The 71820-nt window shown below is 36.7% G+C and overlaps 2 protein-coding genes across 8 annotated transcripts; both read left to right on the top strand.

The window, feature by feature from the left end:
- The first annotated feature begins 21127 nt into the window (after positions 1-21127).
- Positions 21128-36268, top strand: LOC106062014 (uncharacterized). Of its 2 annotated transcripts, XM_013220271.2 has the most exons (7): positions 21128-21235; positions 22437-22653; positions 23108-24895; positions 27074-29088; positions 29465-29624; positions 30224-30392; positions 30578-36268. In XM_013220271.2, exons 3-7 carry the CDS (start codon positions 23182-23184, stop codon positions 30816-30818), a joined length of 4299 nt encoding a protein of 1432 aa, XP_013075725.2. In that variant the 5' UTR covers positions 21128-21235; positions 22437-22653; positions 23108-23181; the 3' UTR covers positions 30819-36268. The 2 variants fall into 2 exon arrangements, with proteins under 2 accessions (XP_013075725.2, XP_013075726.2); XM_013220272.2 differs by lacking the exon at positions 22437-22653.
- A 4648-nt stretch (positions 36269-40916) lies between these two features.
- On the top strand, positions 40917-70524 carry LOC106056975 (threonine aspartase 1-like). 6 transcript variants are annotated; one of them, XM_056024838.1, is made up of 14 exons: positions 40917-41005; positions 51496-51591; positions 53054-53121; positions 53319-53387; positions 55248-55368; positions 55779-55863; positions 59998-60071; positions 60704-60837; positions 63780-63917; positions 64113-64191; positions 65667-65780; positions 66215-66372; positions 67482-67555; positions 70336-70524. In XM_056024838.1, the coding sequence occupies exons 2-14, from the start codon at positions 51543-51545 to the stop codon at positions 70385-70387; spliced, it is 1215 nt and encodes a 404-aa protein (XP_055880813.1). In that variant the 5' UTR covers positions 40917-41005; positions 51496-51542; the 3' UTR covers positions 70388-70524. The 6 variants fall into 6 exon arrangements, with proteins under 6 accessions (XP_055880813.1, XP_055880816.1, XP_055880817.1 ...); XM_056024841.1 differs by having other exon boundaries at positions 40918-41005; positions 66215-66295; XM_056024840.1 differs by lacking the exon at positions 40917-41005 and adding an exon at positions 42115-43786.
- The last annotated feature ends 1296 nt before the right edge of the window (positions 70525-71820 follow it).

Raw genomic sequence — 71820 nt, 5'->3', positions numbered from 1 at the left:
TGCATTGTAGCCAGGAGCTGGAATGCTTTTGGGAGTACATTTGAAATGCATGCCACGTGTAAGCATTTTAAAGCACAGCGTATTGTGTATTTTGTATGGGGTTGGGGTGAATATTTTCCCTTTTCACACGCACACATAGAGACACATCGACACACACACACATATATATATATATATATATATATATATATATATATATATATATATATATATATATATATTCATTGCATCCAGTCCTTCATTTTATGGGACGTTTTTTTTTTTTTTTTTAGAGATGAGGGTTTTAAACTAAAAAAAAACCTTTGGCTACGTTCATGGAATTTTATGACTAGTTTGCTTTATTTTTTTTTTATTGAAGAGACTAAGACTGCTTTATTGATCCTTACGGAAATTTGTTGTGATTACAAGGACTCGTTTCTCATATAAAGACAACACAACAGAAAAATACACATAAATACAACAGACAACATAAAGAGTTCATTCAGCGACTACACACATGTATCTTGGTGCATTTCATGTTCCCTGATCAATGAGTGGCGGTGATAGAGTCTGACCGAGTGAGGTACGAACGAGTTTTTGTACCGCTCCGTTCTTGTTTTGATTGACAGCAGTCGCCCACTTCGCGACGACCTGGCGTAGTTCTGATGGAGCGGGTGGCCGTTGTCTTCCAAGATTTTTTCGATTTTTCTTAGGCACGTTTGTTCAAAAAGTTCCTTTAAATGTGGTAATGTTGTGAGTGTAATTTTTGATGCTTTTTTAATGATGTTTTCTAGACGTTGCAACAGTTTAGATGAGGCGTTGCGTTGCCAACAACTTAATCCGTATGTTAGCAGATTTTGTACAGTCGCGCCGTAAAATGTCTCAAGGATCTTCTTGTTTAATTTAAAACTGTTGAGTTTGTATAGAAAAAAGAGTCGCTGGGCTGTTTTCTTTGTCAGAGTTCCAAGGTGGTCTACCCATGAAAGCTTGTTGTTGATGATAACGCCTAGATATTTATATGCCTTTACTTGTTCTATAGATGTAGTGTTTATTTGCAGTTCACGTATAGTTTGTTTTTTCTTTCTAAAATCTATTATAAGTTCTTTAGTTTTTGTTACATTCAGTTCTAGAAAGTTGTCGGTGCACCAGTTTGTAAACTCTTCTATCGAGCTTCGATACTGAGTTTCGTCTCCTGAAATAAGACCGACTATGGCAGTATCATCAGCGAATTTAATGAGTTTAACTGAGTCATAGATGCTTCTTATGTCATTAGTGTAAAGAGTGTAGAGTACAGGAGAAAGTACACAACCTTGTGGAGCACCCGTACATAGTACTCGAGTTGACGATTTGGTGTTGTTGATTTTAACATACTGGGGCCGTTGGGTTAAAAAGTTTAGAACCCATGCTTGCAAGTAAGGGCTTACATTTACGTTACTCAGTTTGTTTATCATTAGATGTTGCTGTATGGTATTGAAAGCCGAGGAGAAATCTACGAAGAGGACTCGTGCATATGTTTTGTGTATATCGAGATGCTTATAAAGCTGGTCCAAAAGCAATAGAATGGCATCCTCAGTTCCTCTAGCTGCTTTGTATGCAAATTGGTGAGGGTCTAGGCTGTTATTGACTTTTGCTACAAGTTGTTTAAGGATATATTTTTCAAAACATTTCATAACAATAGGCTTTAGTGCTACTGGGCGGAAATCATTTAAGCAATCTATTTTTGGTTTCTTAGGCACTGGTATGATTTCTGAAGTTTTCCAGATGTTTGGAATTACGCACGTTTGCAATGACTGGTTAAAGATATGACAGAATATAGAAGAAATTTGCTCCGCACATAGCTTGATCAGCTTGCCACTAATTTTGTCTGGTCCACAAGCTTTTGTTACGTCTACTCTTTTAAATAACAAGGTCACTTCATCCTCCGTTACAAAATTGACGTAGGGCTCTTGTTTTCCTTTGGACAGAGTGTTGAAAAGTTCTTTGTGTAGATCAACAAAATCTTCTTTGTCAAAACGAGAATAAAAATAATTTAGTTCGTTGGCGAATTTCTCATCATCAGCCACTAAAATTTGTTCTCGTTTTGAGGCGCAGCCCGTTATTTTCTTTAATCCCTCCCAGCATTGTTTTGAGTTGTTCTTGGCAAATGGAACTCAAAGCACCGCCCCCCCCCCTTTTGGCAAGAGGATACTAATTCTTTTTGAGTGTTGCTAAGCTGTTAGCAAGGAATGTTGAGAAAACGTTTCGATAATTGAAGAGAGTAATAGCGCGAACGGTTGTTCCATTTGCCTACAAATACTTAGATCTACATAGACGAATGCGAACAAATATTTTCAACAATGAGCTTCACAAGAATAAGCTGTAAGCCTACTCTATGTTCATGCGGCACCTTAAGTTCCAGTATCAACATTTCATAATGAATGATAATGCAACATATGGTTATGTGCAGCTGGCATTAGCCTACAAGCCTTGCAAATAAAGAAAAACTTGTCATCTTACATTTTATAAATTACAGACGTTCCTGAAAAAAAAAACAACAGAAGATAATTACGTCCTATGATTATCCATGTATTAATCATGTCGTGCATGTTAATTAGAGACTAAAACTATGCGGCCCATGTCATTGGTTTTCTTGGCTAATTTAATTCAGGCAACCCGTTTCGTGCAGTAATGGCACCAGGGAAGAAGGAGCACTTCTAGGCTACGAATTACTTCTGGCATTTTTAATAAGAAATGCGCCTTAATCTTTGTGTCTTTCTGAGTATTTTATTAGGTTGTTTTTTGTGTAATTTTGCCATTATAGGCCTACTTTCTAGTCGTCTGTTCTGATTTTTCTCCATATCTAGTGAATTTACCAATTGTTTAACTCTAGTCCGATGTGAATATTTGTTATTGTTATAAATCCCACGCTCTTTTCATCATTATCTCTCTGTGAACGTAGAATGACTGTATGCCTATTACTTAGGCTACGTAATTAGGCCTGAATTTCATAATGCTTATATAGTTGTTAACTTGTTATTGTTGTGGTGGGTTTGGCACAGAAGACAACTAAATTCTAAATGACGAAGGCAACTCGTAGGACGATTCCAAACTTTATTGTACACTAAAGACCTGCAGCCATACGTGAACACGTGGTGTAGAACCAAGCACAAAAGGGAGTGGAGACGACTTAGGTCCAGTAACATACGGACATTACAGCGACCAGAGATGCCGTCGAATATACAATGCCCACGTTGGTCTGCCTTGTCATGCGCGGACACAAGGTGCCATCTAGGGTGAAGGGTCACGTGGATATCGGAGTGGCCGGTATTTTCTGACAAGATATCCACTCCACTACATTGTTTTTTACAAAGCTAATATCAACTCACTTTGATAAAAATTTTGTACACGTTATTTCTCCCACATCTAATCTCGGTTCAAGCTGAAATTTTGCAAAATTATTTCTTTTACCTGACAAAACAAGAATCAATTATAAAACACAATTAGTTAATTAACTAGTTACTTTGTTTGGTATCTCGAACAATTGAAAGAAATTGAACTTTACTGATAGGGTGGTATATATAAGTTGAATTATATTAGTCCTTTTATACTTTGTAGATAGACACGTTTGAAACCAACAAAAGATAAATATAAAACCTTCTATTTTCATAAGCACTCTTATAGTGTACTGGCTTGAGAAAGCTTTAACCCTGAGTTCGAATTCAGGTAATTAATCCTTTTTTTTTATATAAATACATTTTAAAAGCGATCACCCAAATACCCCTTCTTTCTTCCTCCACCCCTTTCTAACTTCCAACTCGTCCAGACAGGTGATAAGATCATAGCGTATGCCTATTGAAAGAGCTGAAAGCATGAAATTGCACTAAAAAAATGGATAAAAATAGTGTAATAACTGAAGGGAGGCAACTCAACGAGACATAGACGCTTATTTACACGGAGACATGACAAACACAAAGGGCATCTGCCTTGAGCACAGCCACTCCATATTGGCTCTCTCCACTTGGGCGGAAATCGTTTGTCTCTTAATGCCAACATCCTGTTCTAGTCTGGTTACTGACAGTGCGCACCTTCTTTCTGCACTATCTTGGATGGCGGTGTGCATGGCAAGGTTATAACAATATATTTGTTATCGCACAGATTTTTTATTGTTAGTCTAAATCAGTGATTCCCAAAGTGGTTTATATAGACCCCCAGGGGTCTACGAAGACTTCCAAGGGGTCTACGAAAGTGAAAAAGTAAATTGGGGGTCTATGAGATGTCCATGGGGGTCTATAACTTTAATGTTCACACCCCATTAATGTAACTATTTTAAACACTTATAAATGATTTGTACTTTAGTTATAAATATCTGTATATTCCTTCAAAAGTAAAATAGTTGTATTTAATTTCAATACTTATTTAAATAGTTAATTTTGTCTACATGTAAGTGATTTTCAACAAAAAGAAATCATGATTTTAAAGCGTTGATAATTTATTTCCTTGTTAAATAAGAGATTGTCTATAATAAGAGCCTTTTTATGACCATATGAAACCAATTATCATTTGAGACAATGCCACGCTGATAAAAAGAGATAAGTGAGGAAAAAAGTTCAAAATAGACTCACAAAATTTTTCTTCAACATCATATAGAAAAGATGGTGGTTTGTGAGCATTTTACAAGATCTCTTTACCTATAGTCAAATCACTGGTGGATCGGGGGGGGGGGGGGCGGTAGGGGGCGATCGCCCCCCCCCACTAGGCTGACCCCCCCCCTCCCCGCGAAGGGGGGGGGGCGGACGAATTTTAGTATAGAATTTACACAATTTGTATACAAATTTATTACTTATGTTAATAATATATACTAATTATTTATATTTCAACCTATTTTTAGATTATTTCGCCCCCCCCCTCTATTATTTTGGCCGATTTGGTAGGGTCGGGAGGGGGCGATGGCATCAATCCGCCCCCCCCCCACCATAAACTTTCGAATGGGGGGAGGCGGTTCTATTTATTTCAATCAATTAAATATCTATATGATTAAAACTTGTTATTGGTATTTTAACCGGTCTTTATATTTTGTCGTTCACCTGTTGGCCGATTGGAAGGGGAGGAGAGAATACCTCTACCATCTAAACCCTTTGAGTGGGGGGGGGCGGTCCTACATTAATGGAGAAATCATAGTATATGAACAAAATTAGTCGAACATCTATATAATATAAACAGGTGGAAGCGCGATACATGCAATCACCTTCCCCCCATCGGACAGACCAATACTTTTTCTTTTTGTATTATAGTAAGAAATTACAAAATTAAAAAAAATCTGTCACTAATATAATGTATATATGCTATAAAGTAAGTTCTTATCGAGTCGCCCAACCCCTATTTTTTTAATGCAAAATGCAATCATTAGCAGAAATTATAAAAAGGAGCGAGGATTAATCGTTTTCATTTTACCGCCCTTCCCCTTTCCAGACAGAGTTTGTGTAATATCACATGAATTTATCATAACTATTTTAAGAAAGACTTTGCATTGGAAAAGTTATAATTCAAACAAAATTTTTCAATATAACAGTCACGTTTGAGATGAGTTCAAAAGCCAGATAGTCTATTCCTAGTCGACTTTTTCCAACCTTTACTCTCATATTTTTCTAGTTAAATAAATTTAGGACTATAACTCACAATTTATGCTTCAATTCTATTGAATATTATTAATCGAATTTTTTTTTCGGCGGCGATCCTAAAGCCTTATTCTAAATATGTGGGGTATCTTATCTTTTCAAAAAATAAATCGGTTGTATTTGCAATGTATTAAGGGACTATAAATCCATATTAGAATATTTTTTCACATTATTCAAAAGGTTATAATAAGATGAATAATGAGCTCTAGGTCAGGAGAATGCGTTACTGCAGTGAAGAATGCCAGAAAACGCTTTTAGCGTCGAGGCTTCGCCCCGAACCTCACTGATGAATAATAAGCTGTAGATGTCAGGAGAATACGTTTCTGCAGTGAAGAATGCAAGAAAACGCTTTTGGAGTCGGGGCTTCGACCCGAACCCCTCTAATGAATAATGAGCTGTAGATGTCAGGAGAATGCGTTTCTGCAGTGAAAAATGCAAGAAAACGCGTTTGGAGTCGGGGCTTCGCCCTTAACCCAACTAATAAGTAATGAACTGAAGATGTCAGGAGAATGCGTTTCTGCAGTGAAGAATGCCAGAAATTGCGTTTGGAGTCGGGGCTTCGCCCTTAACCCCACTAATAAGTAATTAGCTGTAGATGTCAGGAGAATGCGTTTCTGCAGTGAAGAATGCAAGAAAACGCTTTTGGCGTTGAGGCTTCGCCCCAAACCTCACCGATGAATAATAAGCTGTAGATGTCAGGAGAATGCGTTTCTGCAGTGAAGAATGCAAGAAAACGCGTTTGGAGTCAGAGCTTCGCCCTTAACCCCACTAATAAGTAATGAGCTGTAGATGTCAGGAGAATGCGTTTCTGCAATGAAGGATGCAAGAAAAGGCTTTTAGCGTCGAGGCTTCGCCCTGAACCTCACTGATGAATAATAAGCTGTAGATGTCAAGAGAATGCCTTTCTGCAGTGAAGAATGCAAGAAAACGCTTTTAGCGTCGAGGCTTCCCCCGAACCTCACTGATGAAGAATAAGCTGTAGATGTCAGGAGAATGCGTTTCTGCAGTGAAGAATGCAAGAAAATGCGTTTGGAGTCGGGGCTTCGCCCCGAACCCGACTAATAAGTAATGAGCTGTAGATGTCAGAAGAATGCGTTTCTGCAGTGAAGAATGCAAGAAAACGCGTTTGGAGTCAGGGCTTCGTCCCGAACCTCACTGATGAATAATAAGCTGTAGATGTCAGGAGAATGCGTTTCTGCAGTGAAGAATGCCAGAAAACGCTTTTAGCGTCGAGGCTTTGCCCTGAACCTAACTGATGAATTATAAGCTGTAGATGTCAAAAGAATGCGTTTCTGCAGTGAAGAATTCAAGAAAACGCGTTTGGAGTCGGGGCTTCGCCCTGAACCCCACTAATAAGTAATGAGCTGTAGATGTCAGGAGAATGCGTTTTTGCAGTGAAGAATGCAAGAAAACGCTTTTAGCGTCGAGACTTCGCCCCGAACCTCACTGATGAATAATAAGCTGTAGATGTCAGGAGAATGCGTTTTTGCAGTGAAGAATGCAAGAAAACGCTTTTAGCGTCGAGGCTTCGCCCCGAACCTCACTGATGAATAATAAGCTGTAGATGTCAGGAGAATGCGTTTCTGCAGTGAAGAATGCAAGAAAACGCGTTTGGAGTCGGGTCTTCGCCCTTAACCCCACTAATAAGTAATGAGCTGTAGATGTCAGGAGAATGCGTTTTTGCAGTGAAGAATGCAAGAAAACGCTTTTAGCGTCGAGGCTTCGCCCCGAACCTCACTGATGAATAATAAGCTGTAGATGTCAGGAGAATGCGTTTCTGCAGTGAAAAATGCAAGAAAACGCGTTTGGAGTCGGGGCTTCGCCCTTAACCCGACTAATAAGTAATGAACTGAAGATGTCAGGAGAATGCGTTTCTGCAGTGAAGAATGCCAGAAATTGCGTTTGGAGTCGGGGCTTCGCCCTTAACCCCACTAATAAGTAATGAGCTGTAGATGTCAGGAGAATGCGTTTCTGCAGTGAAGAATGCAAGAAAACGCTTTTGGCGTTGAGGCTTCGCCCCAAACCTCACCGATGAATAATAAGCTGTAGATGTCAGGAGAATGCGTTTCTGCAGTGAAGAATGCAAGAAAACGCGTTTGGAGTCAGAGCTTCGCCCTGAACCTTACTGATGAATAATAAGCTGTAGATGTCAAGAGAATGCCTTTCTGCAGTGAAGAATGCAAGAAAACGCTTTTAGCGTCGAGGCTTCCCCCGAACCTCACTGATGAAGAATAAGCTGTAGATGTCAGGAGAATGCGTTTCTGCAGTGAAGAATGCAAGAAAACGCTTTTAGCGTCGAGGCTTTGCCCTGAACCTAACTGATGAATTATAAGCTGTAGATGTCAGAAGAATGCGTTTCTGCAGTGAAGAATTCAAGAAAACGCGTTTGGAGTCGGGGCTTCGCCCTGAACCCCACTAATAAGTAATGAGCTGTAGATGTCAGGAGAATGCGTTTTTGCAGTGAAGAATGCAAGAAAACGCTTTTAGCGTCGAGACTTCGCCCCGAACCTCACTGATGAATAATAAGCTGTAGATGTCAGGAGAATGCGTTTCTGCAGTGAAAAATGCAAGAAAACGCGTTTGGAGTCGGGTCTTCGCCCTTAACCCCACTAATAAGTAATGAACTGAAGATGTCAGGAGAATGCGTTTCTGCAGTGAAGAATGCAAGAAAACGCTTTTAGCGTCGAGGCTTTGCCCTGAACCTCACTGATGAATTATAAGCTGTAGATGTCAGGAGAATGCGTTTCTGCAGTGAAGAATGCAAGAAAACGCTTTTAGCGTCGAGGCTTTGCCCTGAACCTCACTGATGAATTATAAGCTGTAGATGTCAGAAGAATGCGTTTCTGCAGTGAAGAATTCAAGAAAACGCTTTCGGAGTCGGGGCTTCGACCCGAACCCCTGTAATGAATAATGAGCTGTAGATGTCAGGAGAATGCGTTTCTGCAGTGAAGAATGCAAGAAAACGCTTTTGGCGTTGAGGCTTCGCCCCAAACCTCACTGATGAATAATAAGCTGTAGATGTCAGGAGAATGCGTTTCTGCAGTGAAGAATGCAAGAAAACGCGTTTGGAGTCAGGGCTTCGCCCTCAACCCCACTAATAAGTAATGAGCTGTAGATGTCAGGAGAATGCGTTTTTGCAATGAAGAATGCAAGAAAACGCTTTTAGCGTCGAGGCTTCGCCCCGAACCTCACTGATGAATAATAAACTGTAGATGTCAGGAGAATGTGTTTCTGCAGTAAAGAATGCAAGAAAACGCTTTTAGCGTCGAGGCTTCGCCCTGAACCTCACTGATGAATTATAAGCTGTAGATGTCAGGAGAATGCGTTTCTGCAGTGAAGAATGCCAGAAAACGCTTTCGGAGTCGGGGCTTCGACCCGAACCCTTCTAATGAATAATGAGCTGTAGATGTCAGGAGAATGCGTTTCTGCAGTGAAGAATACAAGAAAAGGCTTTTAGCGTCGAGGCTTCGCCCTGAACCCCTCTAATAAGTAATGAGCTGTAGATGTCAGGAGAATGCGTTTCTGCAGTGAAGAATGCAAGAAAACGCGTTTGGAGTCGGGGCTTCGCCCTTAACCCAACTAATAAGTAATGAACTGAAGATGTCAGGAGAATGCGTTTTTGCAGTGAAGAATGCAAGAAAACGCTTTTAGCGTCGAGACTTCGCCCCGAACCTCACTGATGAATAATAAGCTGTAGATGTCAGGAGAATGCGTTTCTGCAGTGAAAAATGCAAGAAAACGCGTTTGGAGTCGGGTCTTCGCCCTTAACCCCACTAATAAGTAATGAACTGAAGATGTCAGGAGAATGCGTTTTTGCAGTGAAGAATGCAAGAAAACGCTTTTAGCGTCGAGGCTTTGCCCTGAACCTCACTGATGAATTATAAGCTGTAGATGTCAGGAGAATGCGTTTCTGCAGTGAAGAATGCAAGAAAACGCTTTTAGCGTCGAGGCTTTGCCCTGAACCTCACTGATGAATTATAAGCTGTAGATGTCAGAAGAATGCTTTTCTGCAGTGAAGAATTCAAGAAAACGCGTTTGGAGTCGGGTCTTCGCCCCGAACCTCACTGATGAATAATAAGCTGTAGATGTCAGGAGAATGCGTTTCTGCAGTGAAGAATACAAGAAAAGGCTTTTAGCGTCGAGGCTTCGCCCTGAACCCCTCTAATAAGTAATGAGCTGTAGATGCCAGGAGAATGCGTTTCTACAGTGAAGAATGCAAGAAAACGCGTTTGGAGTCGGGGCTTCGCCCTTAACCCAACTAATAAGTAATGAACTGAAGATGTCAGGAGAATGCGTTTTTGCAGTGAAGAATGCAAGAAAACGCTTTTAGCGTCGAGACTTCGCCCCGAACCTCACTGATGAATAATAAGCTGTAGATGTCAGGAGAATGCGTTTCTGCAGTGAAAAATGCAAGAAAACGCGTTTGGAGTCGGGTCTTCGCCCTTAACCCCACTAATAAGTAATGAACTGAAGATGTCAGGAGAATGCGTTTTTGCAGTGAAGAATGCAAGAAAACGCTTTTAGCGTCGAGGCTTTGCCCTGAACCTCACTGATGAATTATAAGCTGTAGATGTCAGGAGAATGCGTTTATGCAGTGAAGAATGCAAGAAAACGCTTTTAGCGTCGAGGCTTTGCCCTGAACCTCACTGATGAATTATAAGCTGTAGATGTCAGGAGAATGCGTTTCTGCAGTGAAGAATGCAAGAAAACGCTTTTAGCGTCGAGGCTTTGCCCTGAACCTCACTGATGAATTATAAGCTGTAGATGTCAGAAGAATGCGTTTCTGCAGTGAAGAATTCAAGAAAACGCTTTCGGAGTCGGGGCTTCGACCCGAACCCCTGTAATGAATAATGAGCTGTAGATGTCAGGAGAATGCGTTTCTGCAGTGAAGAATGCAAGAAAACGCTTTTGGCGTTGAGGCTTCGCCCCAAACCTCACTGATGAATAATAAGCTGTAGATGTCAGGAGAATGCGTTTCTGCAGTGAAGAATGCAAGAAAACGCGTTTGGAGTCAGGGCTTCGCCCTTAACCCCACTAATAAGTAATGAGCTGTAGATGTCAGGAGAATGCGTTTTTGCAATGAAGAATGCAAGAAAACGCTTTTAGCGTCGAGGCTTCGCCCCGAACCTCACTGATGAATAATAAACTGTAGATGTCAGGAGAATGTGTTTCTGCAGTAAAGAATGCAAGAAAACGCTTTTAGCGTCGAGGCTTCGCCCTGAACCTCACTGATGAATTATAAGCTGTAGATGTCAGGAGAATGCGTTTCTGCAGTGAAGAATGCCAGAAAACGCTTTCGGAGTCGGGGCTTCGACCCGAACCCTTCTAATGAATAATGAGCTGTAGATGTCAGGAGAATGCGTTTCTGCAGTGAAGAATGCAAGAAAACGCGTTTGGAGTCGGGTCTTCGCCCCGAACCTCACTGATGAATAATAAGCTGTAGATGTCAGGAGAATGCGTTTCTGCAGTGAAGAATACAAGAAAAGGCTTTTAGCGTCGAGGCTTCGCCCTGAACCCCTCTAATAAGTAATGAGCTGTAGATGTCAGGAGAATGCGTTTCTGCAGTGAAGAATGCAAGAAAACGCGTTTGGAGTCAGGGCTTCGCCCTCAACCCCACTAATAAGTAATGAGCTGTAGATGTCAGGAGAATGCGTTTTTGCAATGAAGAATGCAAGAAAACGCTTTTAGCGTCGAGGCTTCGCCCCGAACCTCACTGATGAATAATAAACTGTAGATGTCAGGAGAATGTGTTTCTGCAGTAAAGAATGCAAGAAAACGCTTTTAGCGTCGAGGCTTCGCCCTGAACCTCACTGATGAATTATAAGCTGTAGATGTCAGGAGAATGCGTTTCTGCAGTGAAGAATGCCAGAAAACGCTTTCGGAGTCGGGGCTTCGACCCGAACCCTTCTAATGAATAATGAGCTGTAGATGTCAGGAGAATGCGTTTCTGCAGTGAAGAATGCAAGAAAACGCGTTTGGAGTCGGGTCTTCGCCCCGAACCTCACTGATGAATAATAAGCTGTAGATGTCAGGAGAATGCGTTTCTGCAGTGAAGAATACAAGAAAAGGCTTTTAGCGTCGAGGCTTCGCCCTGAACCCCTCTAATAAGTAATGAGCTGTAGATGTCAGGAGAATGCGTTTCTGCAGTGAAGAATGCAAGAAAACGCGTTTGGAGTCGGGGCTTCGCCCTTAACCCAACTAATAAGTAATGAACTGAAGATGTCAGGAGAATGCGTTTTTGCAGTGAAGAATGCAAGAAAACGCTTTTAGCGTCGAGACTTCGCCCCGAACCTCACTGATGAATAATAAGCTGTAGATGTCAGGAGAATGCGTTTCTGCAGTGAAAAATGCAAGAAAACGCGTTTGGAGTCGGGTCTTCGCCCTTAACCCCACTAATAAGTAATGAACTGAAGATGTCAGGAGAATGCGTTTTTGCAGTGAAGAATGCAAGAAAACGCTTTTAGCGTCGAGGCTTTGCCCTGAACCTCACTGATGAATTATAAGCTGTAGATGTCAGGAGAATGCGTTTATGCAGTGAAGAATGCAAGAAAACGCTTTTAGCGTCGAGGCTTTGCCCTGAACCTCACTGATGAATTATAAGCTGTAGATGTCAGAAGAATGCGTTTCTGCAGTGAAGAATGCCAGAAAACGCTTTCGGAGTCGGGGCTTCGACCCGAACCCCTGTAATGAATAATGAGCTGTAGATGTCAGGAGAATGCGTTTCTGCAGTGAAGAATGCAAGAAAACGCTTTTGGCGTTGAGGCTTCGCCCCAAACCTCACTGATGAATAATAAGCTGTAGATGTCAGGAGAATGCGTTTCTGCAGTGAAGAATGCAAGAAAACGCGTTTGGAGTCAGGGCTTCGCCCTTAACCCCACTAATAAGTAATGAGCTGTAGATGTCAGGAGAATGCGTTTTTGCAATGAAGAATGCAAGAAAACGCTTTTAGCGTCGAGGCTTCGCCCCGAACCTCACTGATGAATAATAAACTGTAGATGTCAGGAGAATGTGTTTCTGCAGTAAAGAATGCAAGAAAACGCTTTTAGCGTCGAGGCTTCGCCCTGAACCTCACTGATGAATTATAAGCTGTAGATGTCAGGAGAATGCGTTTCTGCAGTGAAGAATGCCAGAAAACGCTTTCGGAGTCGGGGCTTCGACCCGAACCCTTCTAATGAATAATGAGCTGTAGATGTCAGGAGAATGCGTTTCTGCAGTGAAGAATGCAAGAAAACGCGTTTGGAGTCGGGTCTTCGCCCCGAACCTCACTGATGAGTAATAAGCTGTAGATGTCAGGAGAATGCGTTTCTGCAGTGAAGAATACAAGAAAAGGCTTTTAGCGTCGAGGCTTCGCCCTGAACCCCTCTAATAAGTAATGAGCTGTAGATGTCAGGAGAATGCGTTTTTGCAGTGAAGAATGCAAGAAAACGCTTTTAGCGTCGAGACTTCGCCCCGAACCTCACTGATGAATAATAAGCTGTAGATGTCAGGAGAATGCGTTTCTGCAGTGAAACATGCAAGAAAACGCGTTTGGAGTCGGGTCTTCGCCCTTAACCCCACTAATAAGTAATGAACTGAAGATGTCAGGAGAATGCGTTTTTGCAGTGAAGAATGCAAGAAAACGCTTTTAGCGTCGAGGCTTCGCCCCGAACCTCACTGATGAATAATAAGCTGTAGATGTCAGGAGAATGCGTTTCTGCAGTGAAGAATGCAAGAAAACGCTTTTAGCGTCGAGGCTTTGCCCTGAACCTCACTGATGAATTATAAGCTGTAAATGTCAGAAGAATGCGTTTCTGCAGTGAAGAATTCAAGAAAACGCGTTTGGAGTCGGGTCTTCGCCCTTAACCCCACTAATAAGTAATGAACTGAAGATGTCAGGAGAATGCGTTTTTGCAGTGAAGAATGCAAGAAAACGCTTTTAGCGTCGAGTCTTTGCCCTGAACCTCACTGATGAATTATAAGCTGTAGATGTCAGGAGAATGCGTTTCTGCAGTGAAGAATGCAAGAAAACGCTTTTAGCGTCGAGGCTTTGCCCTGAACCTCACTGATGAATTATAAGCTGTAGATGTCAGAAGAATGCGTTTCTGCAGTGAAGAATGCCAGAAAACGCTTTCGGAGTCGGGGCTTCGACCCGAACCCTTCTAATGAATAATAAGCTGTAGATGTCAGGAGAATGCGTTTCTGCAGTGAAGAATACAAGAAAAGGCTTTTAGCGTCGATGCTTCGCCCTGAACCCCTCTAATAAGTAATGAGCTGTAGATGTCAGGAGAATGCGTTTTTGCAGTGAAGAATGCAAGAAAACGCTTTTAGCGTCGAGACTTCGCCCCGAACCTCACTGATGAATAATAAGCTGTAGATGTCAGGAGAATGCGTTTCTGCAGTGAAAAATGCAAGAAAACGCGTTTGGAGTCGGGTCTTCGCCCTTAACCCCACTAATAAGTAATGAACTGAAGATGTCAGGAGAATGCGTTTTTGCAGTGAAGAATGCAAGAAAACGCTTTTAGCGTCGAGGCTTCGCCCCGAACCTCACTGATGAATAATAAGCTGTAGATGTCAGGAGAATGCGTTTCTGCAGTGAAGAATGCAAGAAAACGCTTTTAGCGTCGAGGCTTTGCCCTGAACCTCACTGATGAATTATAAGCTGTAAATGTCAGAAGAATGCGTTTCTGCAGTGAAGAATTCAAGAAAACGCTTTCGGAGTCGGGGCTTCGACCCGAACCCCTCTAATGAATAATGAGCTGTAGATGTCAGGAGAATGCGTTTCTGCAGTGAAGAATACAAGAAAACGCGTTTGGAGTCAGGGCTTCGTCCCGAACCTCACTGATGAATAATAAGCTGTAGATGTCAGGAGAATGCGTTTCTGCAGTGAAGAATGCAAGAAAACGCTTTTAGCGTCGAGGCTTTGCCCAGAACCTCACTGATGAATTATAAGCTGTAGATGTCAGGAGATGTCTGTTATGCATCTATAAAAAAGTGGCCCTGATGTATGAGAGTATCTTAGTTGTATAACTTTGAGTATGTATAGCCCAGAGGCTGCCTTAGCAGAGCCAAATACTCGCATGGGCGAGTGTCATATGCGGTGCCTTGAGCCTGTGTATAGGCCTATACCGTACCACAGCACGCTAACGGACTTATCCGCCTCTAACGCTGTAGGCCTTATTTTTTATACTAAACATAGTAGCCTACCTTATCTAGGTACTGTACTATTGGCCTTTCACCTTTTAAAATTAATAAACGTAACGAATGATTCAGAAACATTTTGCCAGAAAAAGAAACAAACTAGATAATAATAATGTCTGCTAAGCTGGAGTCAGAAAGTAACTAATAATTACTTAGGAGAACCAGAACTCTTGCAATAAACAAATAGTTGCTTAGTATCAAATAGGCCTATAGACCTATAGGCCTATAGATTCAGTCATGGAACCTTCGTGGTTTGTCGCTATGCACAAATAATAATAGGCCTATTATGCATCATCTCTCCCGATGCGCGGTCCGAATGCCGAAGCCAAATTGATCTTCTTTAAGAACAAGGTGTGCGATAGGAGCTACAGTTGTCCCTTGACTTTCGCGGAAAGGCTATACCACGGGTTTTCAAAATAAATAACGAAAAAAATACTCCCGCGTTTTTTGTTTGTTTGTTGTTGTTTTTTTTTTGTTTGTTTTTTTAACGCGAGTTTTTCTAGGGCCACTCGATGCATATGATCAGTAGCCTGTTGAAAAAAAAATCGTCATCGCCAAACTTTCTGGATGATGATTGGCCGAAATAACCTTCTAGCTGCTAGAGCCCATTCACAGGTTCAATGCAGACCAATATCGTTATAGCAGGCCTGAACACTGACCTGTGACATCGCAACCTGTGTAGACCAATAGATCGTTGCCCTGTCACAGGTCGGGACGCCAGAAACATTTGACATGAAAAAGTTATTAAGAGAATGGGAAATTGTTATTTAGGAGATTAAGTGTTAGAGGAAGTCTTGTGATAGGCCTACTGTTCGTATCCAAAATAGTGTACATAGGCCTATATGAAATTAAATACCGCGGAGATTTTAATTTCGCGGGCGAGCTCGGAACGTATCCCCCACGAAAGTCAAGAAAACACAGTATTTCTTTATTAATTTTCATTTTAAAAAATCAATTTTTCAAAAGATGTATTTATGTTACAACACTATGAATGACCTATGACTTTTCATCTAAAAATTACTATAGCCACAAAAGTGATTCAAACTTGATCACTACGCTTTTTTCTATTCAAATCCGATTGGATGTCGTTTATTTACGAAATAAACGATGTTAATTGGTCACTTCCGGCTAATTGTTTTTATTGATGCAAAGGTCAACTGTAAAACAATGAGGCATTTTACGCCTCGAGAGACGATCTTTTCCCTTTGCAACTTCTTGTGCGACTAAAGCCAAAAATCCTGGACACACAGCTGCGGTCGCAGGTTGGGTATATGTAATCACCAGGCGCTGTTGCACTTTCACCCTTCTTTCTGCTTCTGTATGGCATCTGCAATCCGAGACCCTTCCTTGAGGCTCTCTCTCCATGTGGATATATCCAGTGCCACTTTTTTCCAGCTGCTGGTGTCGATTTTGAAGAGCTTCATGTCGCGTTTGCATACATTCGTATACCGTAAAAGTGGGCGACCAGCGGCTCTCCTGCCTTCTATTAGATCGCCATATAGAATGTCTTGTGGAAGTCGACCTACTGGCATTCTACGAACATGTCCAAGCCAGTCAAGGTGTCTGCTGCTGCTGCTGCTGCTGTTAAACAATGATAGCCTCGTAGAATCGACAGAAACTGAACGGTATTTGAAACCAAAAATTTTATCTTAAGAGCTTGCATGGTAATCGGTATCATAATATATGCATGCCGGAAAGGCTTCCAAACTATTGAGTAACAAATCTTAGTTCATGAGAACTGATCTGGATTGTGAAGCTGAAGGTGACAAGTCCTAGTTCATGAGAACTGATCTGGATTGTGAAGCTGAAGGTGACAAGTCCTAGTTAATGAGAACTGATCTGGATTGTGAAGCTGAAGGTGACAAGTCCTAGTTAATGAGAACTGATCTGGATTGTGAAGCTGAAGGTGACAAGTCCTAGTTAATGAGAACTGATCTGGATTGTGAAGCTGAAGGTGACAAGTCCTAGTTAATGAGAACTGATCTGGATTGTGAAGCTGAAGGTGACAAGTCCTAGTTAATGAGAACTGATCTGGATTGTGAAGCTGAAGGTGACAAGTCCTAGTTAATGAGAACTGATCTGGATTGTGAAGCTGAAGGTGACAAGTCCTAGTTCATGAGAACTGATCTGGATTGTGAAGCTGAAGGTGACAAGTCCTAGTTCATGAGAACTGATCTGGATTGTGAAGCTGAAGGTGACAAGTCCTAGTTAATGAGAACTGATCTGGATTGTGAAGCTGAAGGTGACAAGTCCTAGTTCATGAGAACTGATCTGGATTGTGAAGCTGAAGGTGACAAGTCCTAGTTCATGAGAACTGATCTGGATTGTGAAGCTGAAGGTGACAAGTCCTAGTTCATGAGAACTGATCTGGATTGTGAAGCTGAAGGTGACAAGTCCTAGTTCATGAGAACTGATCTGGATTGTGAAGCTGAAGGTGACAAGTCCTAGTTAATGAGAACTGATCTGGATTGTGAAGCTGAAGGTGACAAGTCCTAGTTCATGAGAACTGATCTGGATTGTGAAGCTGAAGGTGACAAGTCCTAGTTCATGAGAACTGATCTGGATTGTGAAGCTGAAGGTGACAAGTCCTAGTTCATGAGAACTGATCTGGATTGTGAAGCTGAAGGTGACAAGTCCTAGTTAATGAGAACTGATCTGGATTGTGAAGCTGAAGGTGACAAGTCCTAGTTCATGAGAACTGATCTGGATTGTGAAGCTGAAGGTGACAAGTCCTAGTTCATGAGAACTGATCTGGATTGTGAAGCTGAAGGTGACAAGTCCTAGTTCATGAGAACTGATCTGGATTGTGAAGCTGAAGGTGACAAGTCCTAGTTCATGAGAACTGATCTGGATTGTGAAGCTGAAGGTGACAAGTCCTAGTTAATGAGAACTGATCTGGATTGTGAAGCTGAAGGTGACAAGTCCTAGTTCATGAGAACTGATCTGGATTGTGAAGCTGAAGGTGACAAGTCCTAGTTCATGAGAACTGATCTGGATTGTGAAGCTGAAGGTGACAAGTCCTAGTTCATGAGAACTGATCTGGATTGTGAAGCTGAAGGTGACAAGTCCTAGTTCATGAGAACTGATCTGGATTGTGAAGCTGAAGGTGACAAGTCCTAGTTCATGAGAACTGATCTGGATTGTGAAGCTGAAGGTGACAAGTCCTAGTTCATGAGAACTGATCTGGATTGTGAAGCTGAAGGTGACAAGTCCTAGTTCATGAGAACTGATCTGGATTGTGAAGCTGAAGGTGACAAGTCCTAGTTCATGAGAACTGATCTGGATTGTGAAGCTGAAGGTGACAAGTCCTAGTTCATGAGAACTGATCTGGATTGTGAAGCTGAAGGTGACAAGTCCTAGTTCATGAGAACTGATCTGGATTGTGAAGCTGAAGGTGACAAGTCCTAGTTCATGAGAACTGATCTGGATTGTGAAGCTGAAGGTGACAAGTCCTAGTTCATGAGAACTGATCTGGATTGTGAAGCTGAAGGTGACAAGTCCTAGTTCATGAGAACTGATCTGGATTGTGAAGCTGAAGGTGACAAGTCCTAGTTCATGAGAACTGATCTGGATTGTGAAGCTGAAGGTGACAAGTCCTAGTTCATGAGAACTGATCTGGATTGTGAAGCTGAAGGTGACAAGTCCTAGTTCATGAGAACTGATCTGGATTGTGAAGCTGAAGGTGACAAGTCCTAGTTCATGAGAACTGATCTGGATTGTGAAGCTGAAGGTGACAAGGAAATCTACGATCGCGTGGCCTGGGGCGGTTGCTCCACTTGCCACCCCCCCCTAGGGCCGCTACTGGTAGGCCTATATAGCCTACTTAAAATTCATGATAGGCCTACTTGTTTTACATTTTGTATGAATTTTTAACGGTCCGATAAGAGGTTTTACCAATATTTTCTTCCAATTAAATCAAAAAGGTTGCCGACCCTTGTTCTAGATCTTCTTCTTCTTATATAATACAGACGTTACTTCAAAAAAGAAGATGATTACGTCCTACGCGTCATGCACAAGATCTAAGTAGTCAAAGTCTAGTTTTGAATGGCCAGCGGGTAATTCTTTTTTTTTTCCCCACTTCAATCACTCTAATATATATTTAGATTCTTAAACTTTTATCACGCCATCTAGTGAACCCCTCATATGAGTGTTCGGCACTCAATTTTAATTCATCACTGCCAATTGCACGATTTTGTGCTAGATTTTCTTCACTTGAAACTTCACCCTTTGAAATCACTTTTTTAAAATTCCAATCTACGCAAAAACAAATATCTTTCTTTTTATTTTGTTACAAACTTTTAAAAAGACCACTTTTTTAAAATCTAAAAAATAGTGATTAGGGTAAAAAAAAAAAGGCTTGATCATTATAAGTCTGCATGAAAACAAGCACACGATGTTCCTATTTTTTTTTGGTCTAAAACAGTTAAATCGCGTTTATTATCTTTCATAACCAAATCATATTTACATTATCATCAAACTTCCTTTCAGTGAAGACTCAGATTCCTTCTTTTAAGGCCATGGATCACTACAAATGTGTGAAAAAAAAAGCGTTTAGATCTATTATATCTATATGTTTCTAGACAGGTCCAATCGAATGACATTTAACCCAAACTACCGAATCTCTTCATCGTCTAATCTCTCATCTTTGCCTTTCTGGAGAGGACAGGTCTGTCTCTTGATATAATGCTGTGGACGACCTCTGCTTGGTGAATGTAGAACTGTTGGCGTGACACCCTCTCTACCGTTACTCACCTGACGCTAGTAAAGAGAGAAAATATAACAACTCGGTACTTAGGTAAAGATTTTGTTCCATTTTTTTTTAAACACGCCATTGCTAATCAGTTTCACAGTTAGAGAAAAGGGTAAATACAAAAAAAAAAAAAAAATAGGGAGTGACAAGTAAAAACTGAAACATACAAGGTTTATTTCTTGGCTTGAGTTTTAATATAGGCCTACCAGATTAAAAATTTCAATTAAATTATCGAAAAGATATGCATTTTTTAAAGTTGTTGTTAGAAACATTAAATAAGATTCATTTTCGTCGCAGAAACATATAAAAATAATTATATTTCATAAAAAAGAATCTATATTGTTATAAACCTGGTGGTGGCACAGAGAGGGGTAGTGGTGTGTGTGTAGTCAGCCGACGCAAATCGCCCCAGGCCAGCGCTAGACGAGCGGTCAACCGTGACGAGTTACGACGATCGGCCGAGACGAGTGTCAACAAGAGAGTTCGGGAAGGATCGACGACGTGAACAGAGCTCAGGGACGTCACGAGCGTTGTAGTCATCTGACCACCTAGAAACGTCGAGCGGCGTTCTGTCCGGTTCGAGAAGGCCAGTAGGGACCCTATATAAGAGCGGAGGCGACGCAGTCAAGACGGTTCAGAAAGCGGTTTCACGACAGGAGTTCAGAACACGGTCGACTACAGCACAGTTCAACGGAGCATTACGACGGTTCAGTGCGGAGTACTGTCAAGTACAGTTGAGATGAACGGCGTCTTGATCTTGGTCTGTGATCGAGTCCGACACAACGAGCCCAAGTGTGTGAAGTCAGTCCCGAACTGCTGAACCCAGTGCAAGCCCGGAACGAGACGGAGAGGCCAGTGCAAGACTTGATACGGCGGAACGGTGTTATCGGAGAGATATTTGTTATCGCAGAGCTATTTGTACTGTTCTACGTGCTGCCGATTGTACAGTATTGGCTGTTATTTATGGACATTAAACCTTTACTTTATTTTGGAGCCCTGACTTGTCAAGTTCTTTAAGTTGGTGGTGTATGGTGCAGTTTGCAGAGAGCCTGGATAGTGAGATTCGTAACAATATAATATTTTATTTTAAATTTAACATGAAGCTAGACATTTTGATGACATATATTTGAGCATTAGTTAACTTCCCCCCCCCCCCTTAGTTTGCTCATTCTTATAGTGTTTTAGGTCTATATAAGACTACTTAAATCTAGATCTAAATATAGATCTAAATTTTATTCTAACGATGTAATTTAAAAAAAAATTCTAAAATGTGTGTATACATATCACATTGTGCCAACGTTTGAGGGCATCTGATCAATTACAGACGTTGCTTAACATTTTTTCGTGCTTCTCTTAGTTTCTATGTGTATATATAGATCTAGATAATCTAGATATTTAGCCCATAGATAAAAAAGAAAGATTATGTATAGGCCAATCTCAGTAACATTGAAGCCTTAATGGGTTAGTAAAATATAATATTGCCAACTAGTTCAATTTTACTATTTAGCTATTTTTTCACAACGAATTTTTCAAATATCATGAGTTGCAGTTGACAACTCGGGTCTCTTCCTCCTTAACGCACTAGAGAAAACATGGCGGTGATACTATCGTTTATCGACCAGTCTGATAACGTAGAAATCGCTCACAGGAAAGACACCGCAGTTTGCGACGCAACGTAAGTGTTATTTTCTTTTTGTATTTGCACTTAAGTACACATTATATGCGTTTCAGCAAAATTTAGATTGAAAATCTTGAAGATTTGCTCAGTTGAGTTTTTGTCGGCAAGATCAAATAAATTTAGCCTCTGAATATTTGATATCGTTGCCGGTATTTTATTGTTGTTTTTTTTTTGCAGAGAGGTTGGGTTAGTTATCGATTTGGAGCTGTAAGGAACAGAATGTTACTTTCACAAGCCATTAGGTTGCATTTCTACGAATCTTCAATTGGTTAATTTGTATTGTCAGTTTTTCGTTTCCTTGCTTGTGACTTGTGTGCCTTGGCCTTGTTTATTTATTTGTTATTGTTTCATCCAATTGACAATTGTTTGTTTGAGAAAGTGACAGTGACAGACTGAATCAGTGAAAGTGCAACAAGTTAGAAATCTAGCTATTGTAATTTAGCTAAAAGTAAGACTGGATCTCTCAGCAAGTGACCAGATCTAGTTAGATCTATTCTAATGGCGATGCAGCTCTAGATTAGTCACTTGTGACTGGTCTTTTATTAATTATAAATTCCATTCTTATAATTTATATTGTATGCTAGATTTATAGATTGTTCTAGCCTAAAAACTGACATAGATAATCTAGATCTAGAATCTAGACATTTAAATACAACTTCTATCCATGAGTCTCTAAACTTAGATTAAATTTCTAGCTCAATATTCAATATATATTTATATTTATAGTCTGTACGCTTTGTATAGTATTAAATCTATGTCTCTAGAGTCTAGAGCTAGAAAAATTTAGATTACTGACTATAACAATCATGTTGTAGCACTGTGCTGCAAGTTGCCTTTTATGGCTTATGGTTGCCAGCTCCTGATTTGTATCCCAATGCCCATCCTATGAAAGGGTATATCCACTGAGGTTTTGGATTCTGTTTTCTGCCTGGGTAGCGAGCCAAGGCTAATGTCAGTAATGAGCCCCTCCTGACTGAAGATTTCTAGTCACCAGTTGCTTGCCTTCACATCTGAACTGCATACACCAGGGGTTCTCAATCAACATGTGGGTCACGACCCACTTGGGGGTCGAATGGCGATTTTCCAGGGGCGCCTAAGACCATCGGAAAAATAGATTTTTTGTCTAAAAAACTTGACATTGAGCAAAACTTTTCATGGGTAGTTACATTTTTTTTTTTTTACTACTTTGTCATTTCAGGATAAATGTTGTAAACAACTGAATCAGATTGTCAGATTGCAAGTGATAATAATTGCTGACAATGAATTACAATGAAAGCTTTTGTCTTCCTTTACTGACATACAAGTCCCTTGAATTCCAGCTTGCATATTATATTAAAAAGTTGAAGTGTAAAATTAAAGGTTAAAAAGTCAATGTTTAATAGTATTTGGAACGTCTCAAGCCTAAATAATTCTTGGTAATTGCTGTCCAATCTTGTTGAAATGTTTTTTAAAGATTTGTTTATGTTTAGATGCACAGTTGTGATAGTCTTTGTGTTAAAATGTATTATATATATATATATATATATATATATATATATAATATGTCTACATAAATTCTAATTAAAATTATTGGATTTCACATTTACTTTCTTCCTGAATCCTAAAAATTTCATCTAGACAATATTTTTCAAAATTATTTACTGACAGGATAACAATTTTAATGGAGTAGTGTATATGAGCATATTCAAATAAGGTACCAAAACAATATATGGAGACATAATATACTAAAATAATTCTAGACAATAGGTAGATAATAAAACAAAACAAATGTGAATATTTTGTTAGCTTATTTTTGCTACTATCATACATTTAAGAGAAATTATATTTAATATTTTTTTTTAAATCACACAAACTTGTTTCTGATTCCAGATGAATGGAAGCTACATAACAAGATAAAAGCATTACACATCAACTTTCATTACTTATTTAAGTCAACTTGCACCATGAAAAGCAAACAAACCAGCCAGCTGACTTCTGGGAAGACTAAAGCTGCTGGGAAAGATGGAGGGAAAGTGAACCTGGTTAAGAAATCCTCTTTAAAGTTGAGAGCAAATGCATACAAACCTATTGCTAACAGAACAAGAGATAAGTCTCCAAAGGAAATTAAAACTTCCATAGTCACTTCTAATAAAAGCAAGCTCCTTAAAGAGAGAACCAATGGAAGCAAACCAAAAAATAGTCCCCAAAAACAATCAGTTGATTCCAAAAATAAATCCAGAATTCAGAAATCCAAGCCTGTCAAGTCCAAGTCTGCCAAGCAGAAAGAAAAATTGAAGCGTTTGACTAGCTCTAATAGTTTTTTGGATTTTTGGGGAGCGAAAGTCATGGGAAAACGTGAGGCAAGCCTTAATGCTAGCATCAGAGTAAACATAATGTATGAAAAGCTTGCTCCATTGAAGTCACAAGCAAAGCTGCCATCTAAAAAGGTTGATAGTGTTTGTCCCACAGACAAAGAAGAAAGTGATAAAGACAAAGTTCAGAATAAACCAGAAACTGGTTCTGAAGAAAAGAAGAATAAATCTAACCCAAAAGAAGGGTCAAAACCTAAATCGAGTGAATCTCTAAAGACTCAGAAATCTAGTAACAAAATTTCAGCTGTCAAATCAAATTCTAAAACAGAAATCAATCAAGCTGCTGATAAATGGAAGAAAAGAAAAGCTGCAGACACTAAAGATGATAAGGATGAACCTGCATCTAAAGTCAGAAAAACTTCCCAGGTCAAAAGCAAATCAAAGATTGTGGTGAAGAAAAAGAAGAAAAAAAAGACTTTCCCGAGTGGTCATCAGCTGAGCAATATTATTGAGAAATCCCCTAGACAGGCAAGTCTAATAGCCAAAGCTATGATAGCCATGGAGCAGGAAGAAGAGTGTGTTGTGGTAGAGTCTGCTGCCAGGACTAGGGTGTTTGATTGGACAGAGCTTAGAACTTGCACGCAGAATCAACGACGGACAATGTCATGGAAAGCTGGCCTGGGCAATGCCAAAAAAGTGGATGTTGTAAAAGATGCAGAAGCTGCTGCCGTACAGAAAGATGAAACAATGGAGGTAGATGTAAGTGGCCAGTGTGAGAGTATTGAAGATAATTCAATCTTGAGAACTCTCCACCAAGTTGGAGATAGCCGAATTCTGAAAGAGTATCTCCGAGCACAAAAGGAAGACTTTCAAGGTCTTATAGATGTTGAAAAATGTTCCACACCAGAAAAGACAAAAATTTTGACACCTAGCCCTAAAAAAATAGTTACTCCAGTACTAGAGGATAAACCTGAAAAAATAGCTTCTCCAATAAAACCACAGTCTTGTCGTGTGGCCACACCCATTCCACAACTTCCAATCGGTCACAGAACCAGTCACATGACCAGCTACATCCACCACCCCATTCCTCAGCCAGTCTACTCCCAGCAGCATGCCCATACACAGCCTATCAAAGTGCCGCCTAGTTACACCTCGCCTGCTTATATTTATCAATATGCTATGGATCGACAGCAGGGAATGTTTGTTCCATCTAGCCCATCTCCTGTCCCCTATGGAGTGACCAATAATGACCTGACCAGTGAATTCTCATCTACATACACTTTAAGTCCCATGGGAGCACTTAGCTTGAGAAGAGGTTCTATCAATCCTTACAACACAAGTCTCCATTTACCTGTTCAGCACATTGGTAAGATTTTAATGGAAATATAACTAGCAATATATACTTTTATTCTTATTTATCTCTTTAAAAGAAATGTCAGGTTGAGTGCAAAAAATCACACGCTTGAATATCTAAACATTATATCTGGACTATTTCAATTAGGGCTGCACCTAACCTTCGATCCTGTTAAATATTAAGCCATATTCGACTCCAGACGAATATCACTGCCGGATATTTTCCAGATAGTAAACCTACACTGTGTATTTACCTTTTTAGTTGTGTGTTTTTTTGTTTAGTACATCACATTGAGTGTATAGATGGACAGGTGACCACATTAAGACAACATGTTAACAATGTCTAAAGGTCACATCTTATGAATAAACTGAGTTTTCTTACTTGGACATAAAGTCCCATGACTTATTGTTACACAAACTACTAGTATATGACTATGTTTCATTAGTGCTGGATACTTAACTGAATTTTAAACATTAAAATAGAAATGAGTTGAAACTAAAAATAAAGTAGTTGAACTAAAATTCACCAATTAAAAAAAAAAAGCTAAACTAAACTAAAAATAATTTAATTAAGCTTTAACAACTTTTCATAATTTTTGTGTGGTTTGTTTGGTCTATACCTAGATAACTATCTGACTTAGTCCTATGGTTGGATATAACTCTTTTATCATTGTACAAATCTTTCTCCATAATAAAATCAGTATTAAGGAAAATGTTTCTTCTTACAAACTTTCTTGTACAATAAAATAAAAAAAAAAAAGATGTGTGTTTGCATGTGGATATTTTTGCCTTGAATTGAAACCTTTAGAAAAAATGGCTACTTTATAATTTTTATCAATTCTTTTGACTTATTATATAATGGAAAACCTTACAGTTAAGTTTGAAATCTCATTTAAGAAATTGAATCCAGATTTCTACGTAACCAAACGTAACCAAAGAAAAAAAAATTTGCTGGAGTGTAAAAAGAAATATTTGTTAACTCTGTAACTAGTGTAAGGGTGGAAGAGATCTACATGCTTGACTAACAATGCCAATGTGTTCTTTTCTTGCCTGACCACTCAGCATACAACAAACACCATTGCATAAGAAAAAAATGCATGATGGTCATCACCGTCATCGACTATATACAGTACACTAGGCTTACATGTGTGCATCTATCTGACCAGGTTGTTAAAATCAGTCAGACACACATTCTATTTACTTTTTGGAGGTTGTGGATGAAATTTTCTCTAGAGTTGGTTTTCCTAGTGCTCTTAGGTGTGCATCTCAATAATGGGCCTACAGAGAAGAATTTAATGTACTCTTCTGCTCTTTCTAGAAGGCCACTACGGTTGAAGATATAAAAAGGGTGCATTTGATGTTCCTGCTGTTTATAAAACACTCCAGATAGCCGCTATAAACTTCAAACTTAACTAAATCAAGCCCTAGATGCCAACAACAGAAGTGGTCTGTCACCTTTAAAATACAAGCCTGTTGACCAGTTGATGGTCTGAAATACATAAGCACTTACATATCTACCCACTATACAGCCTAGAATGCACTTTACCTTTGAGAGCTTTACATTAGTTCAATATACATATCTATATATATATATATTCTTCATTGATCATCCCATTGACCTCTTTTACAGTTCATGGCCTTGTACATACACACACACCCTTATACATAACACACATTACTTTTTGATTTGTCTATCATAAACGCTGTGAAACTTTAATATCACCAATCAGTAATGGAGTTTAAAATAATATGGTAAATAAAAGACAAAATAAATATGAATGTAGGTATGTTAATTAGAAGTTATGTAAAATGTTCAGTAACATGATCTCCTGTAGATATCTGGATATATCATATTTTACAATCCAGTCACATCCTGCTTCAGTCAGATATCAAAAAGTACTATCTGGTGCAACCCTAATTCAAAAGTTAAATATGTTTTTGTCCAATAGTTGCAAATGGTGCGAGAATATTTCAATGTTCAATATGAAAATAGTGTTATTGTACTCAACCTGTACATTATACATCATATTCAAATGAAATTGATGTGCATGGGTAATAATATAAACAGAAGTAATTGTTTTGAGTACAGTAAGTGCCAGTTGTAGGATTATGCAATAATTTTCATTTAGTATGATTTGACCTTGTTTGAGAAAAATTTTAATTTAAATGAATTTCTTTTTCTTTCCATTAGCTGGATTTAATTATCCATCTTACTATTCAGCTCCACTTCAAGGTCTGTCCCAGCCAAGTGCCTCTGCATTGCAGGCCTTACACCAGAGGTTTCCTTTAGTGCAGCCTCAGTCTGTCTTACATGCACTACCTCAGGAGATGAGCTCCATCAACTCCTACCCAGCTGGATACCAGTCATACCCTCAGATGTCTGGTTTAAACCAGGACACCAGTTGCATGCCTCCACCACCTCCACCCCCAGCTCATACACACAGACCAACTTCTATTGGACCGCAAGTGTCCCACCAACCCCCTGCATCGCCTATGGAATCACTAAGATCAATGAATCCGATTGGTGTCCAGCCCATTGTCAACTCACCTGTGCTGGACTTTTCTAGCTCATCTGAGCACCAGAGCTTAAGCTCCCATAGGCCAGTGGCTCAGACACCTTACAGTAAAAATGTGTACTTCCCTACAAACCTGGGCACAAACACTGGCTCACCAGCCAAGTATGTGGTCAGTGTTTCTGGGTCCTCAATGGCAGCTCCCTGTAAGAAAGAAAAAGAAGACTATCCTCCCTCCAATTGTGATGTGCTGCAAAAGAACAGTGCTTGTCAAATAGATTGCTCTCCAAGGGCAGCTAATTCTAGACGAAAGTCTGCTGAAAGCTCTGATGTCTCTGACCTTCTCCACAGTGCCCATTCTGCCATGTATCAAATAGACAACATGAACACAGAAATCCACCAACCTATGTCCTCTGCCTCAAGCAGCAGCTCCATGGGGAAAACTAGTCCTTCCAAAGTCAGCATTGCTGGCCATGCGTCTTTCAATGCTTCCTATTCTGTCTCTTCCATTCTTGACATGCCTAGTTACAAGGTCAAGCCTGAACCAGACCACAAAATGTATTCCATATCTATAAATAACAATAACACTATCAGTAGCAACAACAATCTGTACAGTCTAAACAGAAAGCCTGTAGAGATTGCACCTGTAGAAAAGGTTTCTGCAAATAGCTTAGCTCCATCTAGTACCCAAAAAGGTACAAATTGTTTTGACTTAAAGAAAGAAATTCTATCAAAGAAAGAAACTCAATCTAGTATCAGAAGTCAGAAACCAATTGTAGAACAAGTGTCAGTCTTCAAAAAAGCACCAGTTAATTTTGTTACCATTAAACCTGCAGATCGCCCAGTAGCAAAGCCCCCAAAACCTTCTGTTGACTTTGTGGCTATTCGAACCCAGACCCCATTCACTTATTCCATTCTCAAAAACCAGAAACCATCTATTGAGTATGTTGTAATCAGGCCTCCAAAGCCAATCATTGACCAACCAGTGAAAGCTCAAAAACCTGTGTTTGATCATTCTGTTCTGAAGTCTCAGAAACCTCCAAATGAGATTACTCTGGTAACTTCTGCCAAAGTTTCAGCTAGCTTGGATAAACTTGATAAAACTAAAGGCATCAATGATGTTATAGTTATAGATGATACAGATGAATCATCTGATGATGAGCCATTGGCAAAGTTTGTCAAAGCCAAAACGTCAGATGTCTCTGACATACAAGTGTCTGATAAGAACAAAACTCAGCAACAGCAATCTAGTGGCACACTTAGTCAAAAGGCTAAAGTGAAAGTTAGCAAACCATTAGAGAGCAAGCATAAAGATGAAAGTAAGATTAAAGCTATGAAAAAAACTGAAAAGCTTGGCAGTTTGGGAAATTTGAAGCTTCAGAACAAGGACAAAATCATAGGAACTTCCAAATCTTCAGAGTCAGTCAAAAAGCCTGTAGTGAAGTTTAAAGATGACATTTCTATAGGCACCAAATCCCTCTTAAGTGTAACTATTGATGACATAGCACTAGATGTCAAGAACAAATGTGTCAACAAAAAAATGCCTGCTGTTAGTCAGTCAAAGTCCAAGAAACTTGTCAAGAGAGTCAAGGAAGACCCCATGTTTCTCATTCCACTTCCTAGGACCAACACCAATCATGGCTGGACATGGGTAGGGGAAGGAGAGATGAGAAACATCCCAAAGTTGACTTTGGTAAGTTGTTTATGTCACCTGGCTTGCTGACCCATTTGAGTTCAAATAAGTTATGTTGTGTTTTTTTTTTTTTTTTTAAAGTTCTTGTCCTATCGCTTGCTTACCCTTTGAAGTAAAGAATTTCTTTATCTCGGGCACTATGTAAAAGAAAACAAGAATTGTAGTTTAAAAGTTGTGATGAAAAATTTTAAATGTTAAAGCAAGTTATTACAAATTTATGTCCCTTTTCACAAGTCCACAATTGTTAATAATTGTAGTAAATTACTTAACTAAAGAAAAAACTTGTGTTCGGGCATTCGTTAAACTCGTTTTAGTTATGCTTAGCAATATCAAGTTCAGGTCTTTCACCGGTGTGTGCAATTCTATATTCCCACAGGGTCGTGAAGAACAAGTCAGAGTACACAAATGTTACAAAGCCATGTGTCACAGTTCTGGTGAAGTGGTCTCTGTAAGAGACTGTGTTATTCTTCAGTCTGATGGGGATGGCAGTGTTCCTTATGTAGCCAGAGTAACTTGTCTGTGGGAGAACTTGCATGGTATGTTTCTGGTTTATGAAGTATCATTAACTCATTGCTTCATTTATTGCTGTCTTGTGTATACCTTAATCTCATTTATTTTTTCTTGGCAAGCAAATTATTGGGAATTGGAAGATAGTTGTTCTTTATATATTCTATGCATTTTGCAGATTTATATTTAATTTGAATGCACATCATTCAGCTGTAAATCTAAATGTAACTGAGTTTTAGGTGGTCTTGTATCTAAGTAGATGTGTAAATATATTCACTTAGACTCTGTTTTATATTCAGGTTGTTAAGATCTAATATTCAGGTTTATTTAATTTTGTATCCAGGTAGATATTTCTAATATACAAATTAGATCTAGTCTCATTTCCAGAAAGACAAGGTCTCGTCTTATATTCAACTATTAAAGAATCACAGGATATTCAGTAATATGTCCATCCTTTTAATTGGAATTGTTTGATTTCTAATAATTCTAGGGAAAGAGGTGTAATGGTCTACCATATGCACAAAATGGCACAAGCCATTAGAAATTTACATTTGTTTCCACCGTTTTGTTACAATAGTTTTTTTTTGTTTTTTTTCTGTTCTTCAAAGATGTCATGTTGTAATTCCAGGTGAAATGATGTTCAGCATGCTGTGGTACTACCAACCTGAACATACACTACAAGGTCGTGAGCCTGAGGATGGAGAACAAGAATTGTTTGCCTCTAAACACAGAGAGGAGAACAGTGTGGCCTGTATAGATGACAAATGTTTTGTGCTTTTGTTTAATGAGTACTGCAGGTAATGTTCCTGGATACTAATTCATTTTTTAAAATTATATATTATAATAAATTTTTTAAAATTATATTTTATAGTGGTTTGTTTTTTTTAAGTTATATTTGATATTTATTTATAATAATGAGTGATTCTTTCTTTAAATAAAAGCAATTATAAAGAGTTTATTCAACAATTATTTTTTTGTGCAGGCTAGAAGCTGAAACTGCTCGAGCAGAACAAGGAGTACCATTACCAAGGTGGCGAGCTCAGCTAAACACAATATCAGAGGAGGACCAAATGTTTCGCAGGCCTAGACCTCCTCCAAATGCTTGTGTGGACAACATTTGGTTTTGCAGGTATGACTACGATATTCGCAAAAAAGTTGTCAAGAAGCCAAAACACAAGAAATCAAATTTGCGCTACAGGCCACCTGTCAAAGTTTTAAAGTAAATGCACACTTAAGCAATAGTTATCTTTTTGTGGTAACAAGTACTGCTGCTTGTTGAACTATGCTGTTGTAATAGCTGCTTTTAGATGCTAAGACTTTCTGTTAGCATATCAAACCATGTCAACAAGCTCTCAATCTTTCCAATGCAATTTTTTTTTTGTTTTTTTTACCCATTTAAAAAGATTCCCCAAGCTTTCAACAAATATTATGCATTTTATTTTAGATAATTTACATTAAAGATTTTTTTCTTTATAAAGCAAGCATTCTCTTTCTGTGCCAAATATTGTATCCAGCTTGGAATGGCAGTGTCTTTAATTCGAAAAGATGAGTGTGGACATTGTGCACTATCATTAGAATGTTTACAACAGCAGTTGTAAAATAATTGAGAATGTTCTGTGATAGAATAATTGCTAAGTGATCAAGCTAGAACAGACCTGAATGAGAACTAGCTTAAAATAGGGGGAAGAATTGGAACAAATAATAGCAAGGAAAGATAGTTTAGGGACAAAGTTGTTCCTTTCTTGTGTTGAAATGTCACAATTAACTATTCCATTTAGTGGAGTCCTCATTTACACTTGCTGTTTTGTTTTTTTTAATCATCATTTTGGACTATTATTGTGGAACTGTTTATTTAATTGGTTGTTTGGAACATGGCATTGTGACCTTTATCATTTGTTGAGCATGTAATTATGTGGGATTACTTAAAGCCATTTCTGTAACAAAGATTTTGTTATTAATGGTTATCCAGTTTACATTTCACAAATTTGTAAATTAGCATATTCTCCAATAATCCCAGTGATATCAGATCAAAGTAATGCTTTGAAAGATTCCCCTGCTTCCCACTTTGATAATAATACCCAACTGATTGTAATACACATGGAATCAACATAAGAAATCAGATTTGTTGTTGAAGTGTATTGTCACTGTACATTTTCAGTTCATCTATTTGTGTACATTTGTTACTGTTGATGAAACATAAATAGCCTTGACTGTTTTCTTGATGTTGTATCAATTAGGTTAGTTGCAGTTCACTGAACTGCTTTTTGGTGTGTCTAATTGGAAGCTTCTAGTTCATTGTCTTATTTGTTGATAGCCTTTGTGCCTCAGGACTCCTACTCTAAAGCAAAATGTATCTGATTTTGTTGCATGGTCTTCAGAATGTTGACTGTACTGATATGTTCATGACATTATTGTACAGCGATTGCATTTTCACTGTCTTTAAATGTTTAATTTCATTGTATGCTTTAGTTCTTATTTTATTTGGTCTACTCTAACCTTTGTGCTGTGAGAGCAAACCATTCCATCGTGTTGACCTGGGGAGAAAACCCTGGTTTGATCTGGATCAACTGTATTAGCATTTACAACTAGGGAATCTCTGAAAATGTTTACTTTTTAGTTACTTTAAAAAAAAAATATCTTGTATGCATGATCAAAATCATTCAATCATAGCTTACCTTGCTTTGAATTGTGGGTGATCGTGGCCTGTCCCCCTTGGATTTCCATTTTAGGGATGTCTTGCATTTGAAGGACGCAACCTGTTCACCTACTTTTTTTTTTTTTACAAGGTCAATCAATTTGACAGTAGCATTGTTGCTGTATGACCAAATGAGTCTCCCAATTTATAGCATGTCCTATTTGAAACTGTTCATAATTTCATTCTCTGTGTCATTGAAACCAAACACTTTCTTTGTGCACTTTTTTCTGAATCAAATTTATTTGCATTTCTCAGGCAGTCCATTTTTTGTTGTAGCATTTCTTTCTTTCATCACTGAAGAGTTTTTTGGTTGTAGCATTTCTTTCTTTCATCACTGAAGAGTTTTTTGGTTGTAGCATTTCTTTCTTTCATCACTGAAGAGTTTTTTTTGTTGTTTTTTTTTCATTTGTAGCTTTACTTTCAGAGGCCCTACATTTTAGTTCATAAACTTTTCAGGTGTAAACAGCAAGTTGTAACTGTGTACATTGTGTCACCCTGCTTGTCTTTCTTTCTGTCTTGTGACTACTGTACAGTATTTATACATTTGTCTTTTCTTCATTCATCCATTATTCCAAGACTTTGAATTATGTAATTAGTCAGACATATGGCTCTTTTCTTTTATGAAATTCCACTTGGTTATACGCTTCACTGCTCATGGCATTAGGCTATTTATTTGAATGTCAATGTTTTGTGCTCCATTTTCTGGCTATTATTTTTAGTGATGAATTATTTATATTTTAATGCAATTGTTGGATTACTGTACAATTAATCCTATAATATTTATACATGTATATATATGTATGTGTGTATTTGTTAACATTTAGTACACTATATTAGCAATATGCTTTTTTTTTTTTCAGCAAATTTTTTTGGAAAATTATTTCCTTGTGTTTAGTTGTATAAAACTATTTTAATTTTGCTTCTATATTATCTTATATCTATAGTTGTTCAGGAAGTAGTGACCTTATAAATTTGCAGTGCAAAATTAGTGAAATATTTTTTTTTGGTTGTAATGGAAAAGTAAAAAAGTGCAATAACAATTTATACATTGACTTAGTAATCATTATGATTTCTACAAATATTCAGAAGACAACTGCAAGTCAGTTTTTAGAGTCTCAGAGAATTTTTTTGTCCAAATTTTACAGTCACTCCTATTGCGCAGTGTTTATGGTCAACTCCTATTGCAGAATAACATATGTCCAACAAATTGTCAAATGAAAGCTAATGCAGAGTTGTGTAATGCCAACTCTATAATTTGAATGCTTGAGGCTTCTTTTCATAAGTTAATGAAGGTAAACATTTTTAATATAGACTGGATTTATTGTTTTTATCTTTGCTTAAGCTGAAAATTGGAGTGAATGGATTGATTTTTTAACACTGCTCTAATTTGTCATTTAGTACTTGAACTCTCCCATTGAAACCTTGAGTAGAGGCTACAATAGCAAACTCTTTGCATTTAGACATTAGGTGGTAAAGTCTTGGGATTTGAAGTTTGACAGAAGTTTGGATTTGACTTGAAAGAAAGTGTTTTTGTAACACTTTGTTTGAGGCTGATTTGAAAGACTGATAAATTTGTCATCTTACAGTGAATACCAAAACTTTATCATTTACAATACTTCTAGAACTTTCTAATGACACCTTGTACCTAGAGTTATTAAATATTTCAAAATGTACAGCCTAAACCTAGTGTTTATCCATGTCCTTGTAAGACAACATACAAGATTGATATATTATTTTGTAGAGAAAATATTGTCTCCTTTGATATTATTTAGTCACTACATGTCTGACAATATGTTCAAATATTAAAGCAAATGTATGTATGTAATAATTGTCACATGTTATCACAATAATTTTTTGATTTTTATTATTCTGTATCAATGTTTTTAATGAAAATTTTGTATTTGTTTTGTGCATTGTGTCACTGTTAGCAAAAGTAAATTTTTAAATCTTTCTTCAGCATGTGTGCAGGATTGACTATTTACAAATATTTTCTTTATATCATTTGAAAAAAAAAAACTTTCATCTGCCATTGAATATTCTCTTCAGTAATTTCCATTTTATTTTATCAAAGATGTCTTCAGTTTTTTAGCAAGACCTTTACTAAACATTTTTTTTATACAGAGACTATATTATAGTAGTTTACATTGTCACTTGTAAAGGATCAAAAAATGAAATCTATTAACCAGGTTGATATTTCAATGTGAAGGTTTATCTTACACTTCAAACATGAAAAGTTCAATTCAATAATCTCAATAGTTGTTGGAAATACTACGGAACAAACTTTTTTTTTACACCCAATAGTGCACCAACTTGGCTTCATAAAATTGTGCTGTTTTTTTGAAAATTATTTTTCTAGCGTATTGATTGTAACATATTACATATTTGCCATTCAGTTGATTTTTTTTCTGCATAATAAATTTCAATTTTGTATGCTGGATGTCTTTAAAAAAATGTAAAAATTGCTTTATAATATAGAGAAAAAAGATGGCTTTGCTGTAGAATAAGCCACTTGTATTCAGTATATTAGATTTTAGCAAAAGCTCTTTGTATTCAGCTGACTTGGTAGTAGTACAAGCTAATCATGTTCACTACGTTTGATTTTAGTATGAACCACTTTCATTCAGTTTGTTTGTTGGAGGAATTTTACTGTGTATGAAAAATGAAATACCAAAAAAAAATGTATGTGATTTAAAACTTTAAAAAAAATGCAATATATTTTCATTTTATTTATTTCAAGCTGAGCTGTCTGATATATTTTATATAATAAATGAAATCAATTGGAATTAATTCCCAAAGTAACTTGCTGTGTACAGCTTGAACAGTTTTGATTGGCTCATGACGATTGTTTTCTTGGCACCTTTGGCTAGTGTGTGCTGCTTCTTTATTGAATGAGCATATCTCTAGGCTATGAAGTAAGCAATGTGTGCAAGGCAAGCACTTATGCAATTGGACATGCTCTGTGTTATGTCACAATAGTTGAATCCATGTATTTAGAAATATTTGTTGACCAGTTGCAGGTCATTGGTAGAGCCTGCCCTTCTTTGTTGTCTATGAATTGCAACAGCATTTGTAAGTTTTGGCTTGTAAATACTAATCAGTAACCATTATTTATTTCTAGTCATGTTGGTCTTTTTGTCAATTGAAATGGGCGAGAAACTTGCAGAATTAAAGGTAATTGTTGTCATGGTGATGTTTATGGCCAATTAGTACACCTAGGGCTAATCTGTCAGCCATGACATCTGGCATTACATTTGTACTTAGTTGAAAGTAACAAGATTATGTGTCGCTATTTATGTAAAAAGATAGTGTGAAAATCGATATAAGTTTAAACTAGCCTACTTTTAAGTAGGTGTTGTACGAGTCAGCTCTTAGCTGGCACTAGTCATTATAGAAGACAAGGTGTGCAGTCATTGAATCATCACATGAGCTTAAATTAGTTACTTTTTTAAAATGTATTTCATAAATAGATGTTATATATTTTATTAAAATACAGACATCTTGTTTCAACACAAATATTTCTGAGAAAACTTTGGCCTCTATAGTGAAATAATTATTAGACAAAATTTCATAAAAGTATTATTGCAATGTTTGAAATAATTTATTCAATATTTAAATAATGTGTACAGTACAAACTGAAAATATTGAATGAAATATATATGTTTATATATATATATGATAAAAGATTAATATACTGTTCGATATATATATATATATATATATATATATATATATATATATATACTGTCTTCTCTGGAAATTTACTTTTGTAAACTGACAATTTAGTTTTCACTATAGTTTCTTTGGTTTCATGAAGATGTTCTTGTACATTGTGCGGACACCTACAGTTTCTTGATGTGAACTATTTATTGACTCTTGTGTTTATGTTTAGTGATCTGCACCTTCAATGTGAACTTGTTCACTTAGCTAGAGAACTGACTGGAACCTTTGGTTTACTCAATAAAGACATATTTTACCAATTATTTGGTTTGATTAATTTAATAGGCTTAATAGATTTGACTTGATAGACCTGTTACACAATCAGTCTCTATGTGGCATTTTTTTTTTAGTACTATCATTTTTCTTGTAAACCATAGATGCAACACTAAGTATATGTCACAGCTACTTTCTTTCAAGACAAAATGACTAAAGTAGCTAGAAATCAATTTCAATTAGTTACTATTATTATGATGCTTGAAATGTTTGTTTGAAAATTGTGATCCATGTTGAAAGTAATGTTTCATTAACAAATGTTTTATGTTGCCAGCACAATGACCTCCACTTTCAAATGTCAAGCACTTATTTAAGCTTTGATAACTCATTGGTGTCTTAAAAGCCCTAATTAGTCATCTCTATTGGGAGAAAAGTCTAAACCAAAAGTGAGCAAACCTTTTTCAGAGTGGGTCAAAAACTAAAACGGAAATACTGACATGCCTTAATAATAATAAAAACGTGATTGGTAAAGACATTTGATATTCTTAAAGTAATGTGATATATGTAGCTGTGTTTCTAGGTTTTAACGGGCACATATGTAACCGTGTTTCTAGGTTTTAACTGGCACATATGTAACCGTGTTTCTAGGTTTTAACGGGCACATATGTAACTGTGTTTCTAGGTTTTAACGGGCACATATGTACCTGTGTTTCTAGGTTTTAACTGGCACATATTATGTAACCGTGTTTCTAGGTTTTAACTGGCACATATGTAGCTGTGTTTCTAGGTTTTAACGGGCACATATGTAACTGTGTTTCTAGGTTTTAACGGGCACATATGTAACTGTGTTTCTAGGTTTTAACTGGCACATATGTAACCGTGTTTCTAGGTTTTAACGGGCACATATGTAACTGTGTTTCTAGGTTTTAACTGGCACATATGTAACTGTGTTTCTAGGTTTTAACGGGCACATATGTAACTGTGTTTCTAGGTTTTAACTGGCACATATGTAACTGTGTTTCTAGGTTTTAACGGGCACATATGTAACTGTGTTTCTAGGTTTTAACTGGCACATATGTAACTGTGTTTCTAGGTTTTAACTGGCACATATGTAACCGTGTTTCTAGGTTTTAACGGGCACATATGTAACTGTGTTTCTAGGTTTTAACGGGCACATATGTAACTGTGTTTCTAGGTTTTAACGGGCACATATGTAACTGTGTTTCTAGGTTTTAACTGGCACATATGTAACCGTGTTTCTAGGTTTTAACGGGCACATATGTAACTGTGTTTCTAGGTTTTATCTGGCACATATGTAACTGTGTTTCTAGGTTCTAACGGGCACATATGTAACTGTGTTTCTAGGTTTTAACTGGCACATATGTAACTGTGTTTCTATGTTTTAACTGGCACATATGTAACTGTGTTTCTAGGTTTTAACTGGCACATTTTGGACAGCTTCTTCTTGACTTCGCTCCCGAAAAAAAAAGCTGGTTACAAATAGAAGTATATGAAAATGCAAATATTATTGTTTTGCATGTTTGGTTCCACTACTTTGGTCCACACACATTTAAGACATACTGAAGATATCTAAATCTTCTTCAATTGCACTAAGTTTTCTTTCAAAATGGTCCGGAAGTTTCTTCAAGTCATCTTTGTAATTCCCAAACTTGTCTAACTTGCAGATAGTGTCAAATTGATATATATATATATATATATATATGTTACTGAATAGATTTCAGCTTTAGCTCGAATTCCAGCCAAACTCAGAAAATGGTTCGAGCAGATAATGAATTAAGACGATGTCAATGAAAGACTACAGCATTTTTAACCCCGCCATTATCCATGACAATGTAACCTCAACATTTGTAACAAGGTTACAAAAGACAGTTTGTGTGGAAACACAAACTCAAAATCGGCCCCCGAAGAGGTCCACCCAGGCAGGCTTCAATATTTTCAGAAAGAACATCCGAATGAAATTATATCAAAGACAAATGAGAGATAAGAATGGAGAAAGAAGGTTAACAGATCTTGTATAGTGCCCCAACGGTCCAGCAGATCAAAGGATAGGTGAAAGTGAATGTAAAGTTAGATGTGTACCTGGCCTAACTAGTTCCCCTTATAGACCTTGTGGTCTATAGGGCAGATGATCTAAAGTTCATCTGTTTTTTGTGGCCTACGGTTAACGAGGGTGTCATGTAGCCAGCACAACGACCAACCGCCTTTTCCCCAACTAATGTCAGGTACCCATTAGAACTGAGTGGACTCAGAGGCGCCCAAAGATTCCAAAGTTGAAAATCCCAGTCTTCACCAGGAATCGAACCCGGGACCGCTCAGCCACCGCGCCTCCCCTGGCCTAACTGATGTCTTATAATTGATCTAATTGTTTTGAAAAGGCTCAATCTCTTAATCAGATCCTAAAAAAAAAATAATTTCCGCAATAAATAAAAAGTACAAGAAAATCATGTTTACAAGATTACTATTCGTTTTAAATAAGGTCTAACTTATAATGCATACTAATTAGCTTTTTCTCTTTAAAAAAACTGCTTGCATAAGTGATTTAAAAATTAGATTTTTCGCTTTCAGAAAAAAAAAGTAGCCGTTGCATCAGAACTTTGAATGGTCTAAAATATTGTGATGTCGGATTTTCAATATCTTTTCTAGTTTACGAGATCTAAACGGGACAGACGGACATACATTTCACACAAAACTAATAGCGTCTTTTCCCCTTTCGGGGGCCGCTAAAAATTGATCCAGTTTTGTGATGGCAGGTGAACTGTTTAAAAAATTGAAAAATATTTGGCTCATTATCACCCAAAATTACAATAGGTTCGTTTTGTATTTGTGCAGACATGTACGTGTTTAGTCTGGAACTAAGTTAAGTTCGAAGCAAATGTTTTCTGAGGAGTGGATCGTACTTGAAAAGTAATTTCACAAACCCATCTGAAATGACCTAGATTTTATCTTTGTTATTCTTCTTCAACTTGTTCGCGATGCCCATTAAGTGCCAGATCCTGCTTTTTTTAGAGTCTAAGGCATTTATTTATAACTCGAGATCTAGATGAAACCAGCGTACTGAACAATGGAGTAACAAAATGTGCGTGAGCGTGTAAAAGTGCATTGCCTTCAGAGATTTAAAAAAATCTAGTAAACTTGATTCAACCTGGTTAACAGCTTAAGTTTAATTTAAAAAGAGAATGGGAGATTAATTAATTCAATTAATTTCTAGTAAAAATTTCGAATTCAGTAGTTTGTCTTTGTTCATGTATGTACAATGCGTTGATTTTATTGAGAAAATTTATCCTTATTTTGATGCCCCGTGAGGCCCACAACACTCGCACATGGCTAGCTACGCCACTGTATATATATATATTTATTGATATCCATGTGACAGAAGATCAATTCATATTTTTTAAAATATGTATATATCTGAGCGTACTTATTATTACTATAAACCAGGCATGTTAAACTCATTAAGGTGTATGTACCACATAAAAAAAACTTACTATGACCGGAAGGGCCGCAGCCAGAAAACAATAATACTATTTCCTCGCGAAGTGCACAAAATCACTTCAATACTTTATTTATTTGTTTTTATTTGTAAAGTCCTTAATTTAAGTCTTGGTATTTCTAAATGTCTGAGCTAAGTTCCACTGTGGAGGAAAAAAAATACACTGAAACTAAAGTCTCAGAAAATGTTGAATATCTTAGAATCATTTGTTCTAAATTCAGAAGTAGAGTCAGCTCTTCTGTTCTTCAAAATATTTAACCATTCTGCTAATTAATTTAATGTCTCCACAAAGAATTTAGTTTGTTTACTAAGTGAGTATGAAATGTTATTTGTAGGGTTGCCAGACAAAAGAAAATATTTAACCTTGGTTAGACCAATAATAGAATATGCATCCTCCGTTTTGGACCCCCCAACTCAAGAAAACATTAAGAAACTGGAACAGACACAAAATAGAGCAGTGAGATTCATAACAAACGACTATTCACTAGAGTAACACCTTTGGTAAAATCACTAAATTTAGAAAGTCTTCAGGACAGAAGGCTCAAAAGTAAAGTAGCAATCATACATAAAACACTGAACCATAATCTTCAAATACAAAAACAAAACTTAATAAAATACTCTGAAAGACACAAAGATAAAGGCACATTCCTCGTCCCATATGCTAGGACAAATTTGTACAAATACTCCTTCTTCCCTAGTGCTATTAGAGCATGGAATGGGTTGCCTGGGCTAGCCAGGAAAACCAGTGACTTGGCAGAATTTAAGTCATTGGTTAATATGCATGACTAAATGCATGACGTAAATGACGTAATCATCTTCTTTTTTTTTAAGGTAACGTCTGTATTATATAAGATAAGAATAAATATATGCTTTATATAGGCTTTGTTCCAACATTTTTACCGTGTTCCGCAATTGTGACTTCTTAAAAAATCCTGTTCCGTAATTGTGACTGACCATATCTCAGTCGATTTGAATGTAAAATTTAAATATCTGTTGAAAAACTAAACAATACGTCTATTTTTATCGGAAAATGGATGGGCAATGCCTAGATACTTTTATTTTTTCCATAGGTCTAACCATTACGGAGCAAAAAATTGAAAACTAAAAGTAGCTGCAAACTGTTCCGCAATAGTGACTCTTGATAGATCTATACAAGTGTGTTTGAGTACTGTGACGATTGCAATTTTCTTAATTTTAGACTTCTATAAACTGTACAACTACCTTTGGTCCATTTGGACATGGAATACAACACTTTTAACACTTTTAACACAGATGTAAATAAAGAATAAGAATCTAGATGTCTACATCTAGTCTAGATAGATCTAAATCTTTCTCCAGATTTAGAAACTAGATCTAGAATCTATCTAGATAAAATATATAATATAGATCTATAGAATAGATTGTCACTAAGTCTAAGCTAGAAGTGAAGTAGAAAGCTAGATCTAGATAGTAGATACAGTAACTAAAAGTAACTTACGTTTATCGAACAAGTTAAGCTCATTCGCCGACATTTTTTATGTTTGAATTTGTGTATCTCCGTAAAAATTAGACCTAGAAAAAAACTGATTGTATCTGTGAACTCCTCATCCATTTTTCTTAAAAAGTAGACATGTTTTATTCTATTACTACTCATAGTTAAACTTATTTTTGATGTTAAAATGGGTCAGGTTGATGATTTCAAAAGCTTAAATTATCGAACACTTTTTTACCTTTATCTTATCTTAACGAACATATTAAGAACTTATCGAACACACGAGAAGTATGGTGTTTTAAAAGTGTTATAATCTTAAAATTTTGTGAAAAGTATGGTGTTTCAAAAGTGTTATAATCTATATTTTTTAAAATTTATATAATTTTCTTTTTACGCCATGTCAAGAAAGACAGATTTTTAGACTCATTTTCAAATGGTCCACATCGAAGGAATCTATCACTGATCAGCTCTGCTTAGAAACTGACGGTGCTAAGCACAGTAACGCATTACCGTAGTACTTATTTAGGTCTAAGCTATTTTGAGACATAAGGCCATTAATAAATTAAATCCAGATATTATTTATTTGAGGGAGAGCCTAATAAGCTTTGGTAGCCAATAGATAATCCCGCCCTCCCCAAGTCATTGCAGGACACAACAGTTTACTTGGTTGACCTAAAAACAAAACATACGGTACGCGGCCCTACGTAGCTAGCCGCCGATCTAGCACGCTCAGTGTATGTAACAGCCCAAAAGTCAGTGCTAGATATTTTTCGATCTGGGCGGGGAAAGGGGGGGGGTGCTGAAAAGCTATGGTAGCTTGCAAGCTGTGTTACCTATAGATGTAGATAAATCCGCCCTCTCTAAACCACCTGGTTGACCAAAAAAAAAAACACCGTATTTTAGAGCACGCTTAATATTTGTCACTTACACACACAAACAACATATCTATATATACTACGTATCTATCATGCCTAGTGTTTGTGACCTAATTAGCGGCTTGACCGTAGGTACTCGACTGATGGCTCCTCCCCCTTTCCCCTCAACATTGTTCTTACTACAACTTGAACAATGTTTTGGGGCTGTGTTGATGGCCTGGTTTACACCTGTGTGTTACGCTATCACTGACCATTTTTTTTTTGTTGTGTGTTAGTCTGGTGGCTGCGTTTGGATTGAGTCTTGATATTTATGTTGTTACTTTGCACTGAAAAAGTGTGAATGTTGGAGAGTGGAAGCGCGGGTAAGGGGGTGTAGGCAGAATAAGAGAGTGGTTAAATGTGTTATTGTTATTATTTTGTGTATTTGTGAAGTTTCAAAGGAGTGTCTTTGTAGCGCATTATGAGCTTTATCATACTTTATGGCAAAAATATAGACCCGGCGCCACACGTCTAGATCGAGAAGCACAACTGACTCTTGTATTTGAGGCTGACGTCAAATTCTAATGGTCGATCAATTATTGATGATCTCTGGATACAGTGTCTTGACTGTTTCTCTCCCCCACCCCCCGACCTTTTCTTTTTTACCTGCCCAAGACATTTTTATTTCAAAATACCATATCTGCATTCTATACCTCCCCCTTTGCCCTTTCGTTTTATTAATATCTCTTCACATCAAGCACATGCGCTAGGTATTGGTTTATAACACATAATTCAGAAGTTAATAGAATGGGGCAAATTCAGAAGTTAATAGAATGGGGCATCTGAAAAAGAAACAATAACTGAATACATTCCACTCTGTTCCTTCCGATAGTAGCACGTAGATGCTATTAGCATCAAGCTATAATATATGTGTCATAAAATCAAGCTTTTAAAATGGGTACAATTAGTGCATATCGATGTAAATCTATTTACTTAAAAAAATATAGCACATTTACGGTAAACCACAAATAGCTAATACAAATTGTAACATATGATTAATTTATATCTGTACTTTGCATTACATTATTTTAAAAAATAACAATTAAAAAATATATAATTTAAATATTTTGTCTTCTTTGGGTTATATCCCTTTGATGTTTATTTTTAACATTAAAATGGCGTTCGATATCTTACGAAGCTGAGATTGCTTATATAAAAACTGCTATTATCGAACTCCCCCTTTTTAAACCTCAATTTTCATGTTTAGGTAACAAAGGACACTTTCAAATAAATAGTTGTAAATATTTCTCAGCCTAATTAGAAGCGTATTATATAGTTTTTTTGAGCTGAAGCATCATTAGCATTAAAAAATACCCTTAACCCGAGACTCACTCCACTCTTCCCAAGAGTTCAAAAAAAGTGAAATTTTTATACCAATATTACCAATGCACTTTGAATATAAGTAAAAAAATGATCCTCGGGTGAAAATGAAACTAATTATAACTTAACTATCAAGAAATGGACGATGCACAATAAGAATGGACTAGTTTCTTTATAATCATCGAAATAAAGGAGAATTTTTAAAAATACAATGGGGTGTTCGATAAGTACCTTAAAACGAAGGTGTTCGATAGATGTAAGTTACTCTAGATACTAAAAACTAGTAAGAGTGTAAGTGTTAGAGTAAAAGATAGACTATCATAGACCTGTGCCTGTGGCGAGTGATGTCAGTGAGTGTGATAGATACAGTGATAGTTAAGACAAGTTAAGTCAGTTAATTAAGTCTAAGACTAGAGTAACTTACGTTTATCGAACAAGTTAAGCTCAGTCGCCGACATTTTTTATGTTTGAATTTGTGTATCTCCGTAAAAATTAGACCTAGAAAAAAATTGATTGTATCTATGAAGTGAACTCCTCATCCATTTTTCTTAAAAAGTAGACATGTTTTATTCTATTACTACTCATAGTTAAACTTATATTTGATGTTATTGATTGTATCTATGAAGTGAACTTCTCATCCATTTTTCTTAAAAAGTAGACATGTTTTATTCTATTACTACTCATAGTTAAACTAATATTTGATGTTAAAGTGGGTCAGGTCGATGCTTTCAAAAGCTTAAATTATCGAACATCGTTTTACCCTTATCTTATCTTATCGAACATATTAAGAAACTATCGAACACATGAGAAGTATGGTGTTTTAAAAGTGTTATAATCTTAAAATTTTGTGAAAAGTATGGTGTTTCAAAAGTGTTATAATCTATATTTTTTAAAATTTATATCATTTTCTTTTTACGCCATGTCAAGACACAGATTTTAGTCATTTTCACATGCTCCACATCGAAGGAATCTATCACTGATCAGCTCTGCTTAGAAACTGACGGTGCTAAGCCCAGTAACGCATTACCGACACATTACCGTACCAGTACTTATTTAGGTCTAAGCTATTTTGAGATATTAAGGCCATTAATAAATCCAGATATTATTTATTTGGGGGAGAGCCTAATAAGCTTTGGTAGCCAATAGATAATCCCGACCTCCCCAAGTCATTGCAGGACACAACAGTTTACTTGGTTGACCTAAAAACAAAACATACGCGGCTCTATGTAACTAGCCGCCGATCTAGCACGCTCAGTGTAAGTAACAGCCCAAAAGTCAGTGCTAGATATTTTTTCTATCGTGGCGGGGAAGGGGGGGGGGACTGAAAAGCTATGGTAGCTTGTGAGCTGTGTTATCTATAGATGTAGATAGATCCTCCCTAAAACACCTGGTTGACCAAAATAAACCCACCATATTTTAGAGCACGCTTAGTATTTGTCACACACACACAAACAACATATCTATATATCTATCATGCCTAGTGTTTGTGACCTAATTAGTGGCTTGACCGTAGGTACTCGACTGATGGCTCCTCCCCCTTTCCCCTCAACATTGTTCTTACTACAACTTGAACAATGTTTTGGGGCTGTGTTGGTGGCCTGGTTTACACCTGTGTGTTGGGCTATCACTGACCATTTTTTTTTTGTTGTGTGTTAGTCTGGTGGCTGCGTTTAGATTGAGTCTTAAAATTTACTTTGTTACTTTGCACTGAAAAAGTGTGAATGTTGGAGAGTGGAATTGTGTAAGAAGAAGCACGGGTAAGGGGTGCATGTAGGCAGAATAAGAGAGTGGTTAAATGTGTTATTGTTATTATTTTGTGTATTTTTGATGTTTCAAAGGAGTGTCTTTGTAGCGCATTATGAGCGTTATCATACTTTATGGCAATATATATATATATATAAAATTTTATTTTAGACCCTGCGCCACATGTCTAGATCGAGAAGCACAACTGACTATGTATTTGAGGTTGACGTCACATTTTAATGGTCGATCAATTATTGATGTTCTCTTGATACAGTGTCTTGACTGTTTCTCTCCCCCCCCCCTTTTTTTTTTTTTACCTACCAAAGACATTTTTATTTCAAAATACCATATCTACATTTTATACCTCCCCCTTAGCCTTTTCATTTCATTAATATCTCTTCACATGAAGCACATGCGCTAGGTATTTGTTTATAACACATAATTCAGAAGTTAATAGAATGGGGCATCTGAAAAAAAAACAACACAACTGGATATATTCTATAATAATTGTTCCTGCATCATCACAACGATGATAATAGCATCAAACTATATGTGTCATAAAATCAAGCTTTTAAAATGGATACAATTAGTGCATATCAATGTAAATCTATTTACTTAGAAAAATATAGTACATTTACGGTAAACCACAAATAGCTGATTCAAATTGTAACACATGAGTAATTTATGTATGTACTTTGCATTACATTATTTAAAAAAATAACAATTAAAAAATATATAATTTAAATATTTTGTCTTCTTTGGGTTATATCCCTTCGATGTTTATTTTTAACATTAAAATGGTGTTCGATATTTTACGAAGCTGAGATAGCTTATATAAAAACAGCTACTATCGAACACCCCCTATTTAAACCTCAATTTTCATGTTTGGGTAGCAAAAGACACTTTAAACAAATAGTTGCAAATTATTTCTCAGCCTAATTAGAATCTTTGCACCGAATTTGAGAACAAATTAGAGGAAGCTTTTAAAAACTTCTCTGTGACTGAGGTAGAAAAAAGCTGGACGTTTATGCGTGATACAATCTACCAAACATCATCACTGGTCTTTGGAAACAAAACCAAGAAAAGCGAAGACTGTTTTGAAGCTAGTCTACCAGAAATGGAAACTGCCACTATGAACAAGAGAGCAGCCATGCTAATCTACAAGAAGGATCCCACCCCAAGCAACTTAAAAAGGCTCAGAGCTGCACGTAACAATGCCCAAAGAGTAGCGAGACAATGTGCTAACAAATACTGGCAGGAGCTATGCGAAGATATTCAATCTTGTGCCGACTGTGGTAACATAAGAGGACTATATGAGGGCATGAGAAAAGCCTTTGGACCTCACACCAGCAAGTGTGCTCCGCTCAAGTCAAAAGATGTCTCAATCATCAGCGATCGTGCGCTGCAAATGGAACGATGGGTAGAACACTATGCAGAACTCTACCAGATTGAAAACGCCATCTCACCAAATGCTGTTTCCAACTACCCATCACTTCCAGTTTTGACGGAATTAGACGAAACGCCCTCAGTAAAGGAGCTGAGCATTGCCATTGACATGCTTGCACATGGGAAAACACTCGGAGGAGATGGCATTCCTGCTGAAGTAATTCAGGCTGGAAAACATGCCCTAATCAAACCACTCCATGAACTGCTAAGCTTGTGCTGGGAACAAGGAATGGTCCCCCAGGAATTGAAAGACTCCAACATTGTTACAATTTATAAAAATAAAGGCGACCGCTCTGATTGTAACAATTACAGAGGCATCTCACTGCTTAGCATAGTCGGAAAGGCTTTTGCTAGAGTATTACTAAAGCGATTACAGATCCTGGCAGATCGTGTTTATCCAGAGTCGCAGTGTGGCTTTAGGGCAGGTAGATCTACAACAGATATCATTTTCTCTCTGCGGCAGCTACAGGAGAAGAGCAGAGAACAAAAGCAGCCCCTCTTCATAGCTTTTATTGATTTGACCAAGGCCTTTGACCTTGTTAGCAGAAGCGGTCTGTTTGCTGTACTAGAGAGAATCGGCTGCCCAAATAAGTTAAGAAAACTAGTGTCAGTTTTTCACAAAAATATGCAGGGCACCGTTCAGTTTGAAAGTTCTTCCTCCATTAAGAGCGGTGTAAAACAAGGATGTGTACTGGCCCCTACACTATTTGGCATCTTCTTCTCATCTTCTCTATCCAGTGCTTTTAAATCCCTGGAAGACGGAATATACATCCATAGCAGATCCGATGGAAGGCTCTTTAACCTGGCACGTCTTAAAGCCAAAACGAAAAGGCGTCGTATCTTGATAAGGGAGCTGCTGTTTGCCGATGACGCGACACTCGTATCTCACTCACAAGGAGGTCTACAGAAGCTAGTGAACGCCTTAGCAGCTGCTTGTCAAGAGTTTAGCCTTACTATAAGTCTCTCCAAGACCGAAATCCTGGCACAAGACGTCGCAGAAATACCTATAATACAAATTGGGAACCACACCCTTTCAGTGGTGCAGGAATTTACCTACTTGGGTTCAACAATTGTCAGTAACCTAGACTTAGACATCGAGCTGACAAAAAGGATAGAAAAAGCTACCACAGCATTGGCAAAACTCTCCAAGCGCGTCTGGGAAAATGGTAAATTGACCACAGCGACCAAAATCCTAGTCTACAACGCCTGTGTTGTGAGCACTCTCCTTTATGGCAGTGAAAGCTGGTCAACATACATGTACCAAGAGCACAGATTGAATAGTTTCCACTTGCGCTGCCTGAGACGCATAAAGGGCATCTCTTGGAGGGACCATGTCTCCAATCAGGAAGTTTTGAGATTGGCCAATATGAACAGCATGTATGCTCTCCTGACACAAAGAAGATTACGCTGGCTCGGACATGTCACCCGCATGCCAGATGGTAGAATCCCGAAAGATATCTTATATGCTGAGCTTGTGGAAGGAGTCAGACCCAAGGGCCGCCCAAGACTAACATATAGAGATGTCTGCAAGCGAGACATGAGAGCCTCAGGCATCAGTGAAAGTATGTGGGAAAACATAGCCAAAGACCGGAGTGCATGGAGACAGACTGTGCGTGCTGGGACAACCCTTGCTGAGAACAAAAGAATTGAAGCGGCTTTAATCAAGAGGGAAAAAAAGAAAGCTGCCCTGTCTGCTAGCCCTAAATCAGAGGCATACACATGTACGAATTGTGGCAAAGTCTGCCGTTCTAGAATTGGCTTGATTAGCCACACCAGATTCTGCCCCGTCTCAAGATTAAGCCAAAACCAGTGACTCACTTGGGCGCATCCATTGCCTTTCGAGACAAAAGGAGCCATATAATTAGAAGCATATTATATAGGTTTTGTTTAGCTGAAGCATCATTGGCATTAAAAAATACCCTTAACCCGAGACTCACTTCACTCTTCCCAAGAGGTAAAAAAAAGTGAAATTTTTATACCAATATTACCAATGCACTTTGAATATAATTTAAAAAATTATCCTCTGGTGAAAATGAAACTAAATATAACTTAACTATAAAGAAATGGACGATGCACAATAGGAATTGACTAGTTTCTTCATAATCATCGAAATAAAGGAGAATTTTTAAAAATACAATGGGGTGTTCGATAAGTACCTTAAAATGAAGGTGTTCGATAGATGTAAGTTACTCTAGATCTAAGTCTTAAGTCAAGATAGATGATTTATTAGATCTATTCTATATAGAGTATTATATAGACTATAGTAAAAAAAAGTAAAGTAAAGTTCCCCTTTCAGACCTTGTGGTCATCTGTTTCTGTGGCCTACGGTTAACAAGGGTGTCATGTGGCCAGCACAACGACCAACCGCCTTTACTTTTACCTAACTAATGTCAAGTACCCATTAGAGCTGGGTGGACTCAGAGGAGCCTGAAGATCCCGAAATTAAAAATCCCAGTCTTCACCAGGATTCGAACCCCGGTCCCCGGTTCAGAAGCCAAGTGCTTTACCGCTCAGCCACCTATTATATAGACTATAATTATATAAAAAAAAATAATAGTAATAATACTACAAGTATTAGTATAATAAAATTAATATTATTATTATTATTATATACTAATACTCAAACTCAAAGACTCTAGTTCTAAACTGAAACTCTAACTAACTCTAAAGTCAGATTCTAGATAATCATAATAATCTTAAACTTGTCTTAAGTTATCAGACTTAAGAAGTTATCTACTCTAGATCTAGATTCTAAATTGACTAAATCTAGAGTCTATATCTAGATCTAGTTGATCTAGAGTTGTAGAGTAGAGTCTCAGACTCAGAGAATCTATCATAGTCATACTACACAGTCATAGGTCTATGAATACTATGAATATGATTATGATAGCCTTAATAGGGCGATAAGGTAATATTAATAGATTCTGAATATCTGATCATTCTCTATCACTCTATGGCATAGAGTCTATGCCCTATAGGTTATGCTATGCCTATGGCTATGCTGGTAGAAGATACTTAGATTAGTAAGATAATAGATATTATATATTTTGATATAATATATTGTCTATAGATCTGTTACTATTACTACTATTAGTACTATCTAGTATAATCAGTATATATTATATAAATATAGATATCTAATCTTTTCAAATCTACACTCTAGATCTACTACTAGAGACTAGAGTTTACTAGTAACTAGAGTAGTAGAGCATGACTTATGATACAATGATTATTTTTTATGATACAGTGGATACACTGATATAGCCTACATACAGCATACAAACTGTAGTTTTTGAGGGAGAAACGTTACACAACTAATTCAACTAATCTATAACTTCTATTAGACGTCTTAGACTCGTATAAGTTATAAGCTATGAGTCAGTGGGATGGCCAAAGGTGTAGAGACACTAGAGCCAAATGACAGTCTAGAAATCTAGATTGATATATAGATGATACTCGGTGATACTGATATAGAATCTAGATCTAGAATTCTACAGATATATTGGTCAGTTTGGTCCATGCGCTGAAAAAGCATACAGCATACAAACTTTAGTTTTTGAGGGAGAAACGTTACACAACTATAACTTAAACTATGTTATAAGCAATGAGTCAGTGGAGTGCAGTGCTCTAAGGGGGACATATGGGTAAAACTTCCATTGAAGGCTCCTGGTTTTTCTGGTCAATTATTTGGCAGCTGTCTATTTTGCAGCATATGGGGTGATCAGTCATAGACTCAGATAGGTACAAGGGCATTTCTTCATTGCATCATGCACTCTTGACCCAGTGATGACAAAGTGTGGCCACCTATATCTAGATCTAGAGATCTATTTTTGTAATTTAAAAAAAATGTTGTTACTTATCAGATTTCTAAATGAAAAGTTAAAGGTAGCACTATAACTAGAGCTAGAATCTAGCAGCTACCATGCTAGAAAACAACCAAAGTATGTGTCTTCCTGACCAATGCCATAACAGTCTATGTGAAACAACTCAGGTCATATGTAGTCCTTGTACAGCTCAACAACAACAGCAATAAAATTATTCTCTAATGGATCATTGAAATAAAAGGAAATGAGAAGGCTGACACACCTGTCAAGCGTGGGAGAATGAATTTATAATCTAAAAAAAAATATTTTTTATATAGCCCTACTTTCATGCTTATTGCATGCTCAGAGTGATACAGTCCAATCTCATTTGTGGACCAGTTGGGGGCGGGGGTATCTAGGAGGTTTTCCTTGCTGCCTTTAGGCGCTCATTGAACACAATTCTGCTCGAGTCGGGTGGGTGTCAAACCTTGAGGTTCCTTCATAGGTAGCCAAGCCAAGTTCAAGAGTACTTTGCCTCTCGACCATGCTTCCCACTCTATCAAAACTCCACTCTATCTGTAAGAAATGAAGAAACTAATAGTGAGTAGACTAAATGAAAAATGGACAAGATCTCATCCAAATTACAAGAACCAAGACAGCGTCTGTTATAAGCTATCCCCAGTTTTTTTTCTCAGCACCTGACATGAATATGACTTACTCTGGAAGCTGAAAATTGGGACTAGTGAAATTTGCCCTTGTAGGGTGTCACAAGAGAATGCCAACCATGCCCTTCAAAACTGCATTTTCATCAATAGGCCTGACAAGACACTTGTCCTAAGACACCCTATTTTGGCGAGCTACCTTATCTGGAAAACACTATGCATTTCATCTCAGATATTGGTCTAGTCATTTGAACACTCCAACATAATAATGGGGAAGAAGAAGAAAATCTTATTAATATGTTGTTGTTTTGTAATTTAAAATGTTTATAGAGGTACGTAAGCTAGCAAAAAAAAAAAAGATAGAAATATTATTGTTAAAATTTCTTACATCTTGTATTACTTTAGTACTGGCACTGCATGAGAAAGTACAGACTGAAGCTGATGTATTAAACATGAGCACAGAGGAGGAAGTGAAAAATGTGTTTGTGGCTGTTCATGTTGGTAGGTTGTAACAATTGGGTCTTTCCATATTTCTTCAGAGTCATAGGGTTGGGTTATAGTGGGAATCAGAAGCATTTTAGGAGAACCAACTCAAGAAAAAAAAGAAACATTTTCACCCACATCCCTCCCTCCCCAAAAAGACGAATTAATTTTAACAAACTGGTCATTTTATTTTATTGTGCAAGAAACATCTTGCTTATTAATGATTTTATTATGGATAAAGATTACTACAGTGAATTAGATTTAATTGTTTATCAGGCTATAATTGTAAGTGTTTTACCATTCAATAGAAAATGACTCTGCACTGCTCTGGGGATTAACTTGTTGTCCTGGGTAGGAGAATTAAGTTTAAATGTTTCTAAGGAAGAGATTTAGTAATCTGTAATGGAATATCTCTGTCTGTTGTTTTTTTTATTCTTGAGAAATATTTCTAAAATTAATAATTTTAAATGTTTGTATCATTATGTGTGAAAAGAGACAGCCATAAGTTTGAAGAAAAATTAATAATGAACCATTTCTTAAATGAGGCCTCCAATAAACTTTATAACCTCGGGTCAGACTAATCTTTCTATAAACCTAGCTACATAAAAACATTGCCTCAATTGTCCTTTATAAAACCACCTTGAGACTTTACATCTTCCATCTCATTGTCAACTTTAATGTTTACTTTAGAATAATGGCTGGGGCTAAGATTTTTATTCAAGGAGTTTTAGAGTTTACCCACCCAGCAACATTAGGTTCTCTTTAAAAGTACCACCATGGGCTTGGTAGTTGACTGGTAAAGCTTTTGGCTTCCGAACCCAGACTCTTGAGTTAGAATCCTGGTGAAGACTGGATTTTAAGTCCACCTAACTCTAATGGATACCTGACAAAAGCTGGGTAAGTCGTTGTTAAAGGCAGTTGGTTGTTATGCTGGCCCCATAGAACAGATGAGCTTTACATCACGTCGCAAAGAGTTACCTTTACTTTTTTGTTTTTTTTTACATCCACATTCACCCATTCCTTAATTGGGGAACTATAAATGATCTGTTGACTATCTTATCCATTCCTCTCTGTCTTTTGCCTTAAATAGAATCTCTTTCAGTCTTTTTTGTCTTTCCATTGCTTTCTTTGTCAGCCTATTCTTCTTTTTCCTGGTACTGTTCCATGAAAAAAAGGTCTTTGTGATAAGGTCATAAACTTTTAGTTTGTGTTTTTACAGTGATTAGCAGGACATTGTGGGACCCCATTGCCGTTGTGATCCTTTTTTCAGATCTTTTAGTTTTTACTATAACAACCACCATAGAAACATTTACCACCTGCCCGTGAAAATTTCAAACTGAAAACATTCTTTATTTTTAGATCTGTTATATAGAGAATCTTTGGCTTCTAAAGTTATACCATAATATCATATGAAACATTTAATTCAAAGTAATCATAACAACAAAAATTTCTCATCCATACATGTACTTTGATCCACTAGGAGCTGGGAATCACTCCAAATTGAATGAATCAAGTTATAAAGATATTTGTAAAAAAGCATGTAAGCAGGTAGGCAACATGAATAGCTTGATATATCCTGGACTCTTGAAAAGGAAAAAAAAACCTATAAAGTATTTTACTTGACTTTATCAGCTTTTGATGTCTCAGAATAAATATATTTAATATTTAGAATTTCATTGTCTGTAGCTTTTACCACTTCTAGTTCAATGACATAGATCTCACTGTTGGTTTTTATTACTCTGCAGGCTCTACTACTGTTAAAAGCGAGGTGCTCAGCCTTAGAGGCTGTAACAGCTGCTGTAGCAGCATTGGAGGTAAACAAAGTCTTTTACTGACCCTAATGGTTGACAATGCATATGAGTGTTAAATTATTTCAAAGCTAAATCTTTCATGAAATTTGGCTATTGAAACAGTGAAAGTAGCAATAAATGTATACTTTTTCTAGTAAATTTGACAGGATTTAAAAGTGTTTGTTGTAACTTCATTCTGTTTTAGGAGAGAAAAAAAAGGTAAGACACTAAGGAAGACCTTGTCAAGGACATTGAGAAATGGCTCATGATGGCACACTAATTTTATGGCAGAGACATTGTTCTTTGTGCTAAGTTTAATTAATTTAATTCAACTTGTAAATAGATTAAATATATGGAGTTCAAGAGATTAAATCAGGCCTTGAAATCAATCTAATTTTCTAGTATAAACTGTATGCATCGTCATTGTAGTTTATATATTTCTGTGCGATTAATATCTATCTTGTGTTATGCTAGTATACATGGAAAGGTGCCCAAAAACTGACTTCAAAATTCAAAGAATCCAGTATACTTAGTAGAGCTGTGGTTAATATCACCTTTAGCAGTATGTCACAATGAGCAACTTATTTGATAGATTTGCCATGTTTTAGATCACAGTGTTCCCTTGAACAGCAGTATTTAATATCCTATACATACACTGTTTTTCTATATAAACTAATATCACAGGAGATCCCCTAACACTTTAAACTTTTAAATAACTATTTCCCATTTCCTTCATAACCTTTACAAGCTGGTTTTTTTTTAAAACACTTCTTAAATGTTCAGTCATTTTTAAAAATGCTATACAGTACTGTACTGCATGTCACATTACAGTATAAAAAGAATAGGTATGTTCAGTAAGTATACTGCTACATCAGGCAGCCTCAGGAAAACTAGTGTAAAAATCTGTGGTGTTAAAAAAAATGTGGAGTATTTTTTTTATTAAATATTGGATTGAAAACCTGTGATAGATCTTCTACGGGAAAGTCAAGGGACCGTATTCAATTAAGGTAGCTATTTGGGGTTTCAAATTATTAAAATTTCCATGTGATATATGAATATTAATTCTGTATACTTTAGACTTTTTAAGATGATGGATTGCACATTAGAAGACAATCTTAAGTCTGAAAATGAGATGGACAGATAGATAATATTCAAAACTATTAATTCTCTGTGTTTCTACATTAAGTTTTATACAAATTCATCTACACTAGTCAACCGGTGGCGTAGCATACGCCGCTATTTTGCATAGCCGGTCTTAGGCCACTGCAACCTATGCGACCGCAGTGGGCCCCTACTTTCAAAGGATCCGCACTTTCATAGGACCCGCGCTAGTTCAAGGTATATAAATTATTAAATTAAACAATTTTTTAACTTAAAACAGATTTCCCGCGCCCTCATGTCGATTTACCAGGAGGTCAACAATTCTCAAAGATAGATTGAAACATTTGGTAATTCTTGCTAGTGAGCGGGATCTATGTAGGAAAGAGAATTATTATGATATACTGTATGACTTTGCTACACGCAAAGCTTGTAAAGTAATTCTATACATAGTAAAGAATGAATAAAATGCAAAGACGAATTTATTTTCTAATACAAACTCTTAAATTTCACTTATTGTCCGATTCCCTACCCAAACTTGTCCACGCGAAATCCGTTTCGAATAGGGCCTCACAATGCTTTGCTATTTAGTGTTTGTAAAATGTTTGTTTGTAAAATGTTTTACATGTTTTGGATGTTCCTTCAGAGTTGAAGTCCAAACCGAGTGTAGTTGGTGTTTGAAATCTGGTCTCTTATTTTTTTATTCCTGACTCCATTATATTGTATCTGTAACAAATGAGTGAAACTAGCAGTCTCTTGGTTAATGTATTGTTTCCTTGTCAATAGGATGATGAGTTAACTAACTGTGGGAAAGGCTCTAACATGACGGTCACTGGTACTGTGGAGTGTGATGCTAGTGTAATGGATGGAGAAACCTTACACTTTGGAGCAGTAGGTGCTCTCTCAGGTACTGCAACTTTTATCTGATTAGAAGAATAGTTATCCATGATTCAAACAAAAGTACAGAAGGTGACAAATAGTTGTTATGTATAAATATCATTTTAAGTTGAAAAAGAAAAAAACTCAAATTGATTGATCAGGTCTAAAATTACACAAAGTAAGATTAGCTTTTTTCTAATTCTCCAAGTTAAATTTATATAAAAACATTAGATCTATTTTATAATCATTTGTTGCAAACAATCAAAGTCATAAACTCACTATTCTTCAAATACCATTTTGTCACATTATTTTATATGAACTTGAAATCAATTTTTCTAATATCCTAACAATTTTATATATGATCATCACAATATTATACACAATTTTCAGATTTTATTAAAACAAGATTTTAATAATTTATTTGTATTCAATCCACAGGGGTTGCCAATCCAGTGGTTATCGCTAGTCGATTGGTTGAAGAACAAAAACTTGGGCCCCTACCATATGGACGTGTCAGACCAAGGTAAGGAATTGTATTTGATTTCAATATTTGTGAAGACTGTGAAAGGAACTGCCCAGATGACAGCAGCACTTCCAAAACTAAGAACATTTGGGAAGGATTAAATAGAGCTCTCTACACAAAGATCAGGCTCATTGCTCTTTTGATATGAACTCTTACAACAAAGTTAGAAAACTCTAAATATAAAACATCACTTTTAGAGTATGCATCATCAGTATAAAACATCACTTCTAGAGTGCATCATAAATATAAAACATCACTTCTAGAGTCTGCATCATAAATATAAAACATCACTTTTAGAGTCTGCATCATAAATATAAAACATCACTTCTAGAGTCTGCATCATAAATATAAAACATCACTTCTAGAGTCTGCATCATAAATAAGGAAGTGTCTGGGATGGTAAGTAAATAAATAAACATTAAGAGGACTTCCTCAGCATTCTTAAAAGCACTCAGATGGAATGGTCATTTGAAGAGAAGATTAGCAATTAGAAAAGAACTTTCTGTATGGATAGTTGCAGGTAAAAGAAGGAGAGGCTGGCAATGGCAAGACATCAAACTTTAGGACCTTTGGAAGATAACCATTTTCTATTAGCCAAAAAACAGAACAAATAGGATTGAAATGAAGATGAAATAACTGATTTCCTTAAAGAAGTGGTTTGTGTATCTTACCAATCAGTGTGTATGTTATACTGCACAGACAATAGTTGATCAATCACTAATTCAACTGTTTTGCAATACAATAGCTGCTTTTCATTTTTTTTTCTGTTATTCTGATTTTATTCACATTGTATAAAATTACTGTTCATTTAACTGTGCAAGTAGCATTGGCATTACAGACCTGCCTACCGTTACGCAAAATGCGTATTCGTTACGCTAAATCTCCCAAAATTGACCGTCAGTACGCAAATACGCATTTAACCCGTCGGGTTACGCATTTCGTATCCTTTTTTTTTTCCCCTATCTTGACTAGCTTACGAGCGGTCACGGACGTCACGCTAAGCCGTCCTGTGGGGGGGGGGGGGGGGGAGGACACATTGTGTCCAGATCTATACGTTGATTGGTTCTTAAAAGCAATTAGATTTAGTCTATAAATGAAGAACGCGAGAGAAAGTGGCTGGTTGGTACCAAGGTTGGTACTGTCAGTTAGCTGATACACCAACGTGACTTTTTTTTTTGTAAGTTCATTAGTAGAAATTAATTAGATCTATGTTGAATCCCTAATTCCCATATTCATTTGTATAGAAAAAAAAATATCGAAGTGCTATCGATTCAAAACACATTGAGTGACATTGTAGATATCTAATCTGGATTCTAGATCTAGAATCTAGATAACTTGTTATACAGGAATAGATCTAGCTAGAGTTTAGCTCAGTGTTTCTCAAACCGCCGAAGATTTGCAGGTGTGCCATGGGAGTTTTCAGAACGCCACACGTGCAGCGTTACATAAGTCTGCCTACTATTTAATTTGTATTTTACGTTGCGATGACATCCCCACTTACAACGACCAGTAATAGTTGTGGATCGCTCCATAGTGACGGAAAGGGGTGTTAGTTATTCAAGTTATGGAATTGTCAACTATACATATATTATTATATTGACTCAAATGTAGGCGGCCTTAGCAGATGCACAGCAGTTTTTGAATTGGTAACGATAATAATAAGCGATGTGTTTCATGTAAATTGGTTAGGTGTATGCTAATAATAACAAATAATCAATAAACGTTATTCATTGTTATCCACGGAGAAACACTTTAGTAAGAATGAAACTGCGAAAGTGTTCAATGAATAGCAAGGAACCAAACGAAGGTACAAAGAAGATGAAATCGGATATGGTTTCATATCTTCTGGACCTGAAGATGCTTCATTGTCGTTCTTTCTGATCTGCAATGCAACCCTGTCGACTGAGGCGCTTGTTCCAAGCAAATTGAAGAGACACTTGGAAACAAAACATCCAGCTGTAAAAGTGCAACCGAAGGAATACTTCGAAAACATCAACGCTCAACAAAATAAACAAGCTAAGAAACTTATGAAGTACCTAAAGCTGCCAGAAAAGGGATTGATTGCAAGTTATAAGGTTGCTCAGTTATTAGCAAAACGCAAGAAAGCACACACAGAGGCTGAATCAGTCATTGCACCAGCTTTAGCATTAGTTGTTGAAACTATCCTTGGACCCGATGCCGCCGAAAAAGTTAAAAAAGTTCCTTTGTCCAATGGTTTTATCTTGCGCAGAATTGAAGACTTATCGTCAGATTTACAAGATCAAATCTGCAAACCCTTCGACGTGACTGACGATGAAGTGTCTCTGCTGTGGTCTCTTCAAGTTGATGAATCCACTGACGTTAGTGGCAAAGCCCAGCTGCTAGCTTTTATTCGGTTCATAAAGGATGAAAAATGTGTCAACGAATTCTTATTTTGCAAAGACTTACCAACTACGACCAAAGGCGAAGATATTTTGAAGTGGTGAACGAAAACATTTTGCTATTCAAAGTACAGTGGAACAAAACTGTGTAAGCGTTTGCACCGATGGCTGTCCTTCCATGCAGGGAAATAGAAAGGGATTCGTCACTCTTGTGCGTCAAGAAAATCCAAATGTATTAGTTGTTCAGTGCATGATCCACAGAAAAGCTCTTGCCTTTAAATCTTTGCCGAAAGATCTGATGTCTGTTCTGGATCAAGTGATTGAAGTTGTAAACTTTATCAAATCTAGACAGCTGGCATCCCGACATTTCTCTCAGCTCTGTGAAGCAATGGACTCAGACTACAAATGTCTCCTGTATCACACCAACGTTCGTTGGCTCTCCAAGGGAAATGTGTTAAAGCGTGTCATCCAACTCAAGGCTGAGCTGATTTCATTCTCGGAGGCTGAAAAAAAAGACTTTGGATTTTCTATTCATGACCTAATCTGGTGGGCTAAGGTGACATTTCTCTCTGATTTATTTGACAAATTAAATTCATTGAATTTAAGTCTTCAAGGACCATCGGAAACCATCATCATTTCATCCTCAAAACTGAAATCATTTGGTGAAAAATTGTCTTTGTGGCAAAGTAAGATCTCGAAAGGTCTGCTTTCCTACTTAAATGAATGTGCTTCAAATAAAGAAATCACCCCCGAAATTCTGGACACTTTGAAACACCTGCAGTTAGCATTGCAGCATTACTTTCCAACAATTGGAAGTAATGAATATGGATGAGTCAGCTATCCATTTGAAAACAATGAAGCTACAAATCTTACAACTGAAGAAGAAGAGCAGCTCATTGATTTACAAAATGATGCATTTCTTAAGTTTTGCCGAGAAAGCTTGGATGTGTTTTGGATTTCAATCAACAAGTTATATCCTGCAATCAGTTTAAAAACAATCAAAATAATTCTTCCATTTGCATCTTCATGGTTTTGTGAGTTTGGATTTTCAGCACTGACTGAAATCAAATCTAAGAAAAAAGAGCGACTTCTTACAATAGACGATGAAATGCGAGTTTGTTTGTCGACTTTGGAGCCTCGATTAGGTCGCATTTGCTCTCAAAAACAGGCACACCCTGCACATTAAATATAATACTTAAAAACAGGTAAAATCTTTTTTTCTTTTTATTATAAAACAACTGATGCTCTTCGTGGTGTGCCGCGAAATATTTGTAGTTTGTTTACTGTGCCGGCAGACAAAAGAGTTTGAGAAACACTGGTCTAGCTAGACATTACGTTAAATCATGATTCTCTACATTACTAGATCCAATTTAGTTGTAGTATGATGTAGATTGACTAGATCTAGATCGATAACATAGAATCTACTACCATCTAGTCTAGATCTAGACTAGATTCTTAGTCTTAGTATAGAATAGATCAAGGATGAAGGTAGGCCTACGAAAGTTTGGAGTAGACCAACGTTTGTAGCGGATCCACGGCATCGGTAACACTCTTGAGCTCAGATCTAGCGTAGATTATATTCATTATATAGACATAGATCCAGATCTAGTCTAGATATCATCTCTATTGTCATATTGATCTATATATATATATATGACAAAATAGTGGATCGCGTTACGCATTCTGGTGCCAAAATACTCATTTTGACCATTCAGCGTTACGCATTTGGACTTTTTTTGGTAGGCAGGTCTGCCATTAACTGTTTCTATTGCAGTATTCTAGTAGGTAAAGGTGCTCAACAGTTTTGTGTAGACAGAGGAATAGGGATCACTGATAATTTAGTTTCTGGTAAGACACTTTTTTTTTTGTTGACTACCTTTTTAATGCTAGCATAATATTTCTTTTTAAATTGCATTTAATATATTCAGCTTGTTAGATAATCTTAAATTTTCAGATTTGAATGATCTAAAATAATTTCTGTTTCTGGTGTAGAAGACCAACTTTATCCAAGAACCTGGCCACACGCTTAGCTGAGGGAAATATTCTCTCTAGTAAAAAAAATTAAGATCACACAAAAATGAAATGGTGCCTTGTCTTAAGAATTTAAAAAGTAAAGTAAAGAACCCCATCCAGACCTTGCAATCTATAGGGCAGATGATGTATAGGTCACCTGTTTCCATGGCTGACAGTTACCAAAGATGTCAAGTGGCCAGCCCAGCACAACAAACAATCATCTTTAGCATCTGTAACTAATGCCAAGTATCCATTAAAACTAGGTGGACTTTGGAGTCCTAAAAATCCAAAAACTTAAAATACCAGTTTTCACCAAGATTCGAACTTGACACCCCTTTGGTTTGGAACTCAAGCACTTAACCACTCAACCACCACTTTAAGACCACCTAAAAAACGTACTTTTAGTTTATTTGTAAAACTTTGTTGTCATTTCAATGCAATCATGAAGAGTTGTCTGTTACTTTTAGTTGCAGCTTTGAAAACATTCAGACATTATTCAAGAAAGTGCCTGAAATCTGAAACAACTAACTGTACACATAAACTAAAGAAGCGTAAATTAGAAATAGAAGAATCAACATTAAGTCTGTCATCTGTCAATCAGGTAAAATCTGCTGTTGTTTTGTATTTTTTGTGGGGGTTTTTTCAACGTTGACAGACAGACATTTTTTTTAGCTTTTAAAATTCTCTTCAAAAAATACAATTGTACATCTGACCTTAATCCTATATAGATTCAAATGCTATGTTTTATGCCACGCCATGTGTTTTAAATTGCTATTTTTTGTGCTTTAACACATTCACCAGCTCTTACTGTTTTTAAAATGTGTGCAACTCTTAAGCAAAGAAAGATAATTCTAATAAAAACAAGGTTACCAAGACAGTTTTTGTGGAAACACAAACTCAAAATCGGCCCCCGAAGTGGTCCACCCAGGCAGGCTTCAATATTTTCAGAAAGAACATCCGAATGAAATTATATCAAAGACAAATGAGAGATAAGAATGGAGAAAGAAGGTTGACAGATGATGTAAAGCTCATCTGTTTTTGTGGCCTACGGTTAACAAGGGTGTCATGTAGCCAGCACAACGACCAACCGCCTTTACTTTTCCCAACTAATGTCAGGTACCCATTAGAGCTGGGTGGACTCAGAGGCGCCCAAAGATTCCAAAGTTGAAAATCCCAGTCTTCACCAGGATTCGAACCCGGGACTCCTGGTTTGGAAGCCAAGCGCTTTACTGCTCAGCTACCGCACCTCCCCTGGCCTAACTAAAGTGTTATAATTGATGTAATTGTTCTGAAAAGGCTCAATCTCTTAATCAAATTCTCAAAAATAAACATTTTCGTAAAGTAAAAAAAATGTTTATGAAAATGCACTTTACAAGATTACTATTCGTTTTAAATTAGGTCTAACTTATAATGCATACTAAATAGCTTTTTCTTTTTAAAAAACTGCTTGCATAAGTGATTTAAAACATTAGATTTTTTGCTTTCAGAAAAAAAAAAGTAGCCATACATCAGAACTTTGAATGGTCTAAAATATTGTGATGTCGGATTTTCACTATCTTTTCTAGTTTACGAGATCTAACTGGAACAGACGAACAGACATTTCACACAAAACTAATAGCGTCTTTTCCCCTTTTGGGGTTTGCTAAAAATTATTATTGTAACTGAAAAAAAACAACCATTTTAGTTTTGTCTAGTGTACTTCATATACTTTTACAATAAAGTGGCTTTATGCACTGCACTATGGATTGGCTCTTTTGTTGCACTGCAGTATGGATTGGCTCTTTTGTTGCACTGCAGTATGGAGTGGCTCTTTTGTTGCACTGCAGTATGGATTGGCTCTTTTGTTGCACTGCCGTATGGATTGGCTCTTTTGTTGCACTGCCGTATGGATTGGCTCTTTTGTTGCACTGCCGTATGGATTGGCTCTTTTGTTGCACTGCAGTATGGATTGGCTCTTTTGTTGCACTGCAGTATGGCTTGGCTCTTTTGTTGCACTGCAGTATGGATTGGCTCTTTTGTTGCACTGCCGTATGGATTGGCTCTTTTGTTGCACTGCAGTATGGATTGGCTCTTTTGTTGCACTGCAGTATGGATTGGCTCTTTTGTTGCAGTGCCATATGGATTGGCTCTTTTGTTGCACTGCCGTATGGATTGGCTCTTTTGTTGCACTGCAGTATGGATTGGCTCTTTTGTTGCACTGCCGTATGGATTGGCTCTTTTGTTGCACTGCCATATGGATTGGCTCTTTTGTTGCACTGCAGTATGGATTGGCTCTTTTGTTGCACTGCCGTATGGATTGGCTCTTTTGTTGCACTGCAGTATGGATTGGCTCTTTTGTTGCACTGCCGTATGGATTGGCTCTTTTGTTGCACTGCAGTATGGATTGGCTCTTTTGTTGCACTGCAGTATGGATTGGCTCTTTTGTTGCACTGCAGTATGGATTGGCTCTTTTGTTGCACTGCCATATGGATTGGCTCTTTTGTTGCACTGCAGTATGGATTGGCTCTTTTGTTGCACTGCCGTATGGATTGGCTCTTTTGTTGCACTGCAGTATGGATTGGCTCTTTTGTTGCACTGCCGTATGGATTGGCTCTTTTGTTGCACTGCCGTATGGATTGGCTCTTTTGTTGCACTGCAGTATGGATTGGCTCTTTTGTTGCACTGCAGTATGGCTTGGCTCTTTTGTTGCACTGCAGTATGGATTGGCTCTTTTGTTGCACTGCCGTATGGATTGGCTCTTTTGTTGCACTGCAGTATGGATTGGCTCTTTTGTTGCACTGCCGTATGGATTGGCTCTTTTGTTGCACTGCAGTATGGATTGGCTCTTTTGTTGCACTGCCGTATGGATTGGCTCTTTTGTTGCACTGCAGTATGGATTGGCTCTTTTGTTGCACTGCCGTATGGATTGGCTCTTTTGTTGCACTGCAGTATGGATTGGCTCTTTTGTTGCACTGCAGTATGGATTGGCTCTTTTGTTGCACTGCAGTATGGATTGGCTCTTTTGTTGCACTGCCATATGGATTGGCTCTTTTGTTGCACTGCAGTATGGATTGGCTCTTTTGTTGCACTGCCGTATGGATTGGCTCTTTTGTTGCACTGCAGTATGGATTGGCTCTTTTGTTGCACTGCAGTATGGATTGGCTCTTTTGTTTTTTACATTTTTAGAAAAAACAAACAAATGCACATTCTCATTTTCACTTGAAAAAAGATTAGCTTAGTTTATCTTCCCATTCTGAAAACGTGCAGAACCCTTTCTAGACAGCAATTTAAAAACTGCTGGTAACTTCTTATTGGATTGTACTGCATTAGGATTTGACCATATCTATTTCAGCATTCTGTAGTATGCTTTCTTGATGACCTTGACATGTTGAAAAAGAGTTATGCATTATTTGTACTTCTAGTGCTGTTTTTGTGGCTTTTACTGCTAGTTTCTTTGTATTTTTTAACATTTAAACAAATAACATTGTAACCAAAAAAGTTCATTAATGAAAATGTGTAAAAAAAAAAATGTGTGTCAACCAAAGTAATTTGTATCTCTCCCAGAGTCCCAGTGCGGACATCCCAAGAGCTGATGCTATACATGATACTGTGGGAGCCGTCTGTGTTGATCATTTTGGTAATGTGGCAGCTGCAGCCTCCAGTGGAGGAATATGGTTAAAACATGCAGGAAGACTTGGCGCTGTAAGTTGTGTGTATTTCAACTTTCTGCACTTACATATGTGCATTGTTAAAGACACAAGAAGGGGCGGAGTAGAACTCTTTAGGATAATGTTTACATTTGTAGTTCATAGTATAGTCTAGGTAATTTTCTGATTATAATTTCAAAGTAAAAGTCTACATTAATAACACTAAAACATGATACTTTGTCTACCACAGAGTGCTGTGTATGGAGCTGGTTGCTGGGCACAGAATCAAATGTCAGATATCAAAACAGGTGTAGCAGCTGTCACATCAGGTAGGCTTCTTCAGTTCCACTTTTGAGGTAGACATTTTTGTTTTCAAAATTTAACATTTAGAACATTGCAAATGGTTTTTAAACGCACATAAAATGATTCCAATAGCACGTGTCTCAAATAGCCAACTCCTGACCTTCACATGTGGTTTAGATATTGAGCCATGCGGAACTGTTACCACTGACAGGAGAATGGACAAATGTGATTCATATCTGAACCTAAACCAGTAAGCTTTGTGCAAGATGGCCTTGTTATCCTTGGTCGGCAACCCACCTAAGAGAACAAAACTCTGAATCTAAACCTCTGCTGTCTTGCGGAGAAGCTTTAGGAGACCCTGTGGAAAATCAGGAGCTGGTTACGCTTAGGCTGCTTGTTCAAAACAGTGCTACAACCTTGTAGAGCCTGCGATGCTACTGATCCCAAATTGTTTTGTATATTTGCTGTTCCTTTTGACACATCAGCTGCTTGAAGAGGGGAAAACTGCTGTGTGGGCAACAACATTCTGACAATAAATAATGTCCAGGCTTTCTTCTCAATAAGCCAAATAAAAAATGGCTCACTCCTCTACCACCAAAGTGAATACATATGGATGGGAATGTCTCATGAGAATAGGGCTCCACAGTCACATGAAAAAGTGTTCTACCATATAAACCATAGTCGTTCTATGCCTGAAGGAGGCCAATTTAGTACATTGCTAGATGTTGTCATTTTTATCTCTTGTACGTACATGTGATCTCTTACCTAAGTTTTTGGTGTAAACATTATACATTTAACACTCTTTGATGCTTAAGTTTCTATTAAACACCCACATATTTATTAGCTCTGTGAGGTCCAGTGATTAATTGAAGAAATTTATTTTATTTGATGGTGACAAATTTGTTGTTGTTGTTTTTTTCGATAGAAAAATAATAAGGTAATAACTGTTCATATCTTTTAAAGAAACAGATACATTTTATGTTCCTTACTTTAGAAAAAGAATTTCCTGACAAAATAGCGCGGACTTGTATATGACGTGTTGAATGCTCTGTGTTGGTGGAGCAGTTTAATATCTTGCTCAGGACAGTTTTTGAATGCTGTGTGTTAGAGCAGTTTATTGTCCTGCTAAGGATTTTTTTTTTAATGGAGTGTGTTGGAGCAGTTTATTGTCTTGCTAATGACAGTTTTCGAATGCTGTTTGTTGGAGCAGTTTGAAGTCTTGCTCAGGACAATTTTTGAATAGTGTGTGTTGGAGCAGTTTATTTTCTTGCTCAAGACAGTGATGAACCAAAATATTTTAATTTGAATCTACAGAATGAGCTAGTTATCTTTGCCACAACATGAACCTATTGGAAACAAAGATTCTACAAGTTTTATATAATTGATGTGATCATGTATATTATAAAGTAATAATAGTACAGAACTTTGGAAAATGTAAAAGCAGAAAATAACTTTTTCTAAAATACCCATAAATCAGAAATACACAATTTCAATTTTCCAGGATGTGGTGAACAGCTGATGAAGACATTGTTAGCAAAAACCAGTTGTGACTCTGTTAGATCCAGTGACAACTTGACTCACTCACTAGCTAACTCATTTAAGGACAGTTTTTTAGGTATGCTGGCCATTGAAATTCAGCACATTTATTTTGTTTTGGCTACATTTATACTTCACATTAACAAAAAGGACTTTTTTAAAAACATTTGGCTTTTATTTTCATTTTCATCCTTCATTTTGATTGTCAATTACCAAAGAAAGAGTAACAAAGGGCTGATCTGCATAACTATGCAATAATACAGTTTAGTACAGTACATTTACTTTACTGTTTGTGGGTATAATTTATCTCTGACATTCAATCTAAATAGATTTAGTCTCATGTGCTATTCAGTTTTATCAATTCAACTTTCCCCTTTTAATCAATTTACTTCTGTTGAAAAGACAATTTTCTCTTTCTGTTGATGTCAGCATTATTGAAATGCAATGAAATATTGGTTATGACAATGTATTGAATAGATAGGATTTGTTTTTTGTTTGTTCTATTTGGTTCAGAGTCTGAATTTTTGAAACCATGTAATGAGAAGTTTGCTGGCATATTGTTGCTGAGAACTGTACAGAATGAGAATAGAGAAGGTATGTTTAACAAACTGTACAGAAAGAGAATAGAGAAGGTATGTTTAACAGAACTGTACAGAATGAGAATAGAGAAGGTAAATTTAACAGAACTGTATAGAATGAGAATAGAGAAGGTATGTTTTTGAGAACTGTACAAAATGAGAAACAAGCAATTGCATTTGTGCTTTTTATGCAATTAAGTTTAAAGTTATGTTGCTATGAAACCATTAAATCTGGAACATCATTTGAGACAACGCCAACATGATAAAATAGATTGAAATTTGAAATACTTTAGAACACTTTTAAGTTCAGAATAGACCCAGAGTAGAAAAAAAGTTTGATTAAACATCACAAAAGAGGTTTGTGAGCATTTTACAATACTTTACTTTATCAAACTCCAGAAAACTTCACACAATAGGCAAAAAAATTGAGTTTGCCAGCCATTGAAAACGTTTTTACAACCTGTTTTACACATTCCTATATCTAATATCATGATAAAAATTCCTTTAAGAAATAATACAATTTAAAGGTTGAGTTAGGACACTAAAAGGTTCTTATGTAATTACTTGTAAACAACATACTTTAAAAAAAAAAAAGCTGGACTCGTTAACCTTGCCTGATAACAAATTCAAATCAGTCAAACATCATCTAATCCAGAAGAGATAATACTAAACCTAACACTAGGTTGAAGCCCAATATTGAAATTTTTGTTCTCGAAGCTGCCCACCAATAAACGTTTATTTTTTTTGTTTTGTCAATTCATGTAATGTATCTTAAGTTTTATTTTGAATTTCTATGGTCTTGAATGTGTAAGAAAAACACATTTGAAGTTAATGAAATTTCAGAAAAATTCAGGGGGTCTACCGAAAACTTGAAAATATGGCAAGGGGTCTACTAGACAAAAAAATTTGGGAACCACTGTTTTAAAGTAACATCTGGAATTTATTTAATAAGATTATAAGAAAACAAAAGAGTGATTGATCAAGATTATAAGAAAGTGAAAGAGTGATTTGATCGTTATGTTGGCTAAATTAAACATTTACCCTCTGTGGGGTATGGACACAGTAATATTCTGTATGCTTCTAGATCTTTAAGGGACCCTACATATTGCCAAGACTTTATGTTTGACTTTGTTCACTTACATGAGTTTTGTGACATATTGACAACTGTAGTAATACACTTTCATAATTTGTTTTGTTCACAGTGGAAGTTGCCTGGATTCACTCCACTGCTAGTATGTGCTTGGGCTACATGTCTGGACACAGCAAGGCACCTACTGTAAGTTAAGACCATTCAGTGAAGTTAGTTTACCTTATTTTAATTAATCTATGCAGCATACATATTGCACTTTTTCTTGGGCCTGAGATGACAGGTTTACAAATGTCTTTGACATTTGAGGCTGATTGTCATGATGTCTTTGTTGATGTTACCATGAGATTGTGATGACCAGACAATGCATTTCTGATGTTCTAATTTTGTTGGTTGATGTTACCATGAGATTGTGATGACCAGACAATGCATTTCTGATGTTCTAATTCTACATAGTTCTCTAGTAGACAATTTCTGACTTCTCAAACAATATGGAGATGCTGGAGATACTATTTTAAAGTATGAACTGAAAACTGAAATCTTCTTTAAATAAATACAAACTTTTATTCAGGAACTAGGAATCACTTCTATACTATACACACTACATTAATGTACTATTCCATTGAAATTCTTTTACTCTCTGCAAACTGAATATGCAAGTCTTTAAATACTACATCTTGCCCCCTTCTAGCATTTTGTAAAGCTTATGGAACTTGTCAACAACATACAACCTTGACCTTGCACTGCAAAATATTCAATCTAAAAATAAACTAGTACAATAGCTGATTTACATTACCTGACAGTGTTTACATAATCTGTAATAGAAAGAAAAACAACAACAAAGAGTAGGTATTAAAATGAGGTCACAAGCAAATTCCAAGCTGCTATTTTAATGGTATTCCCAGTGTATGTCTGTGCTTTTGTCTGAAGGCCAAGACTTAGCTCTGAGAATCTTTGCTCCTGGGAACTTTTGTGTAAACTCACATTGGAATAGAGCTGCCTCTTGTTTTACCACTATTTTTTTTTTCAACTAGCACTATCCCTTACTGCTTGAATCTTGTAGCCTAGGACACTCTCTTCACTTTTCCACTTTCTCATCCTTGGTGCAGGATGTAGGTAACAATGGTTGTCTTGTAGCTATTGGTTAGGTAAGCAGATTGGCACCAGTCAGGGTAGGATACAGTGTGGAAGACACAAACATTGGTTTGCACTTACATGTCCCATGACTTCTCCCTTGCTCATTGCAATTGTTTATTAGCAATAGTTTTGCTCCACCTTCAACAGGACATGTGATTGTATAGTTGCGACTCGCTCTTAAAATGTTTTGTTCGGATCTAGAACTTCCCTAAATAGGGTTTGGCTTAGATGTGACAGAAATATGGTAATAAAACATAATTATGTAGTTGGGCTTTCATTATTTTGTGTAGGAATATTGAACAACAGTCAAAAGAAAATTATTTTCTTTAGAATTTTAGTTGTTGAAGCTATTATATATTGATTACTTTACATGTTAATTTGAAAACAGTGAAAACCTATAACTTTATGAAACAATTTGGCAGTAAAAATAAAAAGATAAAAAAAATATTTAAAAAAAACAACAAAGCTTATATGAAGTGTAATTGTAGTTAGGATCAGTCATGTAATTAAATTAGTAATAGATCTAGATCAACAACAACAAATCTGTGGGATTTATAATATTTTTACCAACTGTTTTTGTTTAGTTCTATTTCATGCTATTACCTTTCTCAAAACCCTATCATTCATCTGGACCAGTTGGGAGTGGGGGAGAGAAAGGGATAGCTGGCTGGATTTTACCATTAAAAAAAAAAGGGAACTACCTGAATTTGAACTTGTGGCTCATACCTCCTTGGGTAGACATGCTAACAACTCTGCTAGTGAGGTAGTACTTATAACTAGAGAAGATTATATAGTTATATATTATTTGTTTGAATTTAGAGCTGCCACCTAAAAAGAGGACTCATTCAGCATTTACCACCACTTCAAGCAAAAAAAATTTCTTTCCCTTGTTCAAGATTCCAAACAAAATAATTAAAAATCAATAGATAATTTATTGATTTTTTTTTATTGATTCTTATGTTGTCAGGTAAATGAAATAATTGTGCAAATATTTCAGCATGTTATGAAATTTACCAAACGTTGATTTAAAAAATGCAGTTTGTTATCAGTTTTTTTTTTAATTGGCCTTTAGCAGATCCCATCAAGCATACTCATTGGAAGATTTTTAAAAAATATGAAGACAAGGAAATAATTGAGTTGGGTAATGCTTTGTCTGGTTCAGAGTGTGGAGCAATGAAGCATGGTCCATATGTTGTGACATTCTTCAGAAAGAAGTGTGAAGGCAATAAATAACCTTGGCTTTATCTCATGCTTAGACTGGTACTTGGAGATAATGTGGTCAAATTGGATTTAATATCTAAACATGAAACATGTTGTCACATTTGTTTCTTTTATACCTAATAAGCTTATAATTTATGACGACAAATAAAGTGACATTTGTCTTTTTATTAAATGAAATGATTTTCAGCATTTAAGATTGCTTGTTAATGAAAGCATTAATACAAGTTGTCAAAATGTATGTAAATGAAATCTGTAAGTGTCCTGAATTACCTTTCAAATATATTCCAAAGAAATTGGAAGTGTTATACTGTTGAAGAGGACAAGAACATATGCTTCTCTATTTGTATTTGAGTTATTTGATAAGAAAAAATTAAAATTAATGGATACATAGTCATGTAAATGATTGCAGTTTCTTTATATAAGCATTGCAAATTATTTTCACCTTTTATTTTTTTTCTCTCTAACAGGAAACAAAATTTAAAAAATGCACATTAGTAAAAATGTCTATTGATTTTTTACTTTTAGTCAGAATCTTTTATCAGATTAATTACCTCAAGAAGTTATTAACCACTGAATCAGATTTTTTTCCTTTTTTTTTTTTTTTTTTTTAGGCTACAGTGTCAAGATTGGAAATTGATTCTCTGCCTGGGCAAGCATACATAATGAGCAGCCATTTTGTATTACTTTAACTATATTAAGCATCATTAGAGTAGAATCATTGTTTAATTAATTACCTTTTTTTTACACTATGCATGTGACATTGTATACTTGTTATAAAACAAAACAACTGAATGAATGCATCAGGACTTGTTCCAATGTTTATGTAGAAATGTTTTCATTACAATCAAGAGATAGATAAGCTTTACATGAAAATAGAAGGGTAGTAAAAGAAAAAAAAAAATGAAAAGGATAAAATAAATGGCTTCTGCAAAAAAAAAAAAAAAAATTCTGGCCAAAATAATGAAACATTTATTTGATGTTTGACAATGTGGAGACAGAACTCTTTACATGGCCTGACACTGCCTCATATGGTATGAACAATAGTCAAGCAGGATTCAAGAAAATTAGGGAATGGCCATTTATTTTCATGCTACATTTATGTACAGTCTTGGAATGAATAAAAATGAAATGATATTCTTCAGAAAATTGAATTTACAATTCGCGACAAAGTGTTTGAACACAATTATTTTAATTTGTAAAAAAAAAAAATTCTACTATTCTTCTTTCCAACAAGCATTGAAACATTTTTTAGAGTTAAAAATTTGAAACTAGCATTTTTGATAAATCACTTGGACATTGTAAAATTATTTTGTTTTTACAAAGATACAGCAATCTCTAATTTAAGACTTTTTAAAAAAATGTATAATATATTCATTATCAATGCAACTATAATTTTAACAGTAGTTCATTATTGAGTAAAATATATTCTCTAACATCCAGCAATTCACAATAAGCACTGTGTGTATAAAACAATAAGATATACACAAACAATTTGATAAAAATATATTTACATTTACATATATACAGTACAATAAAGAATCTATCAAATGATACTTTAATATGGCAAAATGCTCAAAGTCAACACGAAATACATACATTTGATACCTCTCCCTTTCCCATACAGTGGAGTACTTCACCGGTGGATTGCTGTTTCTAAATGTCTTGAACAATTATTTGAAAAGAGATTTTAGACACCAGGCAATCTTTAAACAACTGAATACCACAATGCAGTAAATGTTAGGACAACATGCATTTGAAAACAAATGACTGCCCACAACAAGGACAAATGATTTTGATGATCCCCCAAAGGCCTCGATGAAAAAGAATGTATTTCTTTCAATTTAAAGGCAGTCAACACACAACAACACCTACACATGACCCACTAGATGGCCTACACACAACACTAATGGGTTTCTCTACACAATGCCAATTAGTAATCAATGTGGCCACGAGTGTAAGCTTCAAATGTTTAAGATATGCAGAAATACTCAGTCAACCAAGCAGAACACTACTTTATTATTTTGAACATTTTTAGTATTTTAATTCCATTTCCTTTTTATTTCCAAACTGGAAGTATAAAAGCAGCCTTCCCACCA

Source organism: Biomphalaria glabrata, chromosome 3, assembly GCF_947242115.1.
Source record: "Biomphalaria glabrata chromosome 3, xgBioGlab47.1, whole genome shotgun sequence".
Lineage (NCBI taxonomy): Eukaryota > Metazoa > Mollusca > Gastropoda > Planorbidae > Biomphalaria > Biomphalaria glabrata.
The sequence above is the reverse complement of the archived record's forward strand: the minus strand, read 5'-3'. Positions and strand labels throughout refer to the sequence as shown.

Bases quoted from the DNA above. Each gene is read 5' to 3' on its own strand.
- LOC106062014 (XM_013220272.2), top strand. From the start codon at position 23,182: ATGAAAAGCAAACAAACCAGCCAGCTGACTTCTGGGAAGACTAAAGCT. The intron at 29,089-29,464 runs GTAAGTTGTTTA...ATATTCCCACAG, and splicing joins ACATCCCAAAGTTGACTTTG to GGTCGTGAAGAACAAGTCAG. The intron at 30,393-30,577 runs GTAATGTTCCTG...TTTTTTGTGCAG, and splicing joins TTGTTTAATGAGTACTGCAG to GCTAGAAGCTGAAACTGCTC.
- LOC106056975 (XM_056024838.1), top strand. From the start codon at position 51,543: ATGAGCACAGAGGAGGAAGTGAAAAATGTGTTTGTGGCTGTTCATGTT. The intron at 51,592-53,053 runs GTAGGTTGTAAC...TTGATCCACTAG, and splicing joins GTTTGTGGCTGTTCATGTTG to GAGCTGGGAATCACTCCAAA. The intron at 60,072-60,703 runs GTAAGACACTTT...TGTTACTTTTAG, and splicing joins CACTGATAATTTAGTTTCTG to TTGCAGCTTTGAAAACATTC.